At 44.5% G+C, this 72,089-nt stretch overlaps 1 protein-coding gene across 4 annotated transcripts; it reads left to right on the plus strand.

Annotated features, from left to right (window-relative positions):
- The first annotated feature begins 16,449 nt into the window (after nucleotides 1-16,449).
- LOC148542652 (mitochondrial glutamate carrier 1-like) lies at nucleotides 16,450-51,720 on the plus strand. Of its 4 annotated transcripts, XM_088467450.1 has the most exons (11): nucleotides 16,450-16,590; nucleotides 21,705-21,747; nucleotides 35,489-35,586; nucleotides 35,813-35,938; nucleotides 36,029-36,084; nucleotides 38,591-38,681; nucleotides 43,035-43,153; nucleotides 43,689-43,893; nucleotides 44,629-44,783; nucleotides 44,945-45,020; nucleotides 47,520-51,720. In XM_088467450.1, the coding sequence occupies exons 3-11, from the start codon at nucleotides 35,567-35,569 to the stop codon at nucleotides 47,680-47,682; spliced, it is 1,011 nt and encodes a 336-aa protein (XP_088323576.1). In that variant the 5' UTR covers nucleotides 16,450-16,590; nucleotides 21,705-21,747; nucleotides 35,489-35,566; the 3' UTR covers nucleotides 47,683-51,720. The 4 variants fall into 4 exon arrangements, with proteins under 4 accessions (XP_088323576.1, XP_088323578.1, XP_088323577.1 ...); XM_088467452.1 differs by lacking the exons at nucleotides 16,450-16,590; nucleotides 21,705-21,747; nucleotides 35,489-35,586 and adding an exon at nucleotides 36,824-36,896 and having other exon boundaries at nucleotides 35,904-35,938; XM_088467451.1 differs by lacking the exons at nucleotides 16,450-16,590; nucleotides 21,705-21,747; nucleotides 35,489-35,586 and adding an exon at nucleotides 36,824-36,885 and having other exon boundaries at nucleotides 35,904-35,938.
- Nucleotides 51,721-72,089: the final 20,369 nt, after the last annotated feature.

The following is a 72,089-nucleotide window of genomic DNA, read 5'->3' on the forward strand; positions in this document are numbered from 1 at the left end:
TATGTGTAGCCTCTAGCAATAGACTTGGAGATAATTACAGTAATTTTGTCTGAGCTGCACCTTTAGGTAATGTGCTACAGAATTATATACTATGCAGTAAATCCAGTTTGACCTAATTTTCGACAAAGGAGATAATCTAGAAATGGTCACACACATGCTAAAAATATGCACAGAGAAAAGATGCCATAAAATTGCTTATTTACGTATGTGAGCAGCTAATAAACAGTATTTTTTGCCCCAAATGTACATCAGGGGTACAGGTGTATGTATCAGGTCATTAAAGCCACGCCTAGAATATTAAGCAAGACAGAAAACCGATACCCCCTTGCCCTTAAGGTTATCTAAATGAACCTAAAATATTTATATTCCTGTTCCCTCTCCAGCAGTGATCCCTGGGCCGTTGCCTATCTCCCATAGCCCTGAAAGTCACATTAACCTATATGTGTCCAATACAATAATATAATAAGTGTCATACAAACAAGAGAAAACATTGTTAAAAAATTTGAAATTCATATTTTACATATGAGAAGCAAATTGAAATTAAGTCTCATTAAATAATATATGTTGTTTTACTTTTTATAAATCATATTTAAGTATTTATTCCTGCAGTAGACCAAATGGGAATGTCAGTTAATGCAAACGCACAATACATAGTAATATATACTGTATTATCAGCTAGAGAGGTCAAATATGCAATCCAGACATATGTGTACATATACGTAGTATGGAAATGTGCATCTAAAACACAGATGTACATCAACCTAAAAATGAGCCTCAAACTAAATAAATATTAGCTAATCTGGGGAAATTATATTACGGTCCCTCTTTTGGCAATTCCTTAAACCTCCTATCAGCTGAAGGATGTCCTTCGCACCAGTCCCATTCAATAATACTGAACAATGACTAGCATTAATAACTATTATTATTATCCTTTATTTATATGGTGCCACAAGTGTTCCACAGCGCATTACGAAGTACATAAACAAACAAGTGAACAAGAAACCAGTGACTTGCATTACAATACAATGCAGGACAAGGAGAGGGAGAGAGTTCCAGAGGTAGGGAGCAGCACGGGCAAAATCTTGGGAGATGGGAGGAAGCAATCAGTTGGCAGGAGAGGCGGCATACACTTGTTGAAATGTAACATTTTTTGTTTTATGGAACTACTGGAGGACTGTTTGATATCCTATTTAAGTCAATAAACCTTGTGGATGTTTTTTGGAAGTCTCGCCATTTGTGATTTGCTGAGATACAAGAACTGCTCTTTGAACTGAGTATCATTGAATTTGCTGGGATAAGAAAACTACCTACAGTATATAGAGGGTCCTGATTAAAGATACCTTTTGGTGAATGTAGCTGTTTAACATCGGGTGTTTGTCCTTAAGAGAGAGAAAATATCCACCATAACTTGGGGGAGGTATACCGATTAGAATAACAATAAAGAACCCTTTTGAGGAACGATTCTCATTTGGCTGAGGTGAGTCCCAAGGTTCCTACAACCTATGTGAAAGATCCACTGGTATCCTGTGTTTTCATGAAGTCTCCCTGTTACAGTATGTCTCTAATTCTTTGGGGGTATAGGAAATCTCTACAGGGACTACAGGAGTGATAAAAAGAACATCATACCCTAAACTTGGTGGCGCTTTATAGACACACAACAATATAATAATGCTTTTAATCACAATATCACAATAAATAAAATATAATCTAAAAATTACACATATACATGTAAAGCTTCCGAGCAATAAAAAAGTCTCATGTAGGACCTGAAGGATGTCTTTATTCCACAAATTCTGAGCAATCGACACTAATGTATCAAGATGGTACAAACTAGAGCACGATTGCAATGTCTTAATCGTACTCTCGTTTGTATATCTAGTAGTGGATACCAGCCTTAAGATTTGACTCATGTATAGCCACAATACAATGTAATTATAACAATCAGTGTTGCAATAATGTTATTACACATCCATTTTAAAGTTCCAATAAAACGAGTCTAAAATACATGTGTACTATGTACTATTCGACTTCCATATACTCACAGTCCTGGGTAAAAAGATGGTTAGAGGTACCTCTTATGGTTGGTGTTGAATAAGTGAGTGTGCTGCCGTATCCAGGCTGCCTACATTATAAGCACACTGTGCAGCTCTTTTATAACGAGACCCGGTATGTTCCAGCAATAAGCCGGGCCATCTGTGCTGTAGGCATGGTGTGCGGCTCTATATAGTGGGACCCGGTCTGCTCCAGCAATTGACCGGCATCTCCAACAATATGTTCAAAGCACTCACAATAAAGAAGAGCGGAACCGCAGTGACCAGCGTGCAATGTCTCAATTCTCACCCTCAGCTGCAGGTGCGTGTTGCCTCCAATGGCACCGTCCGTGATGGATCCAATTTAGGTGAGGGGTATAATGAGCAATATAGTCCTGGGAGAAGATAACTCTGCTCCATCTGCAGTGTAATAAATAATAAGCTGTTTCCCAGGTCAGATGAGTATCCTTATAAGGATACTCATCAGAGGGAGCTTGTTATAAGGATACTCATCAGAGGGAGCTTGTTATAAGGATACTCATCAGAGGGAGCTTGCTATAAGGATACTCATCAGAGGGAGCTTGCTATAAGGATACTCATCAGAGGGAGCTTGCTATAAGGATACTCATCAGAGGGAGCTTGTTATAAGGATACTCATCAGAGGGAGCTTGTTATAAGGATACTCATCAGAACGAGCTTGCTATAAGGATACTCATCAGAGGGAGCTTGCTATAAGGATACTCATCAGACCTGGGAAACAGCTTATTCTTTATTACACTGCAGAGGGCGCGGAGAGAGGAGAGATTAGCGGTGGGGTAGAAGAGAATGAAAGTGGAGTAATGGGAAAGGAGTGGGAGGAAGACAGACAGAGGAGGGGAGATGAGGGGAAGAGGTGGAGGAGACAAGGGGGGGAATAAAGGTGGAAGCAGGGGGCAGAATTGAGGATTAAGTAGACACTGAGTGAAGGGGGGGTTGAAGAAAATATGGTCATGGTGAGGATGAGTGTAATAGGGGAGGAAAACTGGAAGTAGGAATGAAGTATGAATGTGAGAGAAAGAGCAGGAGATTTGCAGAAATTTAAGTGACAGCACAGCAGAGCCGTAACTAGACTTTTTGGTGCCCTGTGCCAGAAAGAGCATTGGCTCCCCCCTCATTTTTCAAAGGGACATAATGCACCCAAAAAAGGGCCATGGCCTCATGGGGAAGGGCCAGGGAAGAGATAGGGGAGGCCAGGAGATGCTGGGGATGAAATAAGAGGAAGCTACAAGCAAGAATGATAATAAACAGAAATATGACAGGCCCAAACAGCGCCCCCTGACCTGTGGTGCCCTGTGCGATGGCACCGGCCGCACTACCCTAGCTACGGCCCTGCAGTACAGTGTTGGTAAATATGTATGCACAATAACAAAAGTTTATTATTGAGAGGGATAAAAGTGGAGATTTAATGGGTGCAGAAATTGATTAAAGTAGACTGTGTTAGTAGATAGATGATGTGAGGCTAGGCAATAGAGCTAAGGTAAAAAGACATTATTTCTAAGTGTAAAGTAAACTTAACACATAATTTCACATTTAAAATGGTCAGCAATTTATTTATAATTAAATGAAATGTATGGTGGCGAAGAAAGGACAGCCAGAACCCAGCAAGACCATAAAATGTGCAACTGACCATGGCAAAAACACACATTGAAGGCGGAGACTGCCAAGATGTTTCAAACACAAGAACTCTTCCTCCTAAACTTGACTACCCATCCCGTAAGGGGAGTTTTGCTGCCCCCGAAAGGTGGTGCAGCTGGCAACAATGGGCCTTATTTAGAGATAGATGGTTTTGCATAGCCGTACACGCCCACATTTCCGGGAACAGTGGCCAGAATCCCCCCCCCTGCTCCACCCCCTAAACTCCGCAGCCTGTCAATCACTGCCAACAGACTCGCAGATGGAAGGCTGCACATGCACAATACACATCCTGCACATGCGCAGTCCTCCAACAATCGGAGATACACAGGTATTTACAGAGTTTTTGTATTGTATTGTTTTTTTGTTTTTTTTGCATTCGTTTATTGAAAATAAATGGTGGCACAGTAATTTTGTACAAATAATGTCAGACAAAATTATTCAATAGTATATCAACAATAGACAGGCAACGACATTTGCCACGGAATATATGAATAATTAACAGTCAAAAACCATTAAGAACGTGAGTATGGTGGAGTAGAAAAGGGAATAGTAGAGGGTAGGGTGAGGATGAATTTATATGAGTGGGATGGAAGGAGCAAAAAAAAAAGAAAAGAAATGGGGGGAGAAGTGTAAGAAGATAAGCCATATGTGAATAATGTATTTATATATAATTATATGGAAAGCGTTGAATCGAAGCTAACCAAGGCCTGGGAGAGGTGAATTTTGAGAGGTGTACCAGGGGTTCCAAATGATATGAAATTTCCGAACAGCATTGTTTTGTAGACTGGTGATATATTCCATATTTGCAACAAACCAGATTCTGTTTATTAGCTCCTGGCGGCTGGGAGTGTGTTGAACTTTCCAATTACGAGCGATTTGAAATTTGGCTGCGCAGGAAACGTGAAGGATTAGTTTATTTGTATTGTTGGGGATGGAATCAATCGGAGCGCAAAGTAAAAGAGTAGCTGGAGAAAGAGAGATCGGGATGGTAAGAATTTGGGAAAGTAGGGTACGGACCATGTTCCAAAATGGGACAATCAGGGGGCATGACCACCACGTATGTGTATTGTATTGTTTGCTTGTGAGTGTCCTGAGGAAGGAGGCTCTGCCTCCAAAACGTGATTAAGCTACACTTTCTTTTCACCTTGATAAGAGTCTCTGAGTGCGCCTTTATTACAAGTTTATTTTTGGGTTCCAAGTTTTTTACTAAACGAGGGCACCAGAGCAAGTTATCTCAAAGGCTAAGCTACATGAGTGCTGAACCTGTGGATCTACTATATATACTGTATAAGTATCAAGGACTATAGATACAGATGCGTCCAGTTACATCGTTGCTCATAGCACGCCATATAGGCCTGTAACTCGCCGCAATGAGTGAGCAACCGGTCGCTCGTAAATTTTTAGAAATTAAGCACCATTAAACAGTCTCCGTTATAGGATGACTGACCACATTGTACCAAAATTAAGAGGTGGTAATCGCTCATTAAAACTGCTCCAGTGTGAAGATAGATGGATAGTTCGTTTGGGAGTTATTCATCCTAAAGGTCTCAATGAAACAATTTCTTATGGGTGCTTTTTATAGATTTAGGTTGCTAAAACCTTATTTTTTTTATATATATATATATATATATATATATATTGTTATGTTCTGGGTTGTTTGTGGACCCGGGGTGGTAGCAGGAGCGATCACAGAAGCAGATTTGAAAATAAAACTAGGATTTTTAATAAGTGCTTGAGTAGACATATAATGTGGCAGTAAATAAAAGTCCAGGAATATATAAATGTGCACAAGAGTTCTGTGGTGGGAGTAAAAGGGTTAATGTCCAAGTAGAAACAATTAGAGCTGTCCAGGTGTGCAGGTAGTGAAACTGAAAATAATCAAACCAGGTATGCACGTAGTGAACTGAAAATAATCAAGCCAGGTATGCAGGTAGTGAACTGAAAATAATCAAGCCAGGTATGCAGGTAGTGAACTGAAGCGCAGGATGTCAGCAGGCTCAGGCACTCAGGTATGGGCATGGGTGATGGAGGAAGCGGGGTAGTCCAGTGGGAGCTAGGAGCTGACAGGCAGACTGGCAGACAGCGAATTCACAGAAACAGGATAAGCACAGAGAACTCCCTCTCAGCTAGGCTGAGATACACGTTGCACTGGCAAAGAAGGAAGGCACTGACCCTTCCTAAATACCCCATGCCGTGCTGTTACTGGCCGGAGGGAACATGTGACTCACCAGGATTGGCCAGCCGCATCACATGGCCAGAAGGCAAGATGGCGGCGCCCATGCCAAACGGAATGGAGACGCCGCCAGGCCTTACCAGCGCAGAGTGACAACAGGCCCGCACAACAACGCGCGCAGCCAAAGCCCCCCGCCAGACACCAGCTCCGCCACCAGACAGCCGGAGCCACAATGACCTCACAGGTAACACTAGCCTAGTGCCATGCTGAAATACCCTGGCCGTGACATATATAGCTCTTAGATATGAATGACTTTTAGTGAAGTAAGGGGTTAAAATCCCATAAAATAAAGTTTAACTAATAGATGGTTTTAATAATTGTATAGGGACATATAGATTAATTATACAATGTATCCACTTTATAATCTTTAATAATTGGACATCTTTGCTGTGTATTATTTGCACGGACGCTGTTTCTATGGTGATGGAATTCACAGATCTGATGTGCCGCGTTTGGATGAACAGCACGATGACCTCATTATAAGGCGACTATGGATGGGTGGCCAGTCCCGTCCCGGGGAGCCGGCGTGTTACATGTGGGGTGAGAAACTCTGTATAAAAGTATGTTTATGATTCATTGTAATTTATAACCTGAAGACAGTTTGAATACTGAAATGTTGTTATAAAAAGCCTCCAGCTCCTGAGCAGTTTGTTTGTGTCTTGAGTGCCGCACCTTTGGCTGCAAAAGTTTTAGGCAGGTGTTGAAAAAAATACTGCAAAGTGAGAATGCTTTCAAAAACAGAAGTGTTAATAGTTTATTTTCAGCAATTAACAAAATGCAAAGTGAATGAACAGAAGAGAAATCTAAATCAAATCAATATTTGGTGTGACCTCATTGTTAAGAGGTGCAATTTAGATAGGAGTTGTTAGTAATGTAATCAGAACAATGTCTGAGTGACTGTTAAAATAGTTAGCTGGCAGCTCAAGTTAATTATCTAAGTCAACAGGTAATCTGGTAGGTAATTAGGTGACTGAAATAGCATTGGGAAATTATGTATCCATGTAAATGTTGTTGCATGAAAACGTATCTCAGACTTTAAACATTTAACGCTTTCGATACAATATGTCAAATGTCTTAATGTTTCACGCAAGTGTATCCAGCCAAATAGCTAATTCAGCAAAGCCATTCCATTATATAATCAAGGTAACAGAGACTGTATGTAACAGTTAAATTATTTAAGTGTCCCCTGTTGTGGGGGATTTGGATGTCTTTACCATACTCCTTGAGTAGAATTTTTGGCACCAGAGGGGATCTGCCATACACTCTGGTTAAAGCTGGGTACACACTAGGTTGACAGGTCGGCCGACCTATCCGATGATCGGTAAGTGCATACACATTTACCAATTGTCTGCCCACTGTGCTGGTCTTTATCTAACAAATGGACGGTTATACTTAAAGCTGTCACTCATCTGCAGGTCCCTCCAGCATGTGTAGGGGCAATCGACTGGTCTTTCAGATATATCGCCCATCTGCTGTGCTGCAGGGCCGATCATTTTCACCTGCTTTTGTAGAAATGAAGTGATAATGAATAGACCCCTAAGACACCTCAACATCAATAGTAGTTCTACTGGTAAAAGTAGTACTGTTACAAATAAAAAAACGGAAATTAATTTCAAGAATGTCTTTTTTATTTCTTGTAATCCAACTATGTCATCCAAGGGTTACAATCTCTTCCCAGCTATGTGTCAGTGGCCTGATTCAGGGGTGCTCGCAGGAGTGATCGGTGCTGCTTCTTTGGTAGCAGCTGATCTGAGAAGGTATGTAATACTGCTTTTATACCTAATTTCCGGGTCTGACCCTGAGGTTGGAACAGGGGACCTGATTCAGACCCGCTCACTAAGATGCGTTTGTTCGTAGCTGTCGATGGTTCACATTGTGCTCATGCGTATGCATTGCAGTGCACGTGCGCAAACCATTGCGAGAGATCAGGAAGCATTCGCTCACTGCGCATAGACTGCCCAGCAGAGTGAGTGACAGGAGAAGCTGTTTGTGGGTGGCGACAGGGGCTGGCCACTAGAAACGGGGAAGGGAAGGTCCGAACGCAGGGTGCCTAAGAGTCTCAACGCCATTTAGAGGCGTGCAAATTTAAGAGGCAGCATCATAGTACACGTCACCTGGCTGGATTTTACACTGAAGTGCTCGCAGTGCTTGCGGTAGGGTATGGACAGCCACAAGCGCTGCTTATCGCTTCCAATGGTACTTGATGTAACCGATGGCTGCATACACTTCCTGGAGATAATGTGCGCAAGTGGGCATCTTAAGACAGGCTGGTGGGCGTCTGCATACACTATACGATCGCACGCCAAGACATAGTGGGCGTGCTAATGCCTTGCCATGCGATAGCCTGCTTTGCTGAATTTGCATACGCATCAAATGAGCTAAAGCATCTAGTGAGCGGGTCTGAATCAGGTCCAGTGTTCCAAACTGGATCAGACTATGAATTTAGCCGGCGCCAACCGAGGAAATTGCCGAGTTGGTGCAGTTCACACCGGAGCCAGGTCTGCAGTGACCCGGCTCTTCCGGCGTGGAAGTGAACGCTTGGAGATGACATCATCTCCAAGCGCCACTGAAGCTGGCCAATCGGCTGGGATGCGGCGCTCTCCAGGTCATTGTGACCCAGATTGCGCCGTTTACACTACAGGGTTTCACGTGTTATTCCTGTGTTAAATCCTGCAAGTTACCTGGGTTGGATTGCCGGGTCACTCAACCTGGAAATCCAAGCCTGTCCCCTTTTACACCAAGGAGTTACCCGGGTTAACCCTGCAATAAACTGGGTTTTAGCTCTGGTGTAAAAGGCGTATAAATGATGCAGGTGTTGTCTTTTGAAGTGAGATACACCCACAGAGCGAAGGAGACACGACTCAATTTTTGTGCAACAGCACCCTTCTCCTGCCCCAAATACATACAGCGCACTGCGACCGAGGTTGCAGTAACATCGTGGTACATGCACAGTCCCGAAACCAACAGTTTCCTCTTGCATTGCAATTAGTTTGGTGGTAGCAGTGTTAGTGGGATTGTGTTAGGAACCCCCTGGGTGCGGATGCACAATAGGTCACAGGATAGTAATAGTTATACAATGGTATTTATTCTGGGAGAAGGTATACAGACTGATGCAGGAGACACTTATCAATGAACATACACTTGAAAATGTAGACACTAGGTAAATACTGTGAGTCCTAGTATGCACAACGCAGATAGCTGCAGCAAATAACTCAGTGTTCAGAATGGTAGCAAATGGCACAAACAAGTAAAACCCCGGGATTGATAAAAAATAAAGTAGGCAGTAACTCGGTGTCCTCCTGCATTATACTCAGTGTTTACTCCAGGTATCAATCTCGGGGGCCGCGACCTGTTCAAAAGGTGCAGCAAAACCCATATCCCGCTTGGAGGGGTCACTGGTGAATACCATCAGGTGGACTAGACTCCGCGCTCTGGGAGAGGTCTCGATAACATCTGGGAGTTACATATGAGGGAGGCCTATACTCTTCTCTCCGTCCTGCGACAGGTGCAACAGGAACAACACGATGCAGCCTTGAGGGCCGAGATACGGCCTTGAGAGCCAAAGTGCGACAGGAACAACACAGAGCGGCCTTGAGGGCCGGGGTGCGACAGGAACATGGCAGACAGGTGAACTACGGCACGCCAGGAACCCAGGCTGGAGACAGCAAGCTTGAATTTGCTGGAAACAGACTTCACTGGGCTGTGGTATAGAACTGCCGCGGGCAGCGGAGAGGAAGTCCTCGGCTGCAGAAGTCACTGCTCCAGGAAGTCCAAACAGCAAGGACGTGAGCCTAAATGGAACCACAGCAGATGATTCAGATGACTCACACGCAGCTTCTGATCAAGCAGACAGGCACAAGACACAGGAGAAATAATCTCAGCACACAGGAACTGCAGAACGAGGTAAGACCGGCTAGAACTCAGGCTTCTGAGCACAGGACAGGCGAGTTACCCGTACACACCAGTAGATGACCCCTGCTGCGGGGCCGATCCGACATGACTGTGAACGACATACAGTAGTTCACAGACAAATCTGGTGTACACACCGGCCGATGTAATATAAATATACCGGCCATGGAACGCCCTATTTATCTGTCAATGTTGTGAATGTTATAATAGTAAGGGGGATTTGTGTAGTGGATACTAAAATGTACTAGGAGCACTGTAATGTGCCATAAACTGAACTGGGGGCATTGTAATGTGGTATAATATGAACTGGATGGCACTGTATTTTGGCACACTTTGAACTGGAGACTCTATAGTGTGGCATACTATGAACTGGACTGTAAGCTTGTGAGCAGGGCCCTCTTACCTCTGTCTTTCTGTCATTACCCATTCTTGTTTTATTACCGTTTTTATTCTCAATTGTAAAGCACAATAGAATATACTGACGCTATATAAGTAAATGTTAATTATACACTAAATAATGTGAACTTGGGGGACCCTGTAATGTTGCATAATATAAACTGGGGGGGACTTACAGCAATGGTTCTCAAACTCGGTCCTCAGGACCCCACACAGGTCATATTTTGCAGGTCACCCAGCAGCTACACAGCTAACACATTTTAAAAGGTCCACAGGTGGAGCTAATTATTTCACTTGCGATTCTGTGAGGAAACCTGGAAACATGCACTGTTTGGGGTCCTGAGGACCGAGTTTGGGAACCTGTGGCTTACAGATATGCCAGCTTTATGATAATGCCATTGCATTATGTTATCCCTTGTTTATTATAATGTGACTTGTATTCTATTGCTGTATAAAAGCTTCAAGGTTAGGGCAGTAGGGAATGGGGTGTGAGCGGTGCAGAGTCCCAGGGCGCAGCACCGTTGCTTCCGCAAGGCCCCAGCATCTGGCTATTGAGGTGCCTGGAATGGCACTCTGTGGGCAGGAGTCTACCTTCAGTGCAGCTTGGAGGGTCTTTTCATGCACCCTGCAGTGTGTAGAGCCACCCACAGCGTCTGAGCAGCTCTCCACACTTTTCTTTGCCACCGGCCCTGTCCCCTCGCTTGAAAGCACAGGTTGGGGGCGGCGGCGACACTGCTTTGATGCTGTTCATGGTTACACCTTTTACACACGCTACCCACTATTAGACATATATTAGGCCATAGGATACTAGGCCTGTTCATTAATAAATAAGGGAAGGCTCTGCGTCATGAATGGCAATTGGAGAAAGTCCTTCTCCATCTTCCCAGTCAATTCTAGTCCTGATTAAGTGGTGAAGTGCAGTCTTGCACAGTTTAGTCACATCACCCCCTAAAACTTCTAATTGTTCAAGTGAAGTGACTCTTTGTACTTATGGAAGTGGAGGAAACCACATTTTATTATGGAAGACACAGCCTATATTTGCTAGATGTAACATCACTCCCTTCTATTGGTGTGTAATAGTTCTTATCTTCAACGCAAATATCCGGTTTCATTCCTGTGACCAACAGGCTCTGATTCAGAATTGCATACGTCATCTTCTCCGCCCTTACATATCTGCTTGTAAAAGAAGCCGTTATCACTATCTGGCCACTTTTGTTCCAGCCCTATCCTTGGTGGGTGAGGTACCCTGTGACATCAGACAGATCTCTGTATACAATCACTCTGAATAGCCGGCAATTCCACCTATCTGCCCTCAGAACACAGTCTACGTGTAAAAATCACTTGATCAATACGCAACTCTTACTATGGGAGCAATTCAATTAAGCACGAAGTTGGTCCCAGAGCAATTAAATTCAGCGCTTTTAGCACAACTAGTCCGGTTCTTGCTCCTTAACCTAGGTATTTAGTCATGAAAACCGGCATTCTCCGACTAAAGTGCCGGCCGCAAGGCTGTTAGCGCCACGCTAAGCTGGAAAACAGCCTCATGGCCGGGACTTTAGTTGGATTTCTTCTCTAACCCTCCTGAGGGTCCTTTAAAATCCTTTAGTCGGCTCACCATCGCAGTGCATACAGACATGACGATGCTGGGTCCGACGTTACCGACAATCCCCGTTGGCCCTGCAGTAGGGCCAATCGGGGATGTCGCTAATGACCCACAGGAGCGTGCATATCATGGGTACACACTAACTGATGTACCCTATATGCCGTTCCAATCCGCGGGATCGGACGACATATCATCTAGTGCAGTGGTCGAAGTGGGAATTTTGAAGTGGGGGTATGGAAAAATTAAGGTCGTAAATATGTGCACGCCAGGCTGGAAAAAGGGGTGTGACTACTCCCTTTTCATCAGTGTAGTGTACCACTTATACACATTATGCCACACAATAGTAGTGCCCCTTGTACATTATGCCGCACATAGGCCCCCGCAGGAATAAACACACACACACACATAGGCATACACACACAGGCTCCCACAGGGAAAAAAAAACACACACACATAAGCTCCCACAGAAAAAAAACACACACATAGGCCACCACTGGAATAAACACAGAGACATAGGCTCAGGGGCGGATTGGGACTAAAAGTGGCCCTGGAAAAATTTCTGGAAGTGGCCTCATGTGGGCGGCACCAAATTAACTGTAGACATGACCAATACCAAAGTAGGCAGGATTAGTACATCACTGTACAATACCTGGAGACATTGGTTATAAAAGATGTATGGGCAAGAAAAGAGAAATTATTTTGGGGGGCACTCTTATTTGTACGAGATGTCAGTTAATGAAAGAGAAATGCGAATACCCTAAAGCATATATTCTATTAAGAATTAACTTTTATTAGTCGTAGATAAAATACGGAGCAGTATAATGTAAAATGGTGTTTTGTGGGTCCCAAGACTGTCTCACATATCTAGGGCAGATGGAAAACAATAGATACATCAAGTTATAAGGTAATCATAGTGTACATACAATAATCACATAACAAAGTCCTGAAATAGTCAAATATATTCAGATAACAGCAGTGTTATAATACCCTAAATTAAAGATGTCCTGACATGGGGGATCACAATGGGTACCTCCGATTTGGCCTGCTGAAGGCAGTTAGGGTTTTTAAATAGCAGCGGCAGGTGCATATATGCGGTTTTAGAAGAATGGGTGAAGAATAGCACTTAGCTTGTTTTTTTTTTGGGGGGGGGGGAAATAACTATGTCCATCAAATTTGGGGTACATGTAAATGGGTGCATGCATATTTTTAAGTCACTAAAGTGATTTTTGAAAATTCTTCAATAATGCACCTGCCGCTACCAGCCGCATTCTAGAAAACACCTGTTGCTTACTTGGGAACCCCCACAGGATCGATTCACTAGTTTAGAAGTTTGTCCCCCAATATTTTTATTTCAACCCCAAAATTAAAGTACCTTTCTTTGGAGTGTCCTAATGAACTTTTCTTAAATTTTTTGACAGATTACTTTAAGGGGACATTACAAAGGCTGCAGGCTATTTTTTTCTGCACCCTTAAACACCAATTCTGCACTTTTTTTCGCCACCTAAAGAGCGGTGAATACTTATCCTTGTTTTTTAACAAAGACTTTTCACACCTACGAAAAGTCTTTGTAATTGAATATGGGGAGAAGTGAAACAGGCGAGAATGACGTCATCGGCGATAAATTATCACCGACAACGGGTTTTCGCAGCCTAATTGAATACGGCCCTAAATTGGGATAAGTATCCCGTAGTTAATATAATAATTAAGTCCCCCAGGGCTTTGGTGAGTTCTGTGTTGCTGATGGGTGTCCCTTCAATGGCGACAGGAGAATGGTGTTTAAGAAAGGGAACAAGGGGGGGGGGTGTGTGTGTGTGTATTTGGGTCAGTCAGGAGCTCTGTGTTTCATGCTTATGAGAGATAGAGAATCAGAGGGTCTCCCCAACTGTGGTGGCATTACAAGTACCAGCACATTCAGCTGGCAAGATACAAAATGCTGGGACTTGATATCACTGCAAGAGAAACACAGAGGTATCATTTTACTTATGTGGGAGACCCCAGAATATTGGATCCCCAGTCTGCTAACCTCTTGGTGTGTAGCCTCTGTGTAAATCAGCAGGGATGCCGCTGCACTGGAGGGTCTGTCAGTGGCAAGGGACACTTGTGATAAATTACAGATCTGAGCTCCCTCCCTGTCGACTGCCACTTGTTTTAGGAAGGGAGGGGAGAAAATGTCACGACCTTTTGGAGGTAGTAGCAGAGGAGCTGCAGGACAGACTGTCCGGATCAGCCCTGGGCTGATTTGTGTGACCGCAGCAGTATATTGGCTAGTACCTGGGGAGGGGCCAGCCATCAGGCACAGATATCTCTTGGGCCAGCTGTTGATAAGCTAGAGCCGGCCCAGCTCACACCATGCTGCCAGGCTTAATAGAAGATCAGCCTCCTGAGCCCTGGCTTGGTGGAAACCGACTGACGAGCACGGAGATCCGGCCGCTGCCTTGGACACTCAGTAAAGCGTGTGCGGAGGAGGTACGAGCCGGCTTACCTGTAGGCTGTTCCGTCTGTGCTCCCCGCCGGGCAGTTAAGCACACTGCCCTGCCCTGGTGTAGTAAGACTGGGGGCGTGGCTGGTTCCTCAGGTGGGAGGGGCCAGCCACCAGAAAGGAGCTTAAAGTGACAGCACAAATCTGCACTGGCCGGAACAAACGGCCCCTTGAGCCATCGACCCACAAGGAATATAATATTATACAGGCGAGCAGGGCTCTGGAGTGTGTGGGCTGTATGAGTAACACGTGCAGCGTTAAAGTCACTCCTCTGCTGTGCAGCCGCTCACTGTAGTGTAAAGACACTGCAACTTCTGGGTCAGTGAAAATCGAAGTGCCGGTATGTCATACCGCCCCATACCGGCACACTTCGACCACTGATCTAGTGTGTACCTAGCTTAAGGGTCTGTTTCAATCAGTCACTAGGTACCGGCGGAACATTGCTGGTTAATGAATCATGTGATTTCCATCTGAGAGGTGTGAACAAAAACAAGCAAGATTCCTGTACTGTAATGGGCAGAAATCTGGGCAGCTGCAGACTGCACGAGATTCTGACGGTACAAGAATTGAAATCATCACTATAAGTTTTGGACCTGTCAGCTTCATAAAATAACTGAGCCTTGCCCTCACTAGGGGGTAAACTTACTAAAGTGAGAGTTTTTAGAAGTGGAGATGTTGCCTATAGCAACCAATCAGATTCTAGCTATCTTCTAGAACAGCGGTTTTCAACCGCTGTGCCGCGGGCGGTTGTGAAGTGTGCCGCGGCGGTCAGAGGCACATTATACAGTACTGTGGCCCAGGCTGCCGCTGAGCTTCTCTGGGAGGCTCAGGTGTGCCCGGGCGGTGAACTGCCTAGACGCGGCGGCGTGACATCACAGGTCACGCACACCGCATTGCCCGCCCTCCCCACCAGTGACCCAGCCCGCTCTGCCCGCCCCCCCCCCAGTCAGCTCTTCCCGAGGGCCAGTGACCCAGCCAACCCTTCCCGCCAGTGACCCAGCCAGCCCTTCCCGCTCGTGGCCAGCCAGCACTGTGGGGTAAGCCAATCTGATTTTTTTTTTCTTTCTGTGGAGAGCAATGTGTTCTTTTTCTCTGTGGGGGCCAAAGTGGGTCTTTTTTATGTGAGTACCAATGTGATTCTTTGTTTGGCCAGTACATGTGATTGTTTTATCCCTCTGGGGCCAATGTAGTGTGTTTTTTTCCTGCGGGGGCCAATGTATTGTGTATTGTTCCTGCGGGGGCCAATGTAGTGTGTTGTGTTCCTACTGGGGCCAATGTAGTGTGTTGTTTCTACTGGGGCCAATGTAGTGTGTTGTGTTCCTACTGGGGCCAATGTAGTGTGTTGTGTTCCTACTGGGGCCAATGTAGTGTGTTGTTTCTACTGGGGCCAATGTAGTGTGTTGTGTTCCTACTGGGGCCAATGTAGTGTGTTGTTTCTACTGGGGCCAATGTAGTGTGTTTTGTTCCTGCTGGGGCCAATGTATTGTTTTGTTCCTGCCGGGGTTTGTATTTTCATAGGTCGCGCATGCCGCATCGCCGGATGGTGTGCCTTGGCAATCTTAAAATCTTGCGTAGTGTACCTCGACTTGAAAAAGGTTGAAAATAACTAGTTTAGAAGGTGCTAGTTAAATGTTAAGTAGAATCTGATTGGTTGCTATGGGCAACATCTCCACTTCTAAAAACTCTCACTTTAGTAAATACACCCCTAGGTCACACCACTGGGCAATATGCTGCATTTCCAGATACCAGTTATTGGCACAGCAAGTTTTGTCACAGTTTTAGTCCCAGTTTAATAAAGTCCAATGAGATTCCCATAATTAAGAGGCTCCGAGCTTGCTCTAAAGTAAAGATTTCCAGAGGGTTGTTGTTGTTATTAGTAATCATACAGAGCAGAGAGAGCAGCAGCAGCCCACACACTCCTCCCCTCCCGGCTCCTAGTCCCCCCTCCCGGCTCCGAGCCCTTGCTTGGCGTTGGCTAAATTCTCCTCCCTAGGTCATCACTCGCCACTATAGACTTTGGGGTGTTTCCCCTCCGCCCAGCACGCACTGCGCTGTGATTGGCCGTGACAGGAGTCGCTATGCAGTAATTGGCCGCGCATGTGTCAGTCACGCCCCGGCTGCTATTGAGCTATGATCTGGAACTTTCTGAAGTTTTGTCCTTCTTCTCCAGGGTTCCTGAGCAGCGGTGCTGACCCCGGCACAGCTCCCGTCCTGTCCCCGGCATTACCCCAGACGCTGGCTCCGTTCTCACCCATGCACATACCCGGTAAGGAGAGTAGGGTCGGAGAGTAGGGTCAGTGCGGCAGCTCTCTCTTTACTTGACCTCTAACATCACGCTGCCCGGCCGCCTAGCGATGTTACATACTGTAGGTCACTCATTCAGTCACTGATTGTTTGCTACATTCAGAGGTGTGTGTGTGTGTGTGTGTGTGTTTCGCTGTGTCTATGTCGTCACTCCATAGGTCAGAGTATTTTAATTTTACAGCAGCTGTTTCTGTGTCTGGGTTGTTCTATTAATACTGTTAATGTAACACAGAGAACGAAGTTCTGCCTGAAGGAGACTCCATGGAGCTGAATATTTTATATTCATATTGTAATAAATACAAACTCAGGCAAGATACTGAACAGGTCTGCAGGTCAGATGGTATTGGGAACCTTAAAAACTATAAGGCCCCTTATAGATGTAATGTTCAATATGTGACTAAAAGTCTCGTGCCACAGCGGGATGCAGTTATGTTGCGGCCGCCAGTCTTAATGCCGACGCTGGAATTCCGACAAGTCGAAATACCAATGCCTATCTTAATCCTGACGCCGGAATCCAGGAGGACACGTGCCCGAACGAAGTTAAGCCTGGGGCTCCCTTAGTGTTAGCTGGGGGGGGGGTGTTAGGTTTACAAAGTTAGCAGGGTTAGGGCCAGGCGCAACTGGGGAGGGGTTAGGCACTAAGGGGAGAGGGTAAGGTTTAGGCATGAAGGAGGGAAACTTAGGTTTAGGCACTAATGGGGAGTGTTAGGGTAAGGCTACAAGAAGGGAGGGTGAGGGTAAGTATACTTGCCTGACCCCTGTCGGGATACCAACCATCGGGATGCCTCTGTCGGTATTGTGACAGGAGGCATCCTGACAGCCGGATTACATACCCATTCCACCATAGCTACAATGGGACATATTTATTAATAACTCTATTTAAGGCAATAAAAGATTATCGCCTGAATGTAATAAATTATTCCTGTAGGGACAGCTGCAGTGTGTAAAGTTGGGTATACACTGAGATTGTCGGCACAATATGTCAAATCAGAACGACATATTGGCCCAATCGCTCAGTGTGTACGGCCAATACTCATGCTCCCGTGGTATCGTCCGGGTGGCCCTGCTGCAAGTCCAACCGGACGATATTGCATGTGGCCCTGAGGCAGGTAATGAGGGATCGTTCTAATGTGTACCCTAGATACGATATGTCTACCCGACATATCGTACCGGTACAAAACACACAGTGTGTCCCCGGCTTAAGAAGTGGAGGAATCGCATTAGTAAATTCTTTACTTCTCCTTCAGGAGCTATACACACTACTGCGTATGTGTGGTCAGCCAGCAACTTTCAGAAAGTATCCCATAGGCTACAATGCTAACGCAATCTTCATATGGCGTTGGCTACCTGGGCCAAGCTCTGGAGCTTGGTAAATTAGTCCAGGAAGCAGCCCTCTGTAGGTTTCTATGTGGTGTGCTTTTGCGATCAAAAAATGGGAGACTGAAGCCGATATCTGACATACATTCGGGGATACTTAATATTTGCAGGTACCCTGGAAAACACCCTTTATAGCCCTCAAATAATTGATATATAGGCCCCTATGTACTTAATGAGCGCTCCCATAGAATGACATTATATTGTACAGCATTAACTCCTCTTAAACACTGCAGGTGATCTTGTAATTATTTCAGAGCAAAGACTTGTCAGACCAGTGTGTGTGTGTGTGTGTGTGTGTGTGTGTAGCTTCTGTTTGGATCCCTTAAGTCACAGCATTTACTGTAAACAAGTTTTAATTTTATTTCCTTTTGTTAATGAGGCCTATTACATAGAAAAGTTTAGAATTATTTTCAATTCATGATACAGCTGATAAAATAACTTTATTTTTGTGACATTGCATTATAGTTCATCAGCCTTTTGTTTTAATTGTTTACTTTAGAATTCCATTTGAGAAAATCTGTCCTATGAGCTAGAACAATGATTCATTCTTCTGTGTACATCTGCATACACGTGTCCTTACACATCTTTGCCGTGGTTGCGTGAAACTACTAGGGCCGGGCACATTTGCAGAAAATGCGTCTAAGGGCGGTATTCCATTATATTCGCACCCGCAATAAAGTTCTGCCTGCCAGACTTTTCGCCAACATCGCGTCTTTTGGCTGCGGAAACTTATCGTGCGCGTCCCCACTATTCGCTGTATTCAATTCCAAAAGATATGAAAACGGTGACACGCAAAGCCAGAACAGGCAGAAAGTGGTGTCAGAATCGGAAAAATTAGCCTGAACACCCCAAAAAGATGCAGAAACATTGGGGATCAATGTAGTAGTGACCGATTAGTCCTAATAAAGCTGTTTGGGGTACTTAAGTTGGTACAATAGCCTCTAATTAGCTTCCTTGCAGAAGTGGTGAAGAATGGCATAAAGCAGTATTTATTGGTGAAAATAAGTAGTCTGGCAAATTTGGGGTACATGAAAATGGGTGCTAGCATATTTTAATGTCTCTCATAAAAACACCTGCAATCCCAAAAACACTTCACCCCTTCTTAGAGCACCCCCAGAACCTTATTTCGCTAGGTTTTGAAGTTGTCCCCCCACTTTGTGCTTTTTCGCCCCCAAAATGAAAGTACTTTTTCAGGGTGTTAATTATTTTCCTGGAATTTTTGGATGCAGTTGTCTTTTGGGGGGCTGTCCCAAGGGTTCTGAGTGGTTTCCCCACCATTGCACCCCTAAATAAAAATTGCACTTCTTTTCTCCTGCTATTCAGAGGCAAATCTTTTTCGCCTATTGCATTGACTTTCCGCGTATGCGAAAAGCGGGTGTAATTAACAACGGAGATAAGTTTCCGACAGGCGAAAAGACGCAATTGGGGATACTTTTCCGCCGATCTCTGCTTTTCGCGTCTAATTGAATACGGGCCACAGTCGCAATGCGATGCGACTAGCAAACTGTGCTGATTAATTTGATATGCAACACTTGTATATCTGTGTGCGACAAAGTGATATAATGTAACGGCCTCAGATTTTTTCATTTCAAGTTCCGTTGTGCCTCATACAAACTCGTGTGCACACAGATTAATCGGCACAGTCTGCTGGTGCTTCCTACTCGCATTACATTGTGACTAATGGTGCGTACACACTGGGCGATTAAAGTGGACGACTGAACGATAACGATATCGTTATCGTTCAGTCGTCCACTTTATCGTCCATTTTTAACACAAAAAAGATGAACGACGACGCGCGTTCCCGCGGGTCGTTCGTCATCCTCGTTCATCGGGCTGACATGCAGGCCAACCTGACGACCTCGTCAGGTTGCTGCATGTCAGGGAATGGGTGAGAGAGCCCGGCGCTGAACGATATCGCTAATGATATCGTTCAGCGGCTGTGCTCAATGTCATGAACGACATTGAGCACAGCCTGCCGGGGACACACTAGACGATATCGCTCAGGGAGCATATCGTCTAGTGTGTATGCACCTTTAGACACATTTTCGGCAAAAAAAGATGCCTGACGTTAGCAGAATAACAGGGGACCTGGTGGCTCACTCACGCCAGGCAAGTCATGTGCGTGGTGTATTGAGGATAGATTTCAGTACACATCTGTATAATTTTAAATGATATGTCCACATAAAACACATTGGGCTCGATTCAATTCAGCGCAATGCTGAATATCCCCAGGAGGGAGCTCCCGGAGCTTTTCAATTCACTGCGCTGTTTGGTCCGACAGTTGCCAGTTAAGTTGCGCGGCTGGCACTTTTGGCGGATTTCTCCTTGCACCCTCAGCGAAGAAATCCTTTAGCTGGACCAAACCGCGCGTTAAATTGAATATCTCCGGGAGCTCCCTCACGGGGCTATTCAGCATTGTGTGGAATTGAATCGAGCCCATTGTGATAGAGAATTTCTCCACAAAAAACAGAAAATAGAACAGTTGAAGCCTGATATGCAGACACGTCTTCTGCAGAGACACTGACATGCATTACGGGCCTATTTAACTTTAAAGTATTTGTGGAATATTCCCCAAAAAGCCTGGTTTCAGGAGGGGTACCCACAATTATTAAGTATCCAGGGATCTCCATTTTCTGCTGCGGTCCTTCCCTGGATGTATCCAAGGGGGACCACTGTAGATATTGGACATATCTGCTATGTTGCCCCATAGGTTTCTATGGCTGCTGCTTAATTGCAGAATTTACCAAGCTTGGACCCAGTAAGGAACGCCTTCGGGCTACACTGAGAGATGGATCCCTGTCACTCTCTGCTTGCATGTGTGGTTGTCAGTAGCGTGTAGCAGTACCGTGATGGGGTACTGAAGGAGAAGTAACATGATAGCATTAGCAATCACTTAATTTCTAAAGCTGGGGTATACATTAGACAATGCAATGGTCGGCCCGATTTTCCCTTGAACTCCCGGATAAACGATATAGTGCATACACACTGTGCAATCTTCCAAACGACGAAATGCTATATTGTGAGTCTTCGGTCGTTTCATTGTTAACTATATAATGTTAACATATCGCTTAGTCATCTGGTAGAGCATATACACTGCACGATTTGCAGAAAATCATTGGTGATGTCCTTAGATTGAGCAGCATGTATGGCATCTCTGAAGATGCGACGGATGCCGCCGTGGGGGTGGGCTATTTGAATGATTTGTCGTTCTAACCCATCGAAAAACGACAAATCATTTTAAAAATCATCTAGTGTTTACCTAGCTTAACACATCGCAGGGATGGGCTCCTATCAGAGTCCCTATCCCTGTGTATGTGTGTGGAGATATATTTTACACACACATATTTTGGCGATCCTGAATACCTTATTACCGCGATAAGAAACACCCGTTTTCAAGAACGCTGGCCATCACCCTGCTTACTCGTCCCCAAATGGCCGCAGCATGTTAATCATGCTGTGGCTTATGGAGGACTGCGGCCGCCATCGCAGTCTGTGATCAGTACATGTGCGGTACAGTTCCTGCGCATGTGCTGATCATTAAACACCAGAGTTGTGTGTAAATCATCGGGTTACTTACAACTCTCATAGACCAAATTTGTTCAGGTGCTTTTAGTTTGAATACTTGTTCTTTGTGCGTTGACTAAAATATTCGGGTGAATCGCAAACCATTACCATGTTATTCATTTTTGTTTTTCTTAGAACTCTGGAGAATTTGTGAACTCGACATTCATCCCTCTTACTGGTAAGAAATCACACTAATTCACAGAGAGATGACTTAAACTGGGCATACATTATGCCATTACTGGCTTGATCTGCAGATTATCGGTAGACTTGGCTGATAATTGCATAGTGTGTGGCTTCAACTAATCAGTGATTATAGGACAGTCAGGCAAAAAATATATTTATGATATGCTAGACTGGCCCAGTCATTGTTTAGCCGAATCTGGGAGTGCAATGTGCTGCTGCTGCTGACCTCTCCAACATTTCCCCTGTTCCTTCACAGGAGATGAAAGCAGATAATTTGTGGCCATATTCTGTGAAATATCTGCTGGGTGTCAGGCTGTCAGATAAAATGTCTGTCAGACATTTTGTTTCGACAGTGTCCCACATTAGCGTTTTATTTTTTAGATAGTCATAGAACTGGTTCTAAAAACACCCTAAATCTAAATTTGGGTAAAAAAAAGCAAGGTGGTTCCTAGTATGTTAATATACTACATAGTATGTTCAGTAATGTAATGTAGCTACAAAAAAAAAAACTTGCCTGACCAGAAAAATAAAATAACAAACTGCTAATTGTGTATATAGTATGTGTATTTGTAATTTTTATACAGGGCTGTGGAGTTGGAGACAGTTTTCATTAACCACTTGCCTGGCACAGTCGTATCAGATACGACCACACCAGGCTGAGCTTTGCCTGACATGGTCGTATCTGATACGACCAGTCAGAAATGCCCACTAGGCGGCTGTGGGAAGCTAATCTTCCCGCAGCCGCCTACATCTGAGGGACCTTCTGGTCCCTCTGCAAGCGTGGCTGCCTCTCTAGCGTGTCCAGATCACTGCTGGCCACAGTGATCGGGCACCGTCGGCAGCCCCCCTTCCATAGAAGCAGCAGTGCTGCTGCTGTGACCCGATCACTGTGGCCAGCAGTGATAGCGCAGCCATCTCCACCCCCTTCAGTAAACAGCAGTAGCGGCGGCTCTGGTAGCCGCCGCTGCTTCTATCTATCCGGGCCGCCAGCGGGAGACCCTCACGCTGCGGCTCCGGGACTACAGTGATCACATAGTGATCACTGTGTGTGAAGGAGCAGCGGCGGCGGCTCTGGTAGCCGCCGCTGCTATGCATCCGGGCCGCCAGCGGGACACCCTCCCGCTGCGGCTCCGGAACTACAGTGATCACTATGATCACTGTGGTGTGAAGGAGCAGTAGCTGCGGCTTTGGCTGCTGCTTCCATTTCCAAGTAGCCAAGCACACTACATCCGGCCTCTGCTCCTCCCCAATGATGCCCGATTTTATAAGCGTGTGTGTATGTATATATTTATATATATCTATCTATCTCTATATAGATAACACAGAGCCTCTGAATAGGGATGGCAGCCGACCATCGATGGTTTGTGAACCATCGATGGTATGACTGAAACCAAGTGGTTTGCCATTGCTGGTGACTATCAATGTTGCACCATTGATGGTAACCCTTAATCGATGTTTAGGAAACACAGATCTCGACCAATCGCTAAAGAATTGATGGCTTCTAACGATGGTTAAACCATCGATGGTACAGCTGTCAATGGCCATCACTACAGTATAATATTAAAAATTGCTATTTTTATGGTATACTGTGTCTTAAAAAAAATATTTTTTTCAAATAAAATAGTGATGGATAAGTTTAAAATGATGTTCTTGACCTAATTCAATCATAAAAGAAACCGACAATTTTGGAGCGGTTTTTGGAAAAATAATTCGTCAGTTAAGTGGTTAAAAATGTTTTGACTCCAAATTAAAAAAAGTATATTATGTAAATCTCAGTGATCATATTAATGCAGGTACAGGTGTCTATAACTCAGCATTCCCTATTTCCAGGCATTCCTTCAGGTTATTTTCATGAACATATAAGCCTGGTCATTATCTTGCAGAAAAGAAACAGGACTAGATGATACAGCCAATAAAGTGGTGGTGTTCATTTCTTTGCTACGGTTACCATTTTTTGACCAGCACAGCAGTGTTTGTTCTCTGTTTTGATGACTATCTTTTTTGTTCAAAACTGGAAAAAAAACTAGCTACATAGTTAATTGAAGTTGAAGTGACCCTTGTCCAGACTGATCTTTGAGTGTTATGCTGGGCATACACTGTACAATTATCTGTCCAATCTGGCTGGTTAAAATTAAAAGCTGGTAATGTATGGGAGCCAATGGCAATCGACCATTTGCTCACAAACACTGAAAAACCGACAAATTTGTTAAATTCATTTGATTTAACCAATCATTTTTGCCCATTTTCCAGTGTTTAAGACCATATGGTCGATTGTCATTGGCTCCTATACATTACCAGCTTTTCATTCCAACCAGCCAGATTGGACAGATATCTGAGAGATAATTGTAGAGTGTATACCCAGCATAATTACACATAATGAATGTAGTGATAGAGTACTGTACAGGCCAGGGATAGAGGAGAAGTTGGTACAGCATGGGTGATGATTAGCAGCATCGTGCTTTAGTTGCAGAATACATGACAATAAAATCATGTATTGCATTTATTTAATTACCCTACTGTCATGTAATATACAGTAACTAAGTAATCGATCACTTGTTGGCAGAGGTGGTCACTCAACATTTCGAAGGAATTCAATTAGTTTTCTCAACATTTTAAGAACTATTATAGGGGAAGTCAAATGCTTTTTTTTTCTCACCCGATATCTCGTCTAAAGTGATGAGAAATATTTAATTGTTTTGGGCGGCCATTACTTTTCACGTATGTCGCACCTATTGCCGAAAATGCAGCTCAGGCGCCCAAAAGTAGGAATTTTTGCACATTTCTGCTTGCCACCTTTGGAGGGTGTGAGCAGAAATAATGGGCACTCACGTCTGGTCAGAACAACAATTGAATTCCCCTCTTTATGTCCAAAGCAGAGTATAGCAAAATAATATATTCTGCTTACTATGCTGCCGCCATCACCCAAGGCTAGCTGCAATAATAACCCCCTGCTGGAGTCACCCACTACTACATGCACAGCCGCCACACATTGCACTGCAACATAGCTGGCCTGTCTTGCTGTAATAGTTATCAACATGTATTCTTCTACTGTCTCATGACTTAAATTATTTGAACCTTAGTGACATCATCTATTGCTAAGATTCAAATTGTAGTCTATAATGCATTCAAAATATAAACTTGCCATTTATGAAATAGTAGTTGAGTAGTAAGGAGTTGAAGGTTTGGTGTATTGACTCTACAGCCCTGTTACTACATACCAGAAAAGATGACTGAATAGGCCCATGAATGTATGCAGCATGTCAACACTTGTATTTTAGAAGCTGCCCATTTCTGCAGCTCCTCAATATTATGGGAATGTTATCATAAGTGTCTTAAAAGTCTTGCATTGTTTCGTACATGCACCTTACTGTCTGGATGTTCATTAATGGTTCATTTATCTGAATGACATTATTTTTTCAAAACTGAAGCTTTATTTTTATAGCAACTATAAACATTCTCAAGAATGAGAGTGAGGACTAAACTGGTTTAACAAAATAATGTTGTCTTCTTGTTGCTTTGTAATGTGAATATTTATGTAAGTTCCACTCTTAATAAGTGTCGCCCCTCTAACTTTCATAAGGCCAAACGCTTCTCTAAATCTCATTTAAATTTAATCAGAGAAAGAAACCCCACTCAGATCTTGCATGCACCCTGAAAGGCGCCTCTGATCTTTAGTAATTTGCACTTCAGCACCCCATTTACCTCCAAATACTCGTTCATTTAAGAGAAGCTGGGGCTGTGAGGCAAGCTTGCTGTCTATGAAGAGAATATAAGCTGGCCAGAGAAGTTACAAAGAAGGAAGGAACTAGGGGCCACAGGTAAATGCCCAGCATGCCATTGGACTAACTGTAGCTCAACACCACTCTAACAGAACTTTAGATCTTTCCCACGGTTGTGGTATATTTTATTTACAGCATAATGTCGACATGTCTAAAGTCGACACAATGTCGGTATTGTGAATGGGAACAATGGGATTTCCAGTTAATTTTTACCCTAACACCAACTGCAGCCTAACACTAATATGGTGTGTAGACAATTTATTTTTCAACTAAAATTTTGGGCACGATTCAATTCAGCGCGATGTAAATAGCGCCGGGAGCTATCTCCCGGAGCTATTCAATTCATCACGCTGTTTTGGATCTGTGAAGGCTAGTTATCGCGCCTTAAACAGGGTGTTTAGGCGCGATAACGGGCATTCCCCGACCTAACTTCGTCGGATTTCTCCGGGGATGAGAGAAGAAATCATTAGTCGGACTTGTCAGCGCGGTGTATTGAATAGCTCCGGGAGCTCACTCCCGGAGCTATTTACATCGCACTGAATAGAATCGAGCCCTTTGTGTGTGCTTTTTTTTGTACTAATGTACAGCATAGCATACTATAGTACAGATGTGTCCTTTTATACTGTGGCTTCAGTCGCTCTAAATAGCTCCTCTCGGTGTGCCAGGTCGATTGCGCCGAGCGTATTTTTGGGTCAAAATGTTATTCACCTAAATAATACAACTGGAAGTGACAAATCTGCATTGCTAGCATACACTGAGGAGTGGGGTTTTCCACATACGCACATCTGTATGAGTCTGAATCTGTGTTAAAAATGTTCTGATGCAAGTAGCCACAGTTTCTACTTCAGGGTCCATAGGGGTCCACAGGGTGACCTTGGGGTATAGCTGGATCCTGGATCCTCGGGCACCACGGAGTTAAAGCTTTTAGCTGCTCCCAGGATGCACTTGGGTCCAACCTCCCCTATACCCCGCCCCCGAGCCACAGGCACCTCAGTTTTAGGTGGTGCCCGGCCGGAGTCGGGTCACCCTGCGGGGGGGGCTGCAGGAGCAGCCCCCTAAAGCTTTTTATTTAACTAGGTTAAATTTATTTTTACACTAGTTTTGTTCTCTAGAGCAGCAGCGCTGGGCTGTCTGTACAGACGCCCACGCTGCCGCTCCTTCTCCCTGCTGGCGCCGCGACGCCAGCACTGAACTGGGGATCGCGGCGGGGGAAGCCAGAGTCTGTACTAGCCGGACTCTGGCTTCCCCCGGGACTGCTGCCGGAAGACGCCGGGGAGATCAGGTAAGCCGCGCACCGCTGATTAGCGGCGGTGCGCGGGTTCCTTTTAAATGCAGTCCCATGCCCCCGGTCTAGAAGACAGACCGGGGGCGCTAGCGGTGGCGGCGGGCCCCCCCTCCAGCGGAGGCATACACCGCCAGACCACTAGACCACCAGGGTTAATATCGCGGCAAGCGGGATGCCGGCAACCCGGGGGTTAATATGCTAGCCAGGGGAGGAAGCCTTCCCTGTCAGCGGCTCCTCCCCTCAGCTCAGCGTGCCTTTCAGCTCGGAGTCTGGCGTCGCTGAGCTGCAGCTACTCGGGCCACTCCTCCTCTGAGGTCTCCAGCGGCCATTTTCTTACTGGCAGCGTGGATACTCTCAGGGAGCACGCGGACCGGTCCCCCTGTGTACCTCTCCCCCGACAAGGACAGCGTACACAGCACTATAGCCCTCCCAGACACTGAATCTGGGAGGTTGATTGTAGTGGAAAGGTGCAGTGAGTATATCTTCCTGCATGGTATGTGACTTTTGCTAGTGCTGCCTGTCTGTGTCTTTTTTCTACTTACTGTCAGCCTGTACCTATCCCTTTCCTTCTCCTACAAGCCCTACAGGTGTGCGGGGGAAGGGTGTTTCTACTGACCTCACCTATATAGATCACGTATTTGTGAGGTCCGTCACATACAGTTGTGTGCTACACGGTGCCATATTGTGGGCTGTTGTTCAGCACACTGGTGAGGGCGCACGTTTTCTTCCTAAGTCATGTCTGAGGAGGAGATTGAGCACTCCGGGGCTCCGGTATTGTTCTCCTGCAGGCGCTGTTCTGCAGGAGTGGATAGGGAGGATTTGTCACAGGACGGCCTGTGCGGACGGTGCCAGGCGGTCCCTGGTACGTCTAAACCTCCCATTTCGCAGGAGCCACCATGGGCGATGTTTTCCCAGGTGCTGGTGTCCATCGCGGACCGTCTGTCGGTCCCGACTGCCGCCCCTACTAGGGCGTTGCCCCAGCCTGCCATCCCCCATTCCCCGGGTGTCCCACAATTATTGCAGAGTCCCCCGGGGTCTCAGCCTGTTGGTCCCTATGCGGGGTTGCCAATGTATATTCAGTCCACCCCTGTGGCACAGCCGGCTGTGGTGCCGTTTCAGGCTCCTGTGACAGCTCCTCCACCCTGGGTGGATGCGCTTTCCCACACTGTCCAAGATTTGGCGGCAGCATCTTCGGCTTTTCAGTCGATGTTGCGCAGTGACGTGCCCTCCAGGGCGTCTAAACGCTCAGTCATGGCACAGGCTGCGCATCTTTCGGATTCTGAGGGGTTCTCGGATGATGGTGAGGTACAGGATGACTCAGCCTCAGATGCCTCAGTCCAGGAGGTAGACACTAAGTCTTCCATCAATGTGCGGGCTCTGGTTAAGGCGGTGCGGGCTATTCTTCTGATTGAGGATGAGGCACCCGCTCCCAAGTCAAGGTATCCTAGTTTTAAAAAGGCTAAGGTTACTTCTACAGCGTTCCCCTTGTCTGATCAGTTGACTGATCACATGGAGGTGGCCTGGCAGACGCCCAGTAAGCGTTTCCTGCCACAGAAACGCTTGGCGTCCAATTATCCATTCCCGGAAGCGCATTGTAAGAAATGGGAAACTCCGCCTGCAGTCGATTCCCATGTAACACGCCTCATCAGGAGTGCTACTTTGCCATTGCCGTCTATATCCTCGCTGAAGGATCCTACGGACAGGAAGGTGGAGACTTGTCTAAAGTCTATTTATTCTCTCTCAGGGGCTGTAGCCCGGCCGTCCATGGCCATCTCCTGGGTGGCCAAGGCCATTGAGGGGTGGGCCAACGCCTTGGAGGACACGTTTACGGATGAATCTCCGGACGTCCAGAGGGCGTTGTTAGGACAAATGAGAGATGCCGCCTCCTACGTTGGAGAAGCATCTTTGGATGCTAGCCTGTTGACCTCTAGGGTTTCGTCGGCAGCAGTGTCTGCTCGTAGATCCTTGTGGTTGCGGTCTTGGAGAGCAGACGCGGATTCAAAGAAAGGCTTGGAGGCCTTACCTTTTAATGGGGAATTACTATTTGGTCCGGACCTGGACAAAATAGTAGATACCCTGGCAAAATCCAAGTCAGCCTTCCTCCCTTCAGCTACTACACCTGCTAAGGTCCGGAGCTCGGCGTTTCGTTCCTTTCGGGTTCAGGGCAAGGCAAAGGGTCAGTCCTTCCCGAGGCAGTCCGCACCCAAGACCGCCTCAAAGCCAAAGAAGCAAGCCTGGAGTGCTAGGCGCCCTTCTTCCAAGCCAGAAGATAAGCCTTCTGCGTGATGGGACGGGCCTCCCTCTGGGGGTCCCCAGAGTGGGAGGCCGACTTCTTCAATTCGCCCAGTGCTGGCACAATACCACCACGGATGCCTGGGTGCGAGAAGTGGTCTCCCAGGGGTACGCCCTGTCTTTTCGGCACAGGCCGCCTTGCCAGTTTTTTTGCACAAGCCCTTCTCGGGACAAAACCAAGGCCTTGCAGGTTCAGGAAGCCATAGAGGCCTTGCTGACGGCGGGGGTCATTATACCCGTACCACAGTCTCAACGTGGGATGGGGTATTACTCTACGCTGTTTTCTGGTGCAGAAACCCAATGGCTCTCATCGCCCCATCCTCAATTTGAAGTCCCTGAACAGGTTTCTCAGGGTTCCCAAATTCAGGATGGAAACTTTGCGTTCCATCATACTGGCGATGGAACCGGGGGATTATATGGTCTCCCTGGATATCCAGGACGCCTACCTCCAGGTGATGGCGGTCATGGCAGCTCACCTTCGGAGCCAGAGGATACGGTTGCTACCGTATCTAGACGACCTCCTCTTGCTGGCAAGCTCCCCGGAGGTACTGATCCAGCATCTCCACCTGACGGTCGCTTGTCTACAGGCGCACGGCTGGTTGATCAACTGGAAGAAATCCTCCCTCATCCCATCACAACGGATGGTTCATTTGGGGGCCCTGCTGGACTCTCGTCAGCAACGGATTTTTCTGACTCCAGAGAAGGTCTCCTCCTTACAGCTGCGGATTCACAGTTGTCTGAGCAGTGGCAGAGTGTCGGTGCACTCAGCGATGAGAGTTTTGGGGTCCATGGTGTCGGCATTCGACATGGTGGAGTTTGCCCAGTTCCATTCCAGGCCCCTGCAGGGGCTGATTCTTTCAGAATGGAACGGATTGCCACACAGGATCCGCTCTCAGATGCTGGTGTTGTCCTCGGAGGTGCGTCTGTCCCTAGCCTGGTGGCTGCAGACAGCGCATCTCCTGGAGGGGCGCCCCTTTTGGATCCCGGAATGGGTTCTGCTCACGACAGATGCCAGTCTCCGGGGTTGGGGGGCGGTGACAGGCTCCTTGTCACTTCAGGGTCGTTGGTCGGCGGAGGAAGCGATTCTTCCCATCAACATCCTGGAACTGCGGGCAGTATACAGAGCCCTGCAGTCGTCCGGCACCGCTCTTCACGGAAGGGCCGTTCAGGTGCAGTCAGACATCAATCACCAGGGAGGGACTCGCAGTCGAGCTGCGATGTCGGAGGTGTCCCGCGTCCTGGCTTGGGCGGAGCGCTATCTTCCAGCTCTCTCGGCAGTTTTCATCCCAGGAGTCCTCAATTGGGAGGCAGACTTCCTCAGCCGTTACGATGTGCATCCCGGGGAATGGTCGCTTCATCCAGAGGTATTCCAACTACTCGTGGACAAGTGGGGGCTGCCAGAGCTGGACCTGATGGCGTCCCGTTACAATCACAAGCTGCCTGTGTACGGGTCAAGGACAAGGGACGCAGGCGCAAGTCTGATAGACGCGCTGTCGGTGAAATGGCTGTTTCAACTGGCTTACTTGTTCCCTCCGATATCTCTGCTGCCTCGGGTCCTGCGCAAGTTCAAACAGGACGGAGGCACACTGATCCTGGTGGCCCCAGCGTGGCCCAGAAGGCCGTGGTACTCCGATCTGCGGAGCCTGTCCATCGACGCTCCGTACCTCCTACCTCAACGGCGGGACCTGTTGTCTCAGGGGCCCTGTCTTCACCCGGATCTGGGTCGACTATCTTTGACGGCGTGGCTCTTGAGACAGCCGTCCTGAGGTCTCGGGGCTTTTCTAGCTCCGTTATTACCACCATGCTGAGGGCGCGCAAGCCTGCTTCCGCGAGGATCTATCACAGAGTGTGGCACACTTACTTTCAGTGGTGCGAGGCCAGAAACTATGATCCCCAGGTGGTCCGAGTTTCGCGTATTCTGGCTTTTCTTCAGTCCGGTTTGGACTTAGGATTACGTCTTTCTTCACTGAAGGTACACGTGTCTGGTCTGTCGGTGTGGTTCCAGCGCAGGATCGCTGCTATGCCGGACGTACACACCTTTTTCCAGGGTGTTTTGAGAATCCAGCCTCCCTTTGTGCCACCTGTGGCCCCGTGGGATTTGGCGGTGGTTCTTAGGGCCTTACAGGGTCCTCCTTTTGAGCCCTTGGAGTCAGTGGAGCTCAAGTGGCTAACTTTTAAAACTGTTTTCCTCTTGGCAATTGCTTCTGCCAGGAGGGTTTCAGATTTGGGGGCGCTTTCTTGTCGTCCCCCTTTTCTGATTTTTCATCAGGACAGAGCGGTGCTTCGCACTCGTCCTGATTTCCTGCCTAAGGTGGTTTCCAGGTTCCACATTAATCAGGAAATTGTTGTACCAGCCTTTCAGTCACCTGATCTTTCGGCTGGGGAGACTTCCTTAGACGTTGTAAGGGCACTCCAGGTTTATGTGGACCGGACTAGTTCTGTGAGGAAGTCGGATTCTTTGTTTATCCTCTTTGGTTTTCACAAGAGGGGTTGGCCTGCCAACAAACAGACTCTAGCCCGTTGGCTTCGTTCTGTTATTATTGAGGCTTATATGCAGGAGGGTTTACCTGTTCCAGCCTCGGTTAAGGCTCATTCCACTCGGTCCGTGGGCCCTTCTTGGGCTGCTAGCCGTGGCGCCTCTGCTGTTCAGCTCTGTAAGGCGGCCACCTGGTCTTCCATTCAGACCTTTTTGAGGTTCTATGCGTTTGACACCTTTGCCTCTTAGGATGTATCCTTTGGGCGCCGGGTTCTCCTATCAGCACAGGAGCGTCCCCGCCCTTAGTTGGACTGCTTTGGGACATCCCCAAGGTCACCCTGTGGACCCCTATGGACCCTGAAGTAGAAAACAAGAGATATGGTAAGAACTTACCTTTGTTATCTCTGTTTCTACGAAGTCCATAGGGTCCACAGGGCACCCGCCCTGACGCATCTGGCTTCATATGGGCTCTGTGACTGGTCACCGGTTTTCCGTCTCCCATTTCTGTGAGTATGGTTCTTGTGTGTTCCAGTCTTCCTTCTCTCTGTTTCGTCTCCTCCTCCGGCCTGGGCTGCTTACCAACTGAGGTGCCTGTGGCTCGGGGGCGGGGTATAGGGGAGGTTGGACCCAAGTGCATCCTGGGAGCAGCTAAAAGCTTTAACTCCGTGGTGCCCGAGGATCCAGGATCCAGCTATACCCCAAGGTCACCCTGTGGACCCTATGGACTTCGTAGAAACAGAGATAACAAAGGTAAGTTCTTACCATATCTCTTGTTTTTTTTACAGCTTGAAGTCTGGAACGCATAGACATCACCAGACGCTGGGTTTCATCCCTGGTGATGCTCTGCCAGGCCTCTACTGCAAATGTCTTTAGTTCCTGCTTGTTCTTGGGGCATTTTCCCTTCAGTTTTGTCTTCATCAAGTGAAATGCATGCTCAATCGGATTCAGGTGAGGGGATTGACTTGGCCATTGCATAAAATTCCACTTTTTAGTCTTAAAAAACTCTTTGGTTGTTTTTGCAGTATGCTTCGGGTCATTGTCCATCTGCACTGTGAAGCGCCGTCCAATGAGTTCTGAAGCATTTGACTGAATATGAGCATATAATATTGCCCGAAACACTTCAGAGTTCATTCTGCTGCTTTTGTCAGCAGTCACAAGTCACATCATCAATAAATACAAGGGAACCAGTTTCATTGGCAGCTATACATGCCCACGCTATGACACTACCACCACCATGCTTCACTGATGAGGTGGTATGTTTTGGATCACGAGCAGTTCCTTTCCTTCTCCATACTCTTCTCTTCCCATCACTCTGGTACAAGTTGATCTTTGTCTCATCTGTCCATAGGATGTTGTTCCAGAACTGTAATGGCTTTTTTAGATGTTGTTTGGCAAACTCTAATCTGGTCTTCCTGTTTTTGAGGCTCACCAATGGTTTACATTTTGTGGTGTTGCTGAGCTCTCCGGCGCGTTCTTTCTTTTTAAGAATGTTCCAAACAGTTTATTTGGCCACACCTAGGGCCTCATTCAGAGGCGGTTGGAGGATGCAAGCGGTCGCTCAGAAACTGGGCGGCCGCTTGCATCCTGACCGCCCGCCTCTGTTTCGGTCGTTAGGCTGTGGGTTTACACCCACAGCTCTAACGACCGCTAGGGTGATGGTCGCGATGGGCAGAGACCATCGGGGCTTACGACGAGACCCTAGGGTAGGGTCTCACTTGTCGTAAGCCCCGGAGAGCTTCTGGCTCTGTCAGAGCCGGAAGCTCTCCACTGACATCGCTATTGATGTCAGTGGGGCCTCCCCCAAACGGTAGGCGTTCCCATGGGAACGCCTCCGTTTGGGCTGCCACCCCCCCCGGCCCGCCTTCCAAACGGGGCGAGCTGTCAATCAACATCGACAGCTCGCCCCTTTTGGAAAGAGACCCGCTACGACCGGCGCTGTCGGTCGTAGCGGGTCTCACGCCTGCGCACAAAGGAGCCGGCTCCCTCGTGCGCATGCGCACTTGACAAACATCGAGGCGGTCGTAGACCGTACGGCCGCCTCTGAATGAAGGCCCTAATGTTTTTGCTATCTCTCTGATGGGTTTGTTTTGATTTTTCAGCCTAATGTAGATACCATTTGTATTGAACAGTATTGGGTAATTTATAAATATCCCGATTTTAAAGGTTTTATAAACCTAAGCACTGTCCAAGACACTTATGCTTGTTAGATTTCTTTTCTGAAGTTGGCATTCCTTAATTATTATTTTTTTTGTGTGTGTTTTTTTGGAGCTGCAAGATTGTTATTTTGCGCAAAAAAAAAAAGATAAACTAATTTTTTAAACAAGTGTGGTATTTTGGCAACATACATAAAACATGTGCGGGTTCTGTTTTACTTGGATATGTTCGGATCTCAAAAAACTCCATCTTATTGGCTATCACCTGTTTTGGATAGCCAATAAAATAAATCTGAACTTGCGATAATTTTGTGGAAAAGAACCGAGTAAAACCGAATCCGCACCATCTCTACTTTAAATGAACAGAAGTGTCCATCCTTAAGGCAATAATGTTACCGGTTCCGTGATGGTGGGGTTCAGATTAGCGAAAAATCCAACGCACATAGTAGATGACTCTTTAGACACAGTATGTTTGCTGCGGATTCCAAATACAGATGTGAATCCAGTTGCAGATATAATTGAAGTCCTTGGGAAGAAGTCACTGTTGGTGAGCAAATGACTCCTCCGTCACCTAGACAGAGGAGAACATCCCTGGAAGGACAGTCTAGTCAAGAAATTTTGCAACAGCAGGTGCTTGCAACCAGCCTGGTGCGCCCAGGTCACACTCTGTGTTACAAACACCAATAACTACTGAGGGGCACATAGTTTGAAAGCAGGGACCCTCTCTTACAAACAAGTGTGCCCTTCCCATCTGAGAAACAAGGGTGCCCCTGTGTGTGCTGGTGTAGTTATGGGAGGGATAGAACATGTAACCATCCAGAACGGTGGGGAAGGTAAGTATTTATTTCTTATCTTGCCATGTTCCCACTCAAGGCGAATGATGGATGTTAATATATACGCGGATGATGCGAAGATGTTGAAGTTCACAGCCACCTGCCATTTTTACAAAGATGTTCAATAACAAAGGGGGGGGGGGGTGTCATGCAGCATTCTAGCTGGGTTCGTTATATTAGGTCAACCGTGACCATGCTGACTGTCATAATGTCAACAGGCAACATGTTCAGCATGTCAACAATCCATTTTTAAGGTATGCCTTCTGCTAATGCAAACATTTTACTATGTCAACATACTAGCTACCATTTGGCTTTACCCAGCTAAAGCTAATGCACAGATTATCTTTTAACGTGGACATGAATTGTTTTCTTAAGAGTATAACTACTGTATATATGCCATTTATAATGTCATTGAAATTCAAGACCTAAAATTAGCGTGGCTAGCATAATTGGGATGACTGTAAAACATATAGTTTCTGCGATGGTGCTCTAACTGGAAGGATGCGATTCAATTGTTTGTAGATTCCCCCTGCTGGGCGTCTATACTAATGGCTGCCCGACGGAGCAATTTAATTGTTTCTCTGTTCGGGCACCCATTAGTAGTTATCGTAGCCTCTGCGCTAGCTGTTGGAGTCCTTTTTTTTAATCCTCCCTCTTTTTCATGATGAATGTCAAGTCTAGCACGTTTGCATGGTTCATATTAATAAGGGTAAATCACATGACTTGATCTGTTAGGCAGTGATGCCTGTTGCTTTTCTAGTGCAAGTATTAGTTTAGTTACTCACAGTTTATTGGTATGTGCAGCGAGCTGTAAGTTAGTCATTTGTGTTCATTGATCTTTTTACACGCGAGCGGATGCCAGTGGTATATTTATAGACACACAGCTCATGTACTTCAGGCTGTGCCATCTCTTTGCAGAGCACAGTTGGATTCCGTGCAGTACAGAGCCTGTACATCTGTGACCAAAAAGATCTTCCTAAGGGGAATACTTGAAAAATGGCTGAGAAGCAGATCAGGTAAATTGACAATGGTATCTTTTATACTTGATTTTTTTGCTTACATTCTCTCCCTGTTTAAATGGGGAAAAAATTGAAATATAAAGTTACTGCTTTAAATCATGTCCATAATGTATTTAAGATTACAGAACAGACTTTTGAATATCTAAGGGTGCAAACTATTTCCATTCGATTTATTGTATGTGCCAGTTAACTTGTGGCCTTCATTTTTTTTTTTTTTCCCCAGTTTGCCTGCCAAGCTCATCAGTGGTGGCATTGCCGGAATCATCGGAGTTACTTGTGTTTTTCCAATCGACTTGACCAAAACACGGCTTCAAAATCAGAGGAACGGGCAACAAATCTACAAAAGCATGTGAGTGGGGGAAAACTTGCAGGCGGTGAGAGAAAAGTTGAGCTTAACAATTTATTGTATTTTTAAAAACCTGTTTCACCGCTATTGCAGATGGGACTGTTTGGGAAAGACTTTGCGGTCAGAAGGCTACTTTGGAATGTATAGAGGTATGTTTGTTTGTCCTTCACAGATGGGCACACATTGACATTATAAATAAACACTTACAAATGTAGCTGTTAAACCTGTAAAGAAAAATAAATAAAAAATCCCACACATCAGGAGTGATCAGCAAAATCCAACATGATGGAAATCCTCAATTCGCCATCACAAAAATTATTGGAATCTTCGAGTCAGGGATTTTTATCATGCTGGAATCTGCCGATCTCTTGACAAATCGGTGGCCTCTGCCGATTGGCGTCGGGGAATCGGCCCGTAGATGTATGGCCTGCAATATTGGTGCAAAATAGTTTACCATGTGTGTAGGTTAAAGCAAATAAAATAGTCTATTTTATTGTGTTTGCTTACCTAGTGCATCCTAGTTTATGTATGCTGCTAGGAGAAGCTAGCTGTTATAAATGCTGCTTGATAATGGAACGTCCCTGCTTATTTGTTGCTACAATGTATTTTCCTTCACAAATGTGATAATTGCTAGCAATTAGGGTAGCGCTGACTAGCTTTGGTTATTGCATTGTTGCAGATCTGTAGATTAAAATTGGTAACATAAAGAACATTTTAGTATTAAGAACAGCAGTTATTTTATTGTTGGCAATTCATTTATTATAACTAGGTATCCTTAAATGTAATTGTATTGAATTCCATGATTGGTATCTCAGTAGCCCTATATTTTCACATGCTAGACTGTTGTGAGTAGAATGTTTGTTTGCATCTGTGTTTTTCATATTGCAGACCTATCGCTGTGGATTTTGAGGGTTAGCCGATGTGGCGAAGCCACGGTGGATCATTAAAATGTACAACAATTGTAATTAGGAAACTCGTATTTCATATTTATTTATTATTTTCCTTCTGTTCTCTTGTATTTTTTTTTTTTTTGAGGTTTTTTTTTATTTTGTTGTTTAAGTTAGGCTTTTTGTCCTCCTTTGCATTCCGACAGCTTATGCTAACTCTCCCTTCTTCCTCTGCAAGACAGTTCATTGAAAGGCCTAGCGCGGATAACTCCTAATGAGGTTTGATATTAATAAACACATTGGTGAGCCTTTTGATTTCTCTTCCTCTAAGAAGGCAATGCATAATTGTGAATCTGCATTGAAACACAACTTGTGTATATTGTGTGCAGTGTAATAATATAGCCTTATAATTTAATGTTTATTTCGATGAACAAGCTCTTAAAAAATATTGGCATTTTTGTTGCATGTCTGAGCCAATCCTGTCACCATTACATTAGTATGTGAGGCGTCTCCAGAGCCTTTCAACCAATAATTTCATTGCCAGGGAAGAAATAGTTTGGGGAGTTGAAATATGATTTAAAAACAACCTATATTATAATGGTTTAAATAATTTTGGTAGCCATTGTGTATGATCTAATACCACTTCCGATGTGTTAAGTGGTTGTAGCATGAAAGTGGAAACTACAGACTCAAAAGGCTAAACTTTTTTCTTTGCATTGGAATTTCAAGAACTGTCTTAATGGAAATAATTATTCTTAAAAAAAAAAAAAATGCATTTGCATGGCACATTGTCTTTCTTTCATTCCTACTAACACTATCAACTGTTCTTTGTGTTTTTTTTACCGCTCCCCATATCTGTCACATGAGTCTTTCACTTAAAATGTGGCCAGTTCCTGTTTCCCCTCAATTCTGCACCCACCTCAGGCTTGCTGTAATCAGTTTAGTTAACAATTTACATGCTATTCATCATTACCTGTTCACTTTGCGTGCAATTACTGCTTTCATATGATACTCTTCCAGTATCCTTGTGGGCATGGCCAGTTGCGTTATGAACATGCTCCAAGTTGCACTACTATGAAGCTGCCCTGCCCCGTCCCTGGTGCAGTGGTGGATTTACACAGCCAGTGTCCTCTGGCTCTGTGGTTAGTTTCACAACTCTCGCTGAATTCTGGGCAGTGACTTGTTCTGGATGGAATGGGGTGGAGGCGAGTAAGAGGACCAGTGGGAAGACACAATCACGGACATTGACATTTCTTATTTGTCCTTCTTCTCACATACATGTGATGCTGCCATTTTGAAATGGTTCACAACTTTAGATAATAGTAGAAAGCTTAACCTACACTATACTATATTTATATAACTATATACGGGTATTTTAGACTTGTCCTTAGGCCATTAAATCTGGTTTTGTTTACTATCTTATTGACATAAAGCTGTTATAAATAATATACATTTTAAAAACACTCTGAAGTTGTACATGTTTAGTGTGCTATATACAGACTGAAACAGCTGGCTTTCACTGAGTTTTATTAGAGATTTGGGGAATTTAAACAATCTTACATTAGCCACAAAGATCCCTTTTAAATGAGTCCCTTCCTCTTTTTGCCACTTCTGCTTTTCTGTCTTACTCCGATGTATAAGCTCAACAAATAATGCTTCAAATACTGTTTTACCTGTAGCGTCTGTTAGTACTATTAGTCAGCAGCATATTCATTATAAGAAATGAACATATCCCTTGAGGCTTAGTAATATGTCGTGTTCTTTATAGGTGCTGCAGTAAATTTAACTCTTGTAACTCCAGAGAAGGCAATTAAACTAGCTGCTAACGACTTCTTCAGACACAACTTGGCAAAAGATGGGTAAGTTATTTTGAGTTGAAGATCTGTTTTGTCATTGTATTTACCACATTCAATAAAGCAAATCCGTGGTCAGTGTTTAAGTGTGCCTTAGTTCTGGCATTTGGTTTGTACACTGCCATCTGGGTCCTTTTTGTTATTATGGAATCGGTTCGATTCCCGGCAGCACCTGGCCAACAAAAGCAGAGTTCCCGACAGCGGAAGCTCGACAGCGCTGGAAATCGCGATCGTGGATAGGTAAGTACTAACTAACCTAACCCTCCTTAAGGGTGCCTAACCCTAATCCCCCCCTCTAACTACCTAACCCCCCCCTTCCCCGCTGCCTAAACCTAAGTCCCCTGGGGGGGTGCCTAACCCTAAGTCCCCCCGGGGGTGCCTAACCCTAACCCTCAACCCTAACCTCCCGGGGGGGGTGCCTAACCCTAAATTCCCCCCAGGTGCCCTAAACCTAACCCTCCCCTCCCTTTGCCCCCTCATACATAAGGCAGGGAGCCATCTTGGGTAAAGCACTTGTGGCATAAGTATATACTTCCATAACTTACAAGACTTTCCACATCATCTAGCTGGAGCACAGGGGTGTTAATTGACGAACACAATAGATTTACAGGTGGTAGTAATTATTTCTGAGGACTGAGTTTGAGAAACACTGTTTAAACAAAGCCATTAAATATCCCAGTATATCTCAATCACTATATGATTACAAGTATATTAACTACTGAAGCAGAATGTATTGTAAATGAAGACAAACTATTCAGTCATTCTTTATCTCGAACATACAAACAAATAATTCTGCCAAATAATGATAATAGATCATATAAATAGTGCATATAACATCTTTCATAATGTAATACAGTGCAGTTCAACAGTTTAAAATGATATATTAAGCACTCACTAAGGGCTCTATTTATTACAATCCGCATTAAAATGCAGATTGTAGTGCGATATTACCGACTATTCGCATTGCGAATTCAGGCAATATCGCAGAGATTTATTAAAAATCCCTTGCAGGGACAGAGCTTGCGATAAAGCTCTGTCCCTGCGACTCCCCTCCGCAGCCTTACCCTGTATTTTTTGGAGAAAATACAGTGACAAGGCGCCGACCAGCCGCCGCTACACCCTTTTTTACTTTATTTTGGTAAAAATAATGTTAATAAATATAGACCTAAGGTACTATCCAATGTGACGAGAAAAGTGGCTCCTTGTTTGATCTGTAACTTTGTGCTGGGTGAATATATCAAGATGTACTAGAGCACAGGTTCTCAAACTCTGTCCTCAGGACCCCACACAGTGCATGTTTTGCAGTTCTCCTCACAATCACAAGTGTAATAATTAGCTTCACCTGTGGACCTTTCAAAATGTGTCAGTGAGTAATGACTACGCCTGTGCACGTGCTGGGTGACTTGGAAAACGTGACCTGTGTGGGGTCCTGAGGACCGAGTTTTGAGAGCCTCTGTACAGTCTGAGTTTTAGAAGGCGCAAGCATCCAGTGTTTATGCTTCTTAAAACGACTTTATTTGTCTACTTCCAAACACAACAAAACGCATAGATTGATGCCAAACAATTATTGAACTGCATCGTAAGTTGCCACGTGTTACCATGTTTCTGAAAACTGACTTTTATAACACTTACCATGCCAAGAACAACCTGCAAGATTGTGGGAAGTAATGTGTGGTTGGAACAAAGAATTGGTGGCACCCGGAAACAATACACTGACTGAGCTTATAGGGAAACCGGTCAGTTTAGATGTATTTGTATTGTTTTTTATCTAAACTGAACAAATTGCTCATTTATAATTCTCATAGCCTTAATTTAAGTCTGGAACTTACATATTGGTCCTAGCAGGTAATCTTCAGAGCCTTTGGGACACTTAAAACTGTTCTGCATGCCTAGGGTTGTCAACCCTAGTTATGTGGCACACCATCGCAGATTTTAGATGTGAAATTTTAGGTTGTATACAGTACATGGTACATTCAATTTCCTTCCAGCAGCATACAGATTCTGCTATACTTTTGTACAATACAGAATCCATGTTAGTTTCTGACATAACAAAGCACAACCTTGCACTGTAATAGGGACCTTCATTTAAGATGTAATGTTTTATTTAACGTATAATATTAAAGAACAATCTGACACCGTATATATAATAACTAGTTTAACACTGGAATAAAATAGTTTCTGTTACTCTGAATTTATTGTCCGCTTTATAGATGTGTGCACATGTATCCCAGGTTCCATTACAGTTCAGTGTAGCTCAGTATTCATATCAATCACGCCTCATCCTAGCAATCTCGTACCATACAGCAGCAGCTCCACAGTTCCATATATTGCAACAAAGCAATTTCCTATATCGAGATTGCAGAATTAGCTCTGGATCCCATCCTAGCATTAATCCATTTTATAGCAATCCCTCCCATGTCTTTCTTTTAGAATTTCTTTCCTACATTCCAAATGTCATCCATTACAATTCTTCCCATAGCAATCCACAATAGTCCCAATATTTGTAATGAAATGAGATGGAGTGGTGATAGGAGGACAGGAAGAGATACGATCTAATTTCCTTGCGTTGCCGTCTCGGAGTCGAACACCAGGTCCAGTATTAATAAAGCCCAGACCAGCACTCCCATCGTCCTCAGCATCCAGCTATGCACGCACTTGTATGCTGTTTCCATCTCTAACTCAGGGTACATATTGGGCGATTATATTGGATGATTTGTCTTTTTGAGGCAAATTGGAACGACCTATCGCTCACATTGCTTAGTGTGTACGCTCAATTGCATGTTCACGTGCATTGTTCATCACATCTTATCTATTGTGCTGCACGTAAAATGGGAAGATGTTGTGACAGTTGTGGTGCACATTGTGCAGTGTGTATGCTCAACCGAAAGACCACTAGCTATATTGGTCCAATCTTTCCTCTGAAGACATCACTTGAACTACCAGTGATCTAAACGATAATTGCTTAGTGTGTATAGGAGATGAGATTAATTGGATACAATGCTCCGACATTATATATTGTGCTGTCGTTTGGAACATTTCACAATGTGTACACTCTATATCGTGTGTTCTGGGATGAAGGGAAACTAAGATTATCTGTCCAATCTGGTAATGTATGGGAGCAAATGTCAACTGACCATGTGCTCCCAAACACTAGAAAACCGTCAAAAGTGGTCGTTCAGACAAATTGGTTAAATCCGTTTGATATACCTAATTTGTCTAAACTACCTTTTTTGTCCATTTTCCAACATTTGGGAGCACATGGTTGATTATCATTTGCTCCCATACAATAACATCAGATTTTTATTTTCCAACCAGCCAGATTGGACAGATAATCTCATAGCGTATACTTAGCTTCAGGGCTGCCAAGAGCCAAGGCGGGCCCCGGTAATAGGGGGTGTGGCCTAATCTCTGGAGGCGTGGCCACGCCCCCTTGCCGGGAAAAAAAAAATAAAAAAGATTTGCAGAGCCCCCTCAGCCCGGCGCAAAGCCAGGGGGGGCGCGATCAGTGTGATCGCTCCCCCGCACAGGCATAGGAGACTGCTGTGGCTGCTGCTCAGCAGCCACGAGCAGTCTACAACTGCAGCTCAGCACACGCTGTGTGCTGGGCTGCTGTGAGGGGGGGGGGGGGGCGTCGGACTCGGGCCCCTCAGGAAGTCCGGGTAATCTGTACCCGCTCCCCCCCCCTCTCGGCGCCCCTGCTTAGCTTAGGAAGGGCACTCTTGTGGGAGCACACTGGGCAAGATGACGTTGTTGCAGGGACAAGTGTGCAGCAGCAGATCTTCTCCTTCACGGTACAAAAGTGGAAAGCACTGCTGCCAACAAAATATAACCTAGCTTTTTGTGTGGGTTCCATTGCCTTTTGGAAATGTTACCAATAATATTAGTATTTACACTTTTTCGCTAAGCATCTTTATAGTGTGATGGTGCAATAACATCTTTGCTGTATATAATGCTGTAGAATAGCGCCCCACAATTTGTTTCTCTGGCCAGGCAGAATAGAGACATGATTGACATGTCAACACCACTGACTAAGAAATGGAATTTTCCATTTTAAATGGGCTGATATTAAAATCTCTTTCACATGAAGATGGCACACAGCCTGTTCATGACCTACATTCTAAGGTATGTTATGGCAGCCACCTATCAGATGACCTAGTACTGCAGCATTTTACCACTCTGGGAAATTGGACTCTATGTTCCATCTGTTAAATGTCTTTATGTTCATGTTCTGAGGTTAAAAATAGCATTGTCGGGGGTCTTTTGCTTTATCCGATGCCTTAGAGAGCAGAGATTAATGTATATGTAGGGAAATAAGATTATTAATAAAAATTAAATTCAAATTTATTTCCTTTCTTTTAGCAAGAAACTGACACTGTTCCAGGAAATGTTGGCAGGTTGTGGTGCTGGGACATGTCAGGTTATTATAACCACGCCAATGGAAATGCTGAAGATTCAGCTGCAGGATGCTGGGAGACTAGGTACAGGTCTTTTGAACCCCTTCATAAATCATGACTGAACTGTAATAATTAGCATCAGTAAAGCTGGGTACATACCTAAAAGATATATATATCTGCAGATGATCGTTGTTCATACACCATAAACAACCATCAGTCATCTGGCCGTGGGTCCTGCTGGCCAGGAGTCGCGTTGCGTCACTGACCGCCCGTAAACAACGCACGATGGACAGATACTGTATATCTGCCATCAGCTGTGCAGCACAGCCAACGCGATATGTCTGTAAACAACATCGTTCAGACATATCACTGGTGCACACTGACCGACCGACACACGATATATTGGGCGATCAATTCATCAGCCAATATATCTGCCAGTGTGTACCCATCTTAAGTGCGCATCATCTTGACATTTCTTATAGGAATTCTCTTTGCATTTTATGGTGTTTTTTTTTTTCTTTGTTTCGTTTTTGTTTTTTTTCTTTTTTAAGGAGAAATGTGTGATCATATTGACTATCAATTAGACTATTTTTTTAATTTATTATGGTTTGTTTTTCAGCATCTTGTCAGAAGACTGTAACAGGGATACAAAGCCTCACGCATGGAGCAAAGCATTTAAATGCCATTCCCTTAATCACTAGGGCATATAATGTTGGGCCATCACTGGTAGCTCCGAAGTTGTCAGCTATGCAGATAGCTTCTGGACTCCTCCGCACAGAAGGGGTTAAAGGACTTTACAAAGGATTGGGGGCAACTTTACTGAGGTATGTTTGTCAGTTGATTATGTGCATTTGGGCTCCACAACAAAATACACAATTTAATAAAGACCCCTAAATTCAAAGTTACAGGCTGCTATTTATGGCAACGGGATAGGATCCACAGTATCCTAATATAACAGGCGACCCCCCTCTATTTCTTTTGCACGGTGGCTTCTTCTTAATCCTCACATACTTATATAATCAATCTAATATTTAAAAGGGAAAAAAAAAACACAAAATAAATCTATGTAATAAAAAGCACACTTTCTCAAGGATGATAAACAATAGAGATGATCCATCATTCAAAATGCAGCAGCAGGAGACCTACGATACCGGCTGTTCTGCAAGAAATACTGCAGTGTCTCTTAGGCCAAGCTCCAACAATATACAAATACAGCCCAGCCATTCTTGGAGGCAGTGTCACCCACTGTCTCCATTTACCTGTATGACCAGTAATAACCTCTACACGTTTAATCTCAGATTTACATACAATGATGGACAAAAAGCTTATTTTAATAAGATATAAATCTATAAAAAATCAAGAGCTGCAAGCAATTACTAACCACAGCATATATTACCATATAAAAAAATTAATATTGGGATACATTACTTGCAGTCTGCATAGATTGCCAATAGACAACTTATGTTATTCACTTGATCACTGCCCCCATTGTTAGCAAGCTCCAAGTAAAGTGTTTTCTGAGAGTGTTTTTGATCAGTGTTCATGTTATCTTTTAACAGGGATGTTCCATTCTCAGTTATCTACTTTCCATTGTTTTCCAACCTGAATAAACTGGGGCAGTCTTCTCCAGATGACAAGGCTCCGTTTTTACACTCGTTCTTTGCAGGCTGCATTGCTGGCTCCACCGCAGCTGTGGCTGTCAATCCTTGTGACGGTGAGGCTTCTCTCAGACATGCATTAGCTATGCATTTTCTATTTTTAATATTGGCTAAACTTACAAACCCTGTGTTTGTGTACATTTATATTTACACACAAACCGTTTGCTGCCACTCTAACTCTGGTGTGTTCTTTAACTTTGTAAATGTTCTCTTTCAGTTATAAAGACACGTCTTCAATCACTTCACAAAGGTGCAAATGAAGAGACTTACAGTGGAATAACAGATTGTGCCAGGTAATTATAGTAGTGTTATTTATTATTATTATTATTATTATTATTATGGTGTATAGAATACTGGTTTCTTTACTACTCCATAGGTATTCTGTAGTGAAATATATTTACTCAACACAAATATTGGGCATACACTCTACAATTATTGGCCCGTTCCGCCCGATATCCGTGGATCGCCCCGATAATTGTGGTGCAAGGCCAAACGAGGATTAAAGATCAGTCGGGCATGCCGGATCGTCTAGCATGCCCGTCCGATGCGATATCTGTAAGGTAAAATTTTGGCCGCATTGGGCAGTGTATGCCCAGCCGTGGCCGACTGACAGACATTTCCCCTGTTCCTTCCCATGGAAGGACGGGAAAATGTCTCTTCCCCGGGGGCTGAGCGCAGATGTCTGAGCTAATACACTGAGACATCTCAGTGTATGCCTGCGATATCTGACAGGCTGCCAGATAAAATGTCTGTCTGGCAATGTATGCCCAGCATATGTAATCAGAGTTCAGTTAAAGTTAAATATTTTGTTATATTTAGCATGCAGTGCTGTGGCTTCTCAGGTTTTCTCTGTTACACTGGTCAGATATTTTATGCGTTGATTCAGGATCTTTTAATTTAATCTAATAGATTAATACCAAGGCAGTTAAGTAATAGTGTTCACATACATTAGACCAGCGGTTCTTAAACTATATACTATGCACTGGGGTTCATTCTGAATAGCTCAGTGACTTCAACATAGTACTGTGATAGGATGCCACCTTTGCAATAAGATGGTTTGTGAAATTTAATCCCTGTTGGATATTCCACGGTCAACTGTAAGTGATGTTATTAGAAAGTGGAAACGTTTAGGAACAACAGTAACTTGGCCACGAAGTGGAAACACACGTAAAATCAGAGCTGGGTAAACGACTGCTAATGCGCATTACGGTAGATGTACAAAGCAGTGAAAAGAGTGGAGAAATGTGCCAGTGCAGAAGTTACCCATGGCAACCAATCTGCTTTGTGGTTGCATTTATCAAGTACATTCTATAAAATGATAGGTAAGAGCAGATTGGTTGCCATGGGTAACGTCTCCACTGTCACACTTCTCCACTCTTTTCACTGATTCATACATATACCCCATGGTGCGTAAAAATGTCACCAATGCTCTGCTCATTCCATAGCTGAAGAGTTCCAAACTTCCACTGGCATTAATATAAGCACAAAAACTGTGGCGGAAGCTTAATGGAATGAGTTTCCATGGCTGAGCAGCTGCATGCAAACCTCACATCATTAAGTCCAATGCAAAGCTTCAGATGGAGTGGTGTAAAGCACACAGACACTGCACTGTGGAGCAGTGGAAACATGTTCTGTGGAGAGATGAATCACGCTTCTCTGTTTTGACAGTCAGATGGGGCGAGTGAGTTTGGTAGATGCCGAGGGAACGTTACCTGCCTGACTGCATTGTGTTGACTGTGAAGTTTGGTGGAGGAGGGATAAATGGTATGGAGCAGTTTTTCAGGGTTTGGCGTAGGCCCCTTATCTCCAAAGGCAATCTTAATGCTTCAAGCATACCAAGACATTATGGACAATGCTATGCTTTCAATTTTGTGGCAACAGTTTAGGGAAGGCCCTTTTCTACTCCAACATGACTCTGCCACAGTGCACAAAGCTAGGACTATAAAGACATGGTTTGAGGAGTTCAATGTGGAAGAACTTAACTGGCCCGCACAGAGCCCTGACCTCAACCCCATCGAGCACCTTTGGGATGAACTGGAACGGAAATTGCGAGTCTGGCCTTCTTGTCCAACATCAATGCCTGACCTCATAAATGCTCTACAGAATGAATGGGCACAAATTCCCACAGAAACACTCCAAAATCTTGTGGAAAGCCTTCCAAGAAGAGTGGAAGCTGTTATAGCTGCAAAAGTATATGTATTTGAAGACCATGTCATTACAGTCCCAGTTTGTGCAATAGTCAGGCGTCCAAATACTTTCGCGCGTGTGTGTATGTATATATATATATATATATATATATATATATATATATAAATAATATATATATATATAATCTATCCCCATCATCTACCTTTTTATATAGGGGCATCCTCACTGCTCCTGGAGCTGCTGTGCTCAGTCATTCTGCAGTGAATAGATGCCGCGCATTCTGCATGGCATCTGTTGACCACTTGCTCTGCTAAACAGAGCAGCGAGTGACAGGGGGCCTCCCACCACATGACACTGAGGGCAGCGGGTGGGACAGAGCCTAAAAAGTGTCTGATAAACAGAGGCTAATCTAACAGACTGGGTATACCGTTAGCGAATCATGCATAAAAGCATTTCTGCTTGCAGCAGTGTGTGCCACTTGCGACCCCATGCTGAGATGAGATAAGATGGTCTGGACCCACAGTTTGAGAACCGCCGCATTAGACATGATCTCCCCCAGCATCTATACTAATGTGCAAATGAAATCCCCTTAACTGTACATTTGGATGATCTTCATGACACTAGCTTTATTTCTCTCTTTACAGGAAAATTTGGATAAAAGAGGGTCCATCTGCGTTTCTGAAGGGATCAGGGTGTCGAGCACTTGTCATAGCTCCACTATTTGGCATAGCCCAAGTTGTGTACTTCCTTGGAGTGGGAGAAACCATTCTTGAGTTTGCCCAATTGAACCATTTAACAGCTGGATAATGGATGCATTCCACAGCACTAAACTGCAAGGAGAAGGGATGACCACAGATTGCGTTTTCACTTTGTTTTGTATGAACTAAGAGAATTCTCTTAGCACTGATTTCAATAAGGGTGTAAAGGGTCTCTGTTACCCTCTATTTTCAGCACTTTCATACACTGTCATAGGCTCATACTTTGATACAGAAAAATAGCACTTGTTTGTTGCAGTGACACGACATGCACATAATTACTGAGGCAGTTGTCTGTGTACTAATCATTCCCGGTTTTATTTAGGAATCAGAGAGTCACTCTTGTATGTTGACAGAAGACATAAGTTGGGTTTTTTTCCATAAAGGTTATTCACAAGAAATTGATTTGCAGAACTTGTCTCACGTTGGCTATTTTCCAGCAGATTCTTATAAATTGAAAGCTTCAATATGTTACATCTGGAAATACAGGCCCCACTTGTGTGAATTTTCACACTGAACAAATCCCTAATTTCTAATGGATAGGCTTGCAGTCTGGAAGGGAATGTGATAAGGGTCATAGGGGCCAATTCTATTTTTAGTATTAAATATTTGATTGTGCTATTTTCTGGTGCCAAAACTTGAATAGATTTCTATGCAGCTACAGTAAAAGTATTCTGGTTAAGAACGTATATACTTTGTACATATTTGTATGTGTTGGGCGTATCCTCTTTTCACAATACTTGAACTCAGATGTGTTGATACATACAAGTGGAAGTCCTTTCCTATGGGTGGGACTTTATAGGTCCTGCATTCCAAACAATAGTATTCAAAACACTCTTTAAAAGCTCTATGGGGTAAGTTTACTAAGCGGCACTTTTCAAAGCGGTCACATCTTCGGTGGTTTTGTTTGCTAGATTTAAAGAAGTGTAATAATAAATGCAAAGCCAAGTCTGTCTTGCATTTCATATTATTGCCATTTTAAATACAGTGGCTAAAGCCACTAATTCAGAGCAGTTTAACTAATTTAAAGATGGTTGCTCGCAATAGTAACTAGAGTAGCCAATTAATTTTTTTGTATATGTAAATATCAGTGTGGTTTTTTTGTTGCTTTTGGCTTTTTCAAGTTTTTTTTTTATTTTTATTATATTATTTTTTACTTGTTTTCAATCAATGTACTCTGCTCATTTATAAACCTGTTTTGTTGTGTTATGTTATGTGTGCACACCATGCACTCAGACTGTAAGGCTGTCGAGGGAACAGCCTTGAGTCTCAAGCAAAACTTTTTTTATTTTTATAATCATTGCTGCTCTAAATATTACACATTGGGGTTTATGTATCAAGCAGTGATAAGCGTGAAGATGTTGCACATAGCAACCAAGCAGCTCCTGTACTTGATAAATGCTACTTCAAAGTTGATTGATTGCTATGGGCAACTCTCCACTGGTTCACTTCTCCACACTTTTCACTGCTTGATACATCAACCCCTTAGTCTCTCAATATTAATTATAACAAGTACAATTGTGCTGCTGTTAGTTAATCTTAATAGGATTAGTTGATAAAGCAGCCTAATAAGTGGTAAACACAGCTGCCCATTTTTTTTATAATATTAGATCTACACTGTTTTTATAAAAAAGAATATAATGCATAGACTTATAATATTTGATTTATGCTCAGTTGTGATTAATGGGGCTGCACTAGATACAGCTAGCATTGCAAAGTGCATTATGCCCCAGTACTTTACTAGTTCCTATTGTTTGTTTGTGAGGCTGGGTGTTGGGTAGTTTCACTAGACGGTATGCAGTCTGGAAGCCGGTAGACCTAATCCCGACAGCCGGCTTCTCGACTGTCGGCAAGGATCTAAAGACAGGCATCGATATGCCGACGCCTGTCATTAGACATACATCGGGAGCCCGGCATCCCGATCAAAGGGACGCTGAGCGCGGATAGACGCTAGGGGGTTGGAAGGGGTTAAGTTTAGGCTAGGGGAAGGGGGGGTTAGGGTTAGGCACCCCCTGGGGGTAGGTTAGGGTTAGGCACCCCCTGGGGGTAGGTTAGGGTTAGGCACTCCCCGGGGGACTTAGGTTTAGGCAGTGGGGAAGGGTGGGGTTAGGTTTAGGCACTTAGAGGGGGCATTAGGGTTAGGTACTGGTGGGGGGAGGTTAGGGTTAGGCACCCCTAAGGGAGGGTTAGGGGGATAGAATTAGGTTAGCTAATCCTTACCTGAGGACGATTAGGATTTCCACTGCTGCAGGGATGCTGGTGTCGGGATTCCATGTCCGGCAGTAAATCATACCGATTCCCACTAGACAGCTACTGTACCTGTTGTACTGAAGGCTATGGTATACTCTATAAAGACTCTTGCTGTACATCCATAGCAACTGTCATAACCGAACACAACGTGTCGGGTCCAGAAAGCCATGTGTAATATTTAAATAAAGCAGGTACTATTCATGCCCCTGTTTAATAGATGGACAAACTTTTACCTTTTTTTCTTAACTACAGTAAGTTTTGTTCTGTCTAGGCTTACTTGCATGAAATTGAGTGTGCATTTTATTACAGTGACCTTCTACAGGGCTTAAATAGGGAAAAAATTAAAAACCTTGAGCATTTCCGATGTGTCAAAGCAAAGAACACCGCTGGGAGAGGGTGGGCTATAAACTAAGTGATTACTTCATTGAAAAAAAGTTAACTGAATAGGTAAAAACATCACACTTATTTATTTTTATTTTTTTCTATTAATTAATTAATCCCCTCATTTATAGCTCACCCTGTTTCCCACCGCTGTTCTTTGCTTTGGTGTGTTTTGATAGTGGGATTGACCTTACCACACAGCTGCAGGGATTGAGGGTCTCCACTCACCTCTGCGCCTAGGTGCCTTGTCCTCCACATTTCATATGTTGTAAACCTGCCTTGTAGAAGAAGCAGCAGGTGTCATAGTGTAGGTTACATTTTTCCCGGCACACAGTGTATGGTTACAATTTTTGACTCTGTAATGTTTAAGCTTTGAGTACATACACTTTACATTTTTTGTACTGAGCTATTTTATGTATATAGAGATGGTGCCACAGAGCAAATAAAGTCAATATTTGCTGTTTTGTACATGACTGGAAAAACAACAGTTTTGCACAATTGTTTATCCACATTTTAGGCTAATTGCCATCTTCTAATCATTTTGCTTTTTTTAATGTGAAAGAGTACAGCCTGTTTCAATCGTTATATGTATCTAGACCTAATTGACAATCCGCTAGTGCTCAACAAATACTACATTTTTATAAATCCAACCTGTGCTTAAAAAAAAAAAACCAAACAAACAGATTTTCTGTATTTGTACAACCTAAAATAAGCCAACATGGAGAAGGCATGAGTAGGTTATGGAAATTCCTTTTGCAGCATTAACAAAAAGTAATAGTTTTTTTTTAGGAGTTTATCCATCTCTCTTATTTGAGGAATTTTGTCCCACTTACAACACTGCTTCAGTTCAGTGCAAGAACATTAACTTACGCAGAGGTCTCTTAGTGTCCTGCTGCAGTGTCTGGGATTTGTTTTATTTTTGCAGTGTCCAAAAAACCTCTGATATCACTGTTTTCTCTAGAATACCATCTAGATCGGTGGTGGGTCTAGCCTTTGGATTACTTGTGATGTCGCTTGGCATAACAAACTCTGATCTTTGGGTGAAATTACTGGGATGCCTACTCCATGAATGATTGGCAACACTTTATTATTGTCCATTTGTAAATTACCATTCACATTGTGAAATGGTGGGCTTTATATTGTTTCATAATGCATTTATAGCATCTAATCTTCAACCTCTCATTGGCATGCTGGCACAATCCTGGCTGCCTCACAATGGTGTATATAATATGTGGTTTTATCATGACATGATACTGTATTTATCAAATATTAGGACTTGGTGAGCACTAGATGATTATGTCCTGATGTGGCAAAACAAAAGATTTGAAATGCATACTTTATTTTTCACATTACAGCTGCAATATAAATTTTGTAGTAATTTATATTTAATAAATATTTCTATATATGTATATTTTTCTGTGAACTAGGGTGACTGAATAAAGTCCATTTTGATGATAAAGTTTTCTGTTGTGAGTTTTTGTATTGCATCTATTTAATATAAATCTATGATGAGAGGACAACCCATTATTTTTTTGTTTTCCTGTCATGAATGTTTACTGCTTTATTGTTATAGATGTTTAGGTTGGGGGGTGGATAATTTAAAATTTTCCTGACGGTGTATAGTGGTTAAATAACCAGTCAAATGTTACAGAGGCTGGCTGCTCCAATGGCAGCTGTTAAAGTGGAGTTAGAATTAAAATATATATAGCAATATAAAAAAGTTAACCATACACAATAAAAATTATTACAGGTACATATAGTATTCATGTGGATAAATGTACAAAAGAAAATCTTTATTATGACATCCCACCTAATTTATGATGGAAGTAACCTGTGTTGCATTAGTTAACTTATGAGACAGGTGGCTACAATCTTAAATTAAGAGGGAAGTCCAGAGGCAGAGCATTTCCCCTGGTGGAAGAGGCCAAGTTGGGAGAGATAGACATATCTATATCTATCTATATACAATCCAAGTCTGTCCAGCACTCACATATATATATATATATATATATATATATATATATATATATAAAATTTGTGTGTGTGAAAATTGAAGAATATGGACAAATTCACCTAAACAAATTAACTAGTGATCAGACTTGTAATTGGGTTGAGAAACTCCAGAAACAGACACCTATAAAAAAAAAAAAAAAAGAGTTGGTCAAATTTCAAAAGAGAGAAACTGTCTCACTCTGACCACACAGGTGGTGAGTATACCAGTGCCAGTGAACCAGAATGTGCTGGCACGAGCAGCAACTCTTCTTTTCTTTTTTTTTTTTTTTTAGGCAAACCACCCGTGGGGGTGATAACGAGAGCTCGCAAGGACCCCGCCGACGAGTCTACACTAGGAGGGGGACCAGTGGTCGAGGTTGGCCAAGAAAACAGCTGAAAAAGAAAACTTGATCTACAACCTTTCCTCAAGAAACCTGTCTCCTCTGGAACATAAAGTATTGAATAAAGGACTTTCTTTTGTCCCCACAAATTCTTTTAACCCGTTTCAGAGTAAGATTGATTTGCACAGCTTTACCAGACAATTGAAATTAAACGAATATTTTGGAGCGAACATACAGCCATCCACATGAACGAGTCAACTGTGTCCCATTAAAACGAAATCAAATTTTGATCCCCTTTCTAACAATGCATCCCTTAATACACTAAACAGAATGGTGGACCAGGAGATAGAATCTGTATCCAAACTAGGTAAACCAAAACATAATAACTTAACATTGGCAGAATGGAATGCACTTAAGGATCTGCAAAATTACAAAGCTATCATCATTTGTAGTGCAGACAAAGGAGAATAGTGGTTATGGATCTGCAAGACAAACAGATTTACAGACAACTAAGTGATTATAAAGTATACAGATCACTGTATTCAGATCCAACTCACATTTATTTGAAAGAACTACAAGAGATAGTGAATACTGCCATGGATAACAATATCATTAATAAGAAAACAGCTACAGCATTAATTCCTTCTCATCCAATAGTCCCGATCCTGTACACTTTACCAAAAATCCACAAAAACCCAGTGTGCCCTCCAGGAAGACCGATAATTTCGGCAAGAAATTTTATTTTATACACAAGTAGCACAATTTTTGGATCACTACATGCAGCCGGTAATACAGACACAAAGTTCGTTCCTGAAAGATACAACTGACTTAATTTTGAAATGTAATGCTTTAACTGACCTGAATAAAGACTGTCTATTATGTACAATAGACGTAATTAGTCTGTACACCAGCATTCCTCATAATAGAGGTATTATGGCCACGAGAAACTTTTTAGCCTCTTCTACTTTGTATACTGGACCTGATTTGGATTTCTTTATTCAACTCCTAGAGTTAACCCTAAAGAGAAATTATTTCCTTTTTGATGGCAAGTTTTTCTTACAATTAATGGGATGCGCAATGGGATCCTGTGTGGCACCGTCGTTTGCCAACGCATTAATATTCCAACCTGAACATGATATATTTTTTGTGGACCCAACGATCTATAATAAAATATTTTTTTTACCAGATATATAGATTATTTACTGGTTATCTGGAAAGGCTCCGAACAAGAATTTATTGAAATCATGAATGATAATAATAGCAAGGATCCAGACATCAAGTTTACCTTTAATACCAGTAAATCAACCATCAATTTTCTAGATGTTCAAATCCATTTTAATCGATGATAAAATATACACTATCAAAAACCAACGGTTCATAACATGATTCTACAATCCGACAGCTTCCATCAAACTGCACTGAAGAGAGGTCTTCCATTCTCTCAATTATAGTGAGTTCATCGCATTTCTAATGATGTGTGAAACTATCAAACAAATGGATAAGATGATTGCCAAATTTGTAGCATGAGGATATGATCCTAAAGAACCGAAGAGCATTAAAAACAAAGTGCTAAAAATTCCTAGAGAGAACACTTTAAAGCCATCCAGAATGAAAGACCTCTCTAATTCCATAATATGGGTGAATGATTATAACTCAGGAACGAAAAAAATGATATCTTCTGCTAAGCAGTTATGGCCTATGTTAATTTCTGACAAAGATATACCGGCACTGAAGCAGACAAAGATATTGCCATGCTATCGGCGTGGCAAAAATATTGCAGATATGATCGTACGCAAGGACATCACTTCTATAAAAGAGGAAACATCAGGTCATTTTCTATCCAAGAAAAAAGCATGCTTCAGGTGCCTTGGATGCACAACGTGCAGCTTCTTAGATATTGGAGACACTTTTTTTCACCCCATAATGGAAAGAGATTTGTCATTAGACATACTTTGACTTGCAGTAGCAGTTTTGTTATTTATTACATTAAATGTCCCTGTGGATATCTTTATGTAGGGAAAACTACCCGCAAATTTAAAGAATGGGTGGCGTTACACCGGCAATTCGCCTGGCCCTGGAGGGCAGGGATATTGACCAACCGGTGGCACGCCACTTCAAAGAAGTGAGACATAATTTACCTTCCCTCCGCTATAAAATCAATGATTTTGTGCCTCAGAATATTAGGGGTGGAGACAGAGAAATCCCTATTACAATTGGAAGCGTGTTGGATTGTCAAGTTGAATACTGTCAAACCTTTTGGTTTAAATGAACAACTTCCTTTGAGTTGTTTCCTATAAGAGCATTATCTTTATTGCATTAGTAATTGTGTTATTTTGATTTAAAATATAAATATAGATGTTTATTTGGGTGCCCATGTATATATGGTACTCTTTCTCGTTAGTAGCAGCTCCTATTTATATTGTTCAGTCTGCAGTTTTATCAGCTACACTTCTTTCAGTGGTGTTTGGTATCTTTATGTTCACTGTTGTTGGGGTTCTGTCTCCCAGGCAACCGCCCGCTCTCTGGCGGCTTCACTGACGTGCTACGTCAGTTTGGATGCGCACTGGTGACGTCATTGGGAGTGGATGCATTGCCGGAGTGCGACGGATCGTGTTCACTTGTGGTGACCTTTTATAAGGTAAGATGTATCTTTTTTTTTTTTTTTTCTTTTTACTCTATGCTGTAGCCTTGAAAAAAGATTAAAATGTGAAACGTTGGAGTTAATCCTAGTGATGAGAGGTGGATGATTTGATATCCTAAGAAGTCCTGAGAGTGCTGCCGTGGTTTTTGGATGTGTGTGTAAAATATATATATATATATATATATTTATATATATAATATTTTCTCTAATAATGAAAAACAATCTGAGTGCAAATCCTCAAAGAAAGTTCAGTCCCAATAAGTTATTCTCACCGTGGGTCTGCATGCATTGCCTCGTGTAATGAGCCAGCATCCTTCCCTCTTATCAAAAGTCCCCGTATCCACAACACAGGTAAATTAGATTCTAGAAGGTAAACAAAGGGAGCGCCCAATAGTGCATTATCTCAAACATTTATTGAAAACATGTAGTACATGAATCACATGTCATGAATAACGTACCAACGGAGGCGGTCAGACCACCGCAGGTATACTCGGCTTAAAAAGAAACGAGTCACCAGGAACAAGCAGGTTATCTCCTCAGCAAAACTCCTGGCATATAGTAGGGACGTGGCCTCCGTTGGTACGATATTCATGATGTACTACATGTTTTCAATAAATGTTTGAGATAATGCACTATTGGGTGTTCCCTTTGTTTACCTTCTAGAATATATATATATATATATATATATATATATATATCCAATACATACAGCGGGTAAAATAAGTATTGAACACATCAACATTTTTCTCAGTAAATCTATTTGTAATTGGGCTATTGTAATGCATTTTACACCAAATGTCAGCAATAATCCATGCAATCCACACATGCAAAGAAATCAAACCATAGATGTCCATAAATTAAGTTATGTGTAATAATGTGATATGACACGGGGATAAAGTATTGAACACATGAAGAAAGGGAGGTGCAAAAGGCATGGAAAGCCAAGACACCAGCTGAAATCTATCAGTAATTAGGAAGCAATCCTGCCCCCTGTCAGTGCAATTTATTATAAACTGGTTTAGTCCCAACTGATGGCCTATAAAAAGGTGTCACAAGAAACATCTCATGATGGGTAAAAGCAAAGGGCTCTCTCAAGACCTTCGCAATCTTATTGTTGCAAAACATACTGATGGCATTGGTTACAGGAGGATTTCTAAACCTCGGAATGCTTCAGTGAGCACTGTTGGGGCCATAATCCGGAAGTGGAAAGTAAATAATTTCACCATAAACTGGCCACGACCAGGTGTTCCTCGCAAGATTTGAAACAGAGGAGTGAAAGTAATTATCAGAAGAGTTGTCCAAGAGCCAAGGACCACTTGTGGAGAGCTTCAGAAAGTCCTGGAATTAGCAGGTACAATTGTTTCAAAGAAAACAATAAGTAATGCACTCAACCACCATGGCCTGTAGGCACGCTCACCACGCAAGACTCCATTGCTGAAGAAAAAGCATGTTGAAACTCGTTTAAAGTTTGCTGCAGAACATTTGGATAACTTTGTGAAATACTAGGAGAATATAGTCTTTGGATACTATAATAAACACCATAAAACACAGTACTTGCAATTCCCTGCACTCCTTTGAGGTAGGTATCAAATCTTAAACAGTATATGGATGAGAAAGTTCCCCCAAAATGGATTCCTATGACGTTCCTTTCACAGTGTTTCATGCAATCAGATGATTTGAATGGTGGGTATATCTCCTTTACAGATCAATTCAATATTCCTCAAAAAAATTGATAAAAACGGTATATAGTGAAGTACAGTTTATTGAAACATAAAAACATCCAATAGACACATATAAGAGGCTGCGTACCAGATATAGTGGGGTGTAGGACCGCACACACCCAAAATGACATATACAGGGGTATAAACAATCACCTCCCGGGATAGGTTCGTGTAGTCCTCCTGAATTTACACTCTGGTGGTTAGTCCTCTGACCCCTTCACCTGGCACCCTAACTGCTGCTCCTTTCTCACCAACGCGTTTCTGCTCCCTTTAGAGCCTTTCTCAAGGTGTGAGTTCACTATTATATACTACTTCCTTATATACCATCTAGTGCATTCCTGTTGGTCCTTCCTTTAATGGTCCTAATTTAACTGTATAGAGACCTAATAGACCAATGCATTCCAATTATACCTTTATTATGTCCATAACTATCGTTCCACAAGTTTTTACCTTTCCAATTGACGTGGGTAGGTATCAAACTACAAAATAGTGGTGTACGTTCCATCTGCTGGAACGCAAATCACTTCTGATATAGCTTCCCATCCTGCTGACTGGAGATAACGTTATCTCGTGTCATCTCCGGGCTTACTGCTCTTTCTGCAGGGCCTTAACCCTGCCTAACGTGGGACTTCGCGTGCGTTCCATACAGTGGAACGCACGATACTTGTGGCCCATCATACTCTGATACCCGGAAGTGACGTTACATGCTCTCTGCTGTTTTCACCAGGACCATTTAGCCACTGTTTGCGTTCCAGCTTATGGCATACATATCACTTCTGGATTTCTCCCTAATCCACCAGCTATATGCTCCAGCCTATGGGATGCGCGATGCGATGCGCGTCCCCGCTGGTCGCACATCGCATCTTCAGATTTGCCGTGCAGTAGAGCAGATCTGACAATCTAGGACCCGATGCACTGTGAAAGTCTGGATGTAGTAGAGATCGTTTGAAGATTGGACACCAAATTGGGTGCAGATTGTGTGCAGAGCTGCAGGGGAGTTTCAAGGAAATCGTACACAAATCTTACACATTGGCTAATCGTGTGCAGATCGTCATGTGTGTGGCTACCTTTAGTCCTCAAGGGACCCTAACAGACCAGGTTTAAGGATATCCATGCTTGACCACAGGTGACTTAATTAGCACCTCAGTCAATTTGATTTAACCACCTGTGCTCAGCCATGGATATCTCTCAAACCTGAACTGTTGGGGTGTCTTTAGGACCGTGTTTGGGAACTTTTGGTATAAACAATTAATCACTACATTTTGTTGGTTTTTGGATGTTGCAGAAAATGCAGATGCTGGAAACATAACACTCTCTAGTAAAAAGCTAGTTTAACCCATTCGCTACTGATTGTTTTCTCACCCTTGTGGTGAAGCCATTTTCTAACATTGCCACTCGTTTCATTCCATCAATACACCTTTTTTTTTGTGTGTTACCCACACAAATTATACCTTGTGTTTCCCTCTTGATGTGCTGCAGCTCCAGCTAGCCCAGTATAGTAAGAATGTCTTTATTCAGTAAATCTGCATCAGCCAGTATGTTCACATATGGGGGTATAAGCATCATGTAGTCACGCTAGATTAGTTTCTCTCTGTTCCAGATAGATAACAGCTCCAGCTGTCTGGAAGGGGGATGCGGTGTTGAATAGTTAAGTCCGCAGCAGAGTGTGAAGGTATTGAACTTCATCTCAATAGTCAGAACTATTGCGGTATACCAAGAGGAGCTGTGTCCACACTGAATTCCACAGTGAGCTCTGCCCGTAGCTGGAAAACAATTTGAAAGCGTGGACTCCCCTCTTTCACATATGAGTGTAAAAAGTTTCCAGTGCTATTATGGGAATGAGTGGGCATTTATATTTTACGTAGCACAGGGTAACATTGTCCGGTGATCACCAGACAATTAGTAGGGGGCCACATCATTTGAAAGAGGGGACCTCCCCCCTTTTTCAAATGTGGGTGCCCCTGATTTTTTTGTGGATGCCAGATTGGGGGGGAAGAGACCTTCCCCATCCCTGAACTCCATGATTTTTCATCAATGTAGTAATTTTGGCTGGTGGTAACCCTACATCATTTGTCCCATTTATATAACACAACCAGTACTGGGTCTCCAGAGCCTGGGGCAGATTGTTCCTGGGGGGAAAGTATGCAGTGTTTTTTTGTAAGTATACTTTTATAAAAAAATTTTTAACAGATGCATGGACAGATCGCACTGATCCAACCATGCATCTGTGTCTTATTGATTTTTTTTTCAGATGCAAGCCACACGGATCGCACTGATACATGCGTGCATCTCTGAATCATTTATTTTACACAGATGCCTGCATCACGGATCTCCCTGATCCGTGTATGCAGTCCGCTATCTTTAAATCTTGCACGATAGTTCCCAAGTCAAAATGTGCTGTTTAAGCACCATATCGTGTTCTGGAGTGCCGGGGAGTGGTCAAGGGAAATTGTCCACGGTATCGCATTGTGAGCACATCGTTCTGTGTGTAGGGGTCTTAAGAAGCAGTTCAGGGCTGGGACTATAAGCGCCAGTGAGCCTTTCTGTCCCCCAGGTGCTGCCCCTGTGCACTGCTGCCACTGCCTTGCATGCCTGCAGCCTGCCCCCTCAGCTGCCTCTCCCTCTGCACCCCCAAACACCCCCTGTGTGCTGTCCCCTCCACCACCAGCGCTAGTGTACCATTTTGTTGCCCTTTTCCCCTGCAGGTGGCCCGGTTTGCTGTTCCCATCCCTGACGTTAATAAATTATAAAAAAAAGCAATGAAATTCCATAGACAAAAGAAACTTACGGTTTCACATGTCCCATTAAGGCTTCTTAGACATGATCTGAAATTTCACAAAACCTATAGAATTTCTGCCAATCAAACTTAAAAAAGCTATGAAATTCTGATCATTAAGGCTGACGCCTTAATGGACTTGTTTGTTGTGCAATACAGATATGGTATGCTATCACACCCTGTGGTTAACTGCAGATCCAGGGTGATGGTCGCGATGGTCAGGACCATCGCGACCATCGGGGCTTGCGACGAGACCCTAAGGTTGGGTCTCGGCACTCGCAAGCCCCAGGGAGCTTCCTGCTCTGATCGAGCAGGAAGCTCCCCACTGACATCATTGCTGATGTCAGTGGGGCCGCCCCCAAACGGCAAGCGTTCCGTCGGGAACGCCTCCGCTTGGCCGGCCACCCCCCGGCCCGCCTTCCAAACGGGGTGAGCTGTCAATCAACATCGACAGCTCGCCCCCTTTAGTGCGAGACCCGAAGCGATGGAGCGGCCGTCGCTAGCCGGGTCTCGCGCATGCGCACGTCGGAGCCGGCTCCGACATGCGAATGCCCAGTGGGCAAACATCAACCCGGTTGCGAGCGCTCAGCGCTTGCGACCGGGTCTGAATGAGGCCCAGTGTGTGGGGGCTCCCTACCTCTGACCATCCTGCCTATAATCCGGCCCTGTATAATGGGCAGATGTACTAAGCTTTGAAAAGTGATTAATTGAAGAATGATAAACTACCAACCAATCAGCTCCTGTCATTTTTCAAACACAACCTGTAATATGACAGGAGCTGAGTGGCTCCAGTTTATCACTGTCCAGAGCTTAGTACATCTTCCCCTGAAAGCTATTAAATCAGGAGTAGTTGGAATTCCTGATGAGACAAAAGTCTAATGGTGCATACACACGGGATGATCGACAACAATATCGTTGTATGATCTCCCTGGGGTGCTGGATGTTCGATATCGAACATCCAGCACACCATGAACCCACCAACGAGGGCCAACGACCCGCGATCAAAAATCGCGGGTCCCTATAGTAATCTGGTCGATATCAACCAGGTTGGCCTGCATGCACGGGCGATGGACGATATCATTATCATCCATACGTGCCCGCGCAGGTCGTTGCCCACCTAAAATGCACAATATGAATGATAATGATATGATCGATATCATTATCGTTCATATTGTCCATTTTAATAGTACCGTGTGTACGCACCATTTCTCTTCGATCTGGCTTATTAACATACTAATAGCTAACAGATGACCATTATATGTTTACAATCTGATTGCACTGAATTATCTATGCTGGATATTGTTGCAATACCCTAGATTGTAAGATCCTAGGAGCATACTTGCCTACCCTCCCGATTTGGTCGGGAGCCTCCCGAAAATCGGGTGCCGCTCCCGACCTCCCGGGAAGGCAGGCAATTCTCCCGGCTGCCGCTCACCCTTCCTATCCCCCCGCTATAACTCCTGCAGCCCCCGCAGCGGGGGGGGTCGGTGACGCGATTCGCGTCATTTTGGCCCCGCCCCCTGCTTCACAATGCCTATTTTATCGGCATTGTGTAGCGGGGACGGGGCCAAACTGAGGCGATCCCGTGACTCCGCCCCCGCCAAACCCACAGGTGATGTCACCCGACCGGCCACTCCCCCTGGTCTCGGCCACGCCCCCCTGTACTGCCGATCTGGCTGCTCCCTCCCGGAAGGAGCAGCCAGAAAGTCGGCAGGTATGGCTAGGAGCAGGGTCCTCATCCCCACTGTCTCTCAGCCTTCTTCTCTAGCACTTTTATGACAGCCTTCACCTTCAGAGCTGTACTGTGTATGGAGAATTGTGTTGCTAATTGTTACTTGTGCTCTGTTTATATTTTGGTTACTGTATTGTAATGTAATGTTCTGTGTACCCTTTGCTGTATGTACGGTGCTGCGCCCTATAAATAAAATGTAATAATAATAATATTCTCTGTCTCCTGATGAGTCATTGACTCGGCAAAAAACTTTTTTTCTACTTATTAACATACTAGAGACCCGCCACGGTTTTGCACAGGATCAATTTAGAATTTACGCCTATAGTCCTTTTTTTTTTTTTTTTTTTTTTTTTTTTAACCGTGGTCTTCTAAGAGTGCCTTGTAGATGACATTAGTAATTTTCCCTCCTGACATCAACACAAAAAGATGTCACGTAAAGTTGTCCATGAGTCACGTAAAGTTGTCCATGAGTGTCCAGTCAGGTCAACTCCAGCCACGTTAAGGGGTATATTTACTAAAGTGAGAGTTTTTAGTAGTGGAGATGTAGCCTATAGCAACCAATCGGATTATAATTAAAATTTAACTAGTACCTTCTTGAAAGTAATAGCTAGAATCTGATTGGTTGCTATGTGGCATTCGGTATGAAAAGCCGGCTGCCGCATGACCGGCAGTTCGATTCCCGGCTGCGACAGCCCGACAAAACAGCAGAGCTCGGCAGCGGAAGTCTGACAGCGCTGGAAATCCCGATCGTCCCTAAGGTAAGTATAAACTAACCTAACCAACCCCCTAACCCTCCTTAGGGGTGCCTAACCCTTACCTCTCCCCAAGTGCCTAACCCTAACCTCCTCCCTCTAAGTGCCTAACCCCCCCTTCCCCGCTGCCTAACCCTAAGTTCCCCCTGGGGGTGCCTAACCTTAAACCTCCCTCCCCCTAGCCTAACCCTCCAGGGGGAGTGCTTAACCCTAATTCCCCCTCGGGGTGCCCTATACCTAACCCTCCCCCCTCGCGGCTGTCCGCTTGCGGCACCCGGCAGCCCTTCCATCGGGATGCTGGGCGCCTGTCTCCCGCCGTTGGGAAAATGACAGGCGTCTAGATTTTAGACGCATGTCATTTAACCCTAGGCGGGATAGAGGATTTGGAAAGCCGGCGGTCGGGATTGCCGCCGCCGGCTTCCTAAATGTATCCCGCTATGTGCAACATCTCCATTTCTAAAAACTCTCACTTTAGTAAATGTACCCCTAAGTAGTGCTCGAAGTGTGCCGGTATACAACTGTATGGCATACCGGCACTTCGAGCACTAAACATTTTTTTTTCAGCTTCGAAGGACAGCAGAGCTGATGGCAGAGGAGTGGCTTCAGCGCTGAGCTGGAGAGCTACATGCCTCTGCCCGCCATCTACACTGACACTGCTCATAGGCTGTCAGAGTGTCAGTGTAGAACATCCCCTAGAACAGCCCCTCTGTGAGTGGGGTCGGAAGTACTGGCGAGAGCGGGAGGGGGGTGTCTGGTCTCGAGAGTACAGTTGCGGGCGGAGGAGTATGGCCACGAGCAGGAGATGGTGGAGCTGCAGCCACTACTTGTCACCAGCATTAGCCTACTCGTGCAAAGGGAGCTGCAAGGGGAGTCTGACACACTGTGGTGAGCAGGGGCAGATTGAGCCACCGTGAAAGCGGGTCTGACCATCGCTAGGCTGGACGCCCCTGTCATTAGCAGCCGTGGCCATCTGTCACACAGTGACAGTGCCGTGGCTGCACTTGGGGCACTCACATTGCGGAGGCTGAGCTGTGACTATGCGCCTGCATGAGCTGCAGCAGAAGCTAGGGCTAGAGATCACTATCAATTAGGCTGTGCGGGACAGCCTCTATAGCCAAAGCTGCATGGCCCTTACCTTACTGTGTGGCTCCTCCTCGTACTCAGCGCTCTGAGCCAGCCAGGAGTAAATAACAGGAGTTCACAGCAGCATGCCAGAGACCCCATGCTCAGCCTCAGCTAGACAGGGAGTTTGTTTACTTTATCTTCCTGTCTGTGCCCTGAGCAGCTGCAGAGGAGGACAAGCCAGCCAGAGCGCGGAACTACAGGTGCAGGACCTGCCCCAGCCACACAGGATACAGGTAAGAGCTGGAGGGGGGAAGGGGGCAGAGAACTATGGAGAGAGGAGACTGTTGATACTGTTATGTGGGGGGGGCACAGACATGGATAGTGTGGGCTGATGATACTGCTGGGGGGAGGGGGGGCAGAGACATGTAAGTTTGTGTTATATGTGTGGAGGTCTTGTGTTTACATGCATGCCTGTGGGGAGGTCTGAGTTACATGTTTGTGGGAAGGCATATGTGATCCCACCGGGGTTACTAGCTATTGTAGTTTTTTTTCCTCTCTCCCTTTTCTCTCATCTCTGTCTCTCTCTCAGTCCCTCATATATCTTTCACCCCCATGTCTTGCTCTTACTCCCCCATGTTTCTCTCTCTCTCTCCCCCGACATATCTTTCACCTCCATGTCTTTCTCTCCCCTTCATGTCTCTTTCTGCTCCATGTCTCTCTCTCTCCCCCACATCTGTCTCCCCATTGTCTCTCTCTCCCTGTCTCCTCCTACCCCTACTGTAGAAATCATGGCAACAGCACCCTGGTCCTCCTTCAGTCACAGAAAGGCTCGCTCTCTGCTCAGACTCTGGGCTCTATTTACTACAATCCGCATTTGTAATGCAGATTGTAGTGTGATATTATCGACTGAATTCGCATTGCGAATTCAGGCAATATCACAGGGATTTACTACAAATCCCTTACAGAGACAGAGCTTGTGAGAAAGCTCTGTCCCTGTGAATCCCCTACGCACTTTAGTCATGATATTTTCGCAAAACAATACCGTGTCTAGTGCCCCGTGCATGCGCCAACCGCCCACCACTGCTACCCCCCTCACGGCGTTAAGCCCCACCCCTGACACTAAGCCCGCCCCCCGCAATCACGGACCCCCCCACGACCCCCCCTCCCTTAATAGCACTTACCTGCAGTCATCAGTGTTTCGGTGATGTCTTCCATGCCTCTGGTCAGCCGACATCCCTTACTGCACTGGGACCCGATCACCTGATGACCGGGCCGCAGTGCAGCATGGGAGACCAGCTGACCGGAGAGGAGTCATCACCAGAGCCCCGACCACTGGTCCCTGGAGTCAGGTAAGTGAATTTTTTTTTTTTTACTATTTTTTTTTTGCAGTGTATCAGCTTGCGGTCTGTTTAGACCACACAGCTGATCACTAGAACCGGCTCCGGGCTCTGCTCTGCCTTTTAGAGCAGTGTAGGAGTCCGGTAACGGGGGAAGACCCTGGATAGCGCCACCTCCAGGTGGCATTATTATCACAGGGCTTTCCCCTGTATTTTTTTACAATTTATTTTTAGTAACTTTGGTCAGATCACATTTCCCATTACAATTATGGGAAATGCTATCTGCTTACTAAAAATAAGTGATACTTAGGGGTTGGAGTAGAATTTTACGAACTCTACTCCAATTGCCCTGTAATAACTATAGGTGATACTAAAATAATGTGAAAAGGGTGTGAAAACACCCTTTTTCACTTTATTTTAGTAAAAATAATGTTAATAAATAGAACCCTCTGTATCTTATGCCGGGTACACACTAGATGAAATCGGGCACATCGTCTAGTGTGTACCCTCAATGTCATTCACGATGCACACTCCCGAACGTAGTCAGCGACATTGCCCATCGGACCTGCATGCAAGTCCGACGTGTGACATCGTTAGCAAGGGCTAGGCTGCCGAATGCAGTATGGCCTATGCCGTCACTGCCGGCATCGGCAAGTGTGTATGCACTTGCCGATACTGGCACCCCGCCAGGTCCCTTGGCACATGATGTCGGTACACTAGACCCGTCCCCCTCTGTGTCTGTCACACAATCAGAGCAGGAGTGTGGCCTGTTCCTGGGGTGAGGCTCTGAGTAAACTCACTGAGGTATCTTCGGTTACAGCTCTCCTCAGCTGAGGCTGCCAGACAGAGTTTGGGGAATTAGAACCTGCACTCAGAGCATACTTGCCAACTCTCCCTCATTGTCAGGGAGGCTCCCTGAAATAGCAGCAATCTCCTTGTCTCCCTGAAGAGTCTACCGATCTACCTCATTTCACCTTCCCCCCCATTATGTAGCTGTTATATAAAAGAAAAAAAAGAGATATATATACATTCAAATGGGATCATTAGTATAATTTCCCTGCATTGGGTATAAGGCACAATGATCCCTATGGCTACATGCATTTTCTGATAAGTATCAGTTTGTTTTCATCAACAAGTAGATCTTACTAACTGCTTTGGGGCTCAATTACATGTGGATGTAAATCAGTTTTATGACACGCCCCTCAGATTAGCCGTCCACACCCACTTTACCCATACATGCCAACCCTCCCGGTTTTCGTGGGAGGCTCCCGATTTTTCGGGTAACCCCCCGCACCCCCGGAAGGGTAGGCATTTCTCCCGCATTCTGCCCACTTCCTAGTGAAGTGGGCAGAATGAGGAGAATACCCGCTGCGATCGCGGGTCTCCGTGTAGGGGGCGGGGCTTAAAACGTGATTCTACATAAATCACGTCATTTGGCCCCGCTCCCTATGCAAATTCTAGCCAATCCCGGCAATTTTGACGCGAGGGGGCGGGGCTTAATGAGGCAACTCGTCAGGCCCCGCCCCCCATTGCCTCCCTCCTGCTTCTCTTACCCGGGCTTCTCCCGGGAAGAGATCTTTAAAGGTAGGCAACTCTGACTTTACCCCTGCGCTCATAGGTGCTGCTTTCACAATCTCCCTGAAATGCTTTTTCAAAAGTAGGCACGTATGACTCAAGAGACACCACTTTAGCATCTTGTGTTCAGGGTTCTTGTATGTCTCTGATTGGACAGAGAGCTGATGCCGAAGACTCCTATCCTGTTGTGAGAGTAGCACTGTGTGTAGGTGGCAGAAAATCAAGCCTATTGTGGTGACTTAATGGGAGGAATGTTGTGTGTCCTGCGCTGACAGCTGTGTGGCATTAACACCCCGACAGCTGTGAGTGGGTGTTGTGCCGGCTTGGGATCTTCTCTCTTCCAGAGGGAAATTGTGGATTTGGCATGATGTTTATTATTTTTCACCGTCATGTGAAAGGTCCTCTCCTACTCTCTATACCCACTCCCTCCCGCCCTCTCCGGTCAGACAGTGGCCACTGCCTTTCTCCCATCTGGTTACCAAATTTAACTCCTGATTTCTCCCGTGCTCCCCCCCCCCCCCCCAACTATTGTAACGATCTCCCTTGTTCCATCAGACTATCCCCGAGCCTGCAGTGCTTCAAGTGGCCCTTGAAAATCCACAGATTCATAACCATGTCTGCACGTGGTATACCTCACCTTTTTGCACCCTCTAATTATTTAACTCCTGGCCTTAGCACCTTTGTACAATGGCTCACTTCTTATGTCTTGCGTTTGTCTCCCCCCTTCCCTATTTAATCTGTAAGCTCCGTGAGCAGGGCTTTCGTCCTTCCTGTTCTCATTACATACTTCTCTTACATACCAACTACATCCTACACCAGCTCCTTGGGCTGTTTACTCCACTACTTAATAGTTTTTGTCTCTTAAGGTGGGTATCCACTACCCGATTGCACGATTATGACATCGTAATCGTGCAATCGCTCACTAATCGGGCACAAGTCGGGCATCAAAATGTCGAAACGACCAGCGATGCGCGCTCCCACTGGTCGTTTCCGACATCAATTATCGCCCGAACATGCCGATAACGACAGATAGACCATGTTCGGGGATGATGGATGGTGCCTACACTGAACGACTGATGGTTCACTGTAGGCACTGCATGTGATGGGGAACGACGGTATGATTACGATTTCGTAATCGTACTGTCTTTCCCTAATCTAGTGGATTTGCACTAATTGACTCCATCAATGTTAATAGGTTTCAATTTATGCAGAGTATTTCCATTGCACCCCTTGCAATCAGTGGCTGTATTGAGAGTTGGAGTGCTATTGGTTGGACATCACTAAAGGGCATCATGTGAGTTTAGGGACTACTCTTTGGCATAATGTGGTCCCAGTTTCAAGATGTCTCGGCGGCCCTATGAGTTGAAACTGGAATGTGAGGGAAGGAGCAGAGTGATGGACGAGAGGAGAAGTCGGAGTGTGATGAAAGGAGCTGGATGATGGATGAGAGATGGGGTCAGAGTGTGATGGAAAGAGCAGGGTGATGGTGGAGAGACTGTGGCTGGGGTGGGAGGGAAGGAGCAGAGTGATGGAGGAGAGGATGTAGCCGAGTATGAGGAAAAGAGGATGATCAGTAACTGATCAACCATTAGACAGATCAGACTGCAACCTAGGATGCCAGGGATTGGGTAGGCATAACCTGGACAATCATGTTCAACTTTGAGATGCACCCAGCTCCCAGTACTTTCAGCATTGTGACAGTGAAATATTGGAATATGTGGAGAAGCTGGAAGGCAGTAGTCTTCAGGACTATAAAGAAGATGCAGGTCGCATAGGATGGTGTTTGAAATTAAGTAGTAATACTAATAATAATATGTTTGATACTGTGTTGATTTTAAGAGCTGTAGTTTTGGGGTAGATGGGAGTGGTGTGGGGGTATGTGGGTTGTGGGGCTTTAGGGTTAATTGTATTGTTAAGAAAAGAGACATTTATCCTCTTAGCCTCTCACATCATCATTATGCTAGCTTTAGGAGGCAATGTAACAGTGATGTGAGCTTATCTTTGTTAGCAATTAAAATTATATGGTAGGCAAGGGAGCCAGAGTAACACTGAGTGATACCGTGTTTCCCCGATAAGAAGACGCTGTCTTATTTTTTTTTTTTGTCAAAAAAACCCCATAGGGCTTATTTTCGGGGTATGGCTTATTTTAAGTAAAAAAAATTTTTTTAATCTCCCCCTCCCTGTTGAATGCAGTCTGAATGCCCGCCATTTCCCCACTTACCTTCACCTTCCTCCACAGTCCACAGCTCTTGATCCGCGGCTCCTCTGACATCGACCTCGCCCTCCAGAGTCGCACGTCGCATGTCATGACGTCACACGCACTGACTCCAAAACAAGCTTTATTGAAAGCTTGTTTTGGAGTCTGACTACTGTATCTCACTGTAAGCTGGTGGAGGAGCGGACCGAGCGGGCCGTGCAGCCTCCTCCAGCTCTATCATTTAGTAAGGGACCGGGTCGGCGGGCAGTAGCAGCGGTGGCCGGGCCTCCTTTCCCACCTGGCGGCATCCATTTCATGCAGGGGCGGAGCTGGGGTCATTTTAGTGTAGGACCGGACAAAATGGGGATTTAGGTAGGGCTTATTTTCGGGGTAGGGCTTATTTTGGACCGGGTTTCAAAAGGAGGGGTAGGGCTTATTTTCGGGGTAGGTCTTATTATCGGGGAAACATGGTAGTATCATTGCGAGGAATTAATATGTCATCAGACTCCATCCTCTACTGCCTACTAGCAAGCCTCCTTGCCCGTCTCCCTGCCACCATCCAGTCCTCTCCCACCCACCTTCTCACTGCCTAATACCTGCTCTAGTCTCTGCTGCCTACCCAACCGCCTCATTGCCTGCCTCCAGTCCACTCACTTCTACCCACCCGCCTGCCTCCAATCCTCACCCACCTCCAGTCCTCTCCTGCTTACCAGCACGCCTCTGTATCTGTCTCCCTGTCCCCATCTACTCCTCTCCCCCCTACCCTCTCGCCTCCTCACCTGCCTTCTCGTCCGTCGTTTCACTTGCCTCCAGTCCACTCCCTTCTACCCACTCGTCTCCTCACCTGCAGATAGTCCTTGCCCACCTCCAGTCCTCTCCCAGCTACTAGCATGCCTCCTCATCTATCTTCACCCACCTTCTGTTCTTTCCCACCTAAGCACCCGCCTCCACTCCTTGCTCACCTGTGACGGTAATTTTGTCTGGACAATTGCCCTCTGTAGCTGATGCTGGTGCTGGACTGCATACAAATACATCCCCTCCCTGCCACTATTATATTTTATTCATGGCATGTCCTGATAGCCAGAGAGAAATTAGTAGGTTTGAACTCCTGTTTTGGCAAATGTCATAGAAGGCATTTTTAATAAACCAATATAGAGGTTTTCAAAAGTTAGGAGTAATTGGACTGATTTCCAAAGAATCATTTCTTTAATAATCTTCTTCTCATTTATAGACTATTTTTACTTTGTTTGCTGTAAGGTGAACTGAACATCCCCCCGGGCAGAAACTAGGAGTGTAAACGGGCTGTGGGTGGCATAGCAGTGTCCAGTGGAGAGGGTTGGGATAAACAACGCCACGGGGGGAGGACAGAGGCAGGTTGAGGGTGGCAAAGGGTGCAGTTATTATCCAGCAAAAGATGGGTCTGCAAACAATTCATTATTTTGTTTTTCATTTAAAATTAACCTCACATGCTGTCCACACCCAAATTTCCAAATTACCAAAATTCAGTGTGTGTGTGTGTGTGTGTGTGTGTGTGTGTGTGTGGCCATGGCTCCACGCTACACTTCTGCAGAGCAGCAGCAGCTACAGTTGTGTTTTTTGTCCTTACTATTTGTGACGGAGGGTCGCTGACTGGTGGGTCCGGGCTGATTACTTTTATAATTAGAGTTTCTTATTCGCCACCTCTCATGGTTGAATGGACTAAGCATGCGCAGTGGTGAGCACATTCTATGGAGTCTGCTCCTGGCATTGCATAGAGTTACTGTAGTCACAGTGTCAGATCTACAACAGAGCAACTCTACAGAGACTAGCCAGGCGCAGTGCCCAATGCACCCAGCTTAGTTTATCCCAACCTGATACCAGTTCATCCAGCGTGGTATACCCCAGCTTGATATAAGTGCAGCCAGCGATCTGCTGCCCGTCGCCGAGCAGCACCCAGCACCAGGACATCTCCTCCCTGGGTCACTGCTGCTGAGCTGAGTGAATGCTGCAGTGCACACACAGGTAAGTCGTGGCTGTTATGATGGCGTCGGGTGTTCCTTGCTGGACAGAACACAATAATGACAGGGCACCCACCACACCCTCAGCACTGCTACCTGGTTACAAAGTTACTGCACTGTGTGCATGTGCTAATGTGAAAGTTCCCACAGTAGTAGTGCCCCTTATCCAATGCAGTCTGTGGGCATTGTACAAGTGGCACAACTAATGTAGGCATTCTATAAGGGGTACTACTACTGTGGGCAATGCATAGGGGCACTACTACTGTGCGCATTGTATAGGGGGCACTACTACTGTGGGCATTGCGTAAGAAGCACTATTGTGCGCATTGTATAGGGGTGCTACTACTGTGGGCATTGTAAAAGGGGCACTACTATTGTGTAGCATAATGTGTATAACGGGTACTACGGTAGGGTACACTACACTGATGAGTGGCCATCCCCCATTTTTTGACACGCGCTTAAGTACAACCTTAGTTTTTCCATACTCCCACTTCAAAATTCCCACTTCGATCACCGTAAATAAGTATCTGTCCCTGGGATTTATTTATTGTCATGTCTAACCAGACTCTTACAGGGAATTTAAGAATAATTTTTTACATAAATGATATAGGAACGGTAAAAAAAAAAAAAAGGAGAAACTGAAAATTTTGTAAACAGGGCTTACATCAATTTTTTTGTAGAAACGGGATAATACGTATCAATCTCTACATAGTGATAAATCTGTGTTAAGCTATCCACATAAGACTCCATCTTGTCACAAGATGGTGTGTGCCTTTAAATATTCATAGCTTTAAATGTGTAATATTACAAAGAATGATTTCTGCAGAGCTTTGAGCCGAAGAACCTTGGAATGTATAAACATGCAGGTAACGTTATAAATAAGACTGTGTATCCATTACCCCCCCTAACACTCCCACATGTATAAGATAATAATGTAATGAATGCTAACAAAGACTGCTGTAGTGAGATATAATATGTGAATATTCTGATATGTTTGAATTGTATGAACGCTGTGCTTTATACTATTGTCTACATGCAAATATAGTCAGAGTATTCTTTGAACACACAACTAATTGGATGTGTCTTGATTTGCCTCTCCTGAGATCTCAGTAATGCAGGGGTCTGACATTCAATAATGAACTTGGGCTGGTGATTAATTACAATAGATTGGTTCCGATCTATCAATAGTATAAAATAAAGTCCATCATTGTGATATATCTTTATTGGTTTAGCTAGCGTAAGCCAAGAAAGCGCTCGATCAGCCATTTTTTTCATGGACTTGCTTTACTAAAATCATCACTGCTCGGCTCCCTTTTGTCATACATTAATGTGTCATACACCTAATCCTCTATAGAATAATGAAAACTGCATCAAAATCTTTCCAGTGGTTCTCATGATTAACCCGAACAAACAGACATATGCTTCTTTATGTGAGGGTCAGCTCCTCTTTCATGGTAGCAGCAGTCTTTCAGCCATCTTAATTGGTCAATCGATTACAACAAACTGTGTCTGGTGCCAATATTGCCCCTTTCAATAAAATAAAGTTGTAGACTTATTTGAGACCAACACAGCTTATTAATAGGTTTATTAGATGCGTTGATTTCACAAATGTTCTCTGAAGCTATAGCATACATATTACGATATAGAATTACACATTTCACATTTTGATATTCACAAGAATTACTGTAGGCTAAATTATTAA

The sequence above is a fragment of the Taudactylus pleione genome, unplaced genomic scaffold, assembly GCF_031769625.1.
Source record: "Taudactylus pleione unplaced genomic scaffold, aTauple2 ptg000010l, whole genome shotgun sequence".
Classification (NCBI taxonomy): Eukaryota; Metazoa; Chordata; class Amphibia; order Anura; family Myobatrachidae; genus Taudactylus; species Taudactylus pleione.

Bases quoted from the DNA above. Each gene is read 5' to 3' on its own strand.
- LOC148542652 (XM_088467450.1), top strand. From the start codon at position 35,567: ATGGCTGAGAAGCAGATCAG. The intron at 35,939-36,028 runs GTGAGTGGGGGA...CCGCTATTGCAG, and splicing joins CAACAAATCTACAAAAGCAT to ATGGGACTGTTTGGGAAAGA. The intron at 36,085-38,590 runs GTATGTTTGTTT...TGTTCTTTATAG, and splicing joins CTACTTTGGAATGTATAGAG to GTGCTGCAGTAAATTTAACT.